This window comes from Papio anubis, chromosome 9 (genome assembly GCF_008728515.1).
Source record: "Papio anubis isolate 15944 chromosome 9, Panubis1.0, whole genome shotgun sequence".
NCBI lineage: Eukaryota > Metazoa > Chordata > Mammalia > Primates > Cercopithecidae > Papio > Papio anubis.
In genome coordinates this window covers 22,312,076-22,384,164 of record NC_044984.1, presented here as the reverse complement: position 1 = coordinate 22,384,164, position 72,089 = coordinate 22,312,076, and positions in this window count along the sequence as shown.

The following is a 72,089-nucleotide window of genomic DNA, read 5'->3' as shown; positions in this document are numbered from 1 at the left end:
GAGTAAGAAATAAGGAATCATACAGCAACCCACACACTAGACAAACATACACATGTGTGTATGTATATATGTGTGTATATACACATACATGCACATGTGTGTTTACACAAATATCTGCACATACAATAAGACACAAAAGTGTGTGTGTGTATACACACTGATGAGAACAACTCCAAGCTCTTATTTTCATAGCAGTTATAGTAAATAAGAAACTTCATGAATTAGAGAATTTGTATTGCTTAACTGAAAGAAGCATGCAAGTTTATAATGAAAAATAAGCCTTTCATTGCCATAAATTCTCAGAGGGATTTCACATTTAAGGAATAAGAAACAATTCAAATACCCATCTTTTTTTGGTAAATAGATATACAAAAGCTGTAGGTTTGTTTTATGTATGTTTATCAGTCCTTGAGCAGAGTTTTATAAAGACAATTTGCAAGGGGTCAGAGAGATAGTATACACATAGATAGATAACTGGATATATGATTAAACAAGAATTTACAAGGATAAAGCTGGAAGAATTGTGATTATGATGAATATCATGTCACCAGACTAGATTTTTTAACTATCAGATGTTTCGAATTGAGTTTTATTTATGCTATGTGTAGCACAATGATAGGTCTATACAAGATAGAAAACAATAATCCTTCCCTCAAGTTCATAATGTGCAAGGAAATAAGACCAACACACATTAAGTAACAAAACAATATAAGATAATGATTAATGAACCAGAAACTAAGTGATACAGGATTTCAAATGAAAACAAGAATCATTTTAATATTTACTGAGACTTCTGCTTCCAAATAGTATGTAGTAGGTGGTAAATGGCCAACCTCTTACTGGAACTAGAAAAAGCTGGAAAATTACAAAAATTGTGTTTTAAAAACATTAAAAAGCTTTGGAAGAAATGAGAGCTAGATGAACCGCAGTTCCAGAGAAGCAAGAATCCATTCAAAGTGAAACTGATGATTGCTAGCCATTTGTATTTAGTGAAGGCATAAGCAAATTCTGGGTGTTGCTATAAAAGCTTTGGCAACTGCTGGAAGAAAGTAAACCAGCAAAGCAGTTGTGTAGCTCTAAAGTGACAAATTGGAGTCTTGAGGACCTGAAATGCAAGACTAGTTTTACTGATAACATACTTGATGAGTTGTGGGGCTTTGTGGAATGCTGCTGACAGTGTATGACAAAGCTTCTAAAAGAAAGACTGAAAGCATTTACTGCTTAAAAAACAAAGACAAGGCTGGGCGCGGTGGCTCAAGCCTGTAATCCCAGCACTTTGGGAGGCCGAGACGGGCGGATCACGAGGTCAGGAGATCGAGACCATCCTGGCTAACACGGTGAAACCCCATCTCTACTAAAAATACAAGAAAATTAGCCGGGCGAGGTCGCGGGCGCCTGTAGTCCCAGCTACTCGGGAGGCTGAGGCAGGAGAATGGCGTGAACCCGGGAGGCGGAGCTTGCAGTGAGCCGAGATCGCGCCACTGCACTCCAGCCTGGGGCACAGAGCAAGACTCCGTCTCAAAAAAAAAAAAAACAAAGACAAACCAGAAAGAGAGGACCCACCTCAAGCATACAGCTAGTTTGCCTCTTGATGTTTGCCAGATTTCATCTTGAAGGAGTAAGGATACTAGAAAGTTGGGCTGGGAACATTGGAAGAGCAGATATGAATTCCCTGTAGTCTTTCACGGTTAAGGAGACAAATGCATGTTCACAAGCAAATCTTGGGAAAATCATGCCCTGAGACAAAATAAAGGATACCTGAGTACTACTAAACTGCCAATCAGCCTCAATACAGCTAAATCCCTGATAAGATTAAAGTGATCAGCTCTTTGACCTAGTCCTATTAGATGAGAAAGTATAATCAGAAACTCCACTCTGATGAAAGATTAAATCTATGGGTTCTTTGTAGTTAATTTTATATAAAATGCTTAGGAATTAATTTTAAAAAAATTAATACACAAAAATGAAAAGGTATTTTATTTTATATAAAATGTATTATTTATTTTTAAATAAATTATGTATTTATATTTTCAAAAATTAATCAAGGGAAAAGCAAACATTAGAAGCAGATATGCAAATGATACTGATAGTGATGTTAGCAAATAAAGATGTTAACATAACTATACCTAATATATACAAGAAAATTGATGAAAATCATCAAAATAGATAAAAAGTTGAAAGCTATAAATAATCAGATTGAGATGGAAAAGCACAAGATTAGTGAAAAGTAAAACAGTTTAATTTTAAAATATACATATTTATCACAAGACATACTTAAACTGGTGATTGTTGAGAATTTTTCAAAACCAATCAAAGATATTCTACAGATCAAGAAACTCAAGTAATCCAAGCAGTATAAACAAACAAACAAAGACCCCACATATAACATTAGGGTGAAACCATTGGAAACCAAAGATAAAGATAAATTTTTTTAAGTAACAAGAGAAAAGAACACGTTATCTTCAGAAAAGTGACCATAAGATCGACAGCTGATTTCTCAATAGAAACAGTGGAATCAAGAAACAATGAAGTCACAATTTTATAGTGCCACAAGAAAATGTGTCTGACTAGTATTCTAGACACAACAAAAACTACTCTATCACAATGAAGGTGAAATAAGATATTTTCAGATAAATAAGCTTGCAGGATTCATCACTAGCATATCTGACTAAAAGAAATATCAAAGAAATTTCTTCAAGCTGAAGGGAATGATTCTACATGAAAAATGGAACTGAAGCTATAAGTAAAGAGAATTGAAAATGATAACATATGTGTGTTAATATAAATGAGGTGAATCTGTATACAATCCCTTCTCAATTTTTAAATAAATATAGAATTAAATACATGACAATAATAATGGAAAGAGAAAAAGTTTAAATGGATTTAAAAGATTCTGAATTTCTAACAATATCAGGAAGTCAATGATGCATGCTCTGATCTCTAATTAAAAATAGAATGGTGAAAAAGAATGTACAACTAACTAATTCACAGAAGTGAAAAAAGAAATAAAAAATTTTGATCTAAAGGAAATTTAACTTGTCAGAGTGAATACAATTAAAAAAAAAAAACCAACTATATGCTACCACAAGAAATGTAACCCAGGGGCTGGGTGTGGTTGCTTATGCTTGTAATCTCAACACTTTGGGAGGCCAAAGTGAGGAGATCACTTGAGCCCAGCAGTTCAAGACAAGTCGGGGCAACATAGTGAGATCCTGTCTCTACAAAAACTTACAACAACAACAACAAAAAAATATATATACACACACACACACCCCCCAAAATAATTGGAAGTAAAAGCATGGAAGAAGCTATATTATGTAAACATTAATGAAAAGAAAGCTACTGTAGCTATAATAATATCAGACTAAAGGAGATAGAATTGTTACCAACAATAATGATAAAATATTCAATCCAACAGGAAGATATGAGAATTTTAAAAGTGTACATATACTAAATATTATAACTGCAAATGATATAAAACAAATAAAATTGACAGAAGTGAATAAAAAATACACAAGTCCACTAGCATAACAGAAGGCTTCAATACAGTTCATTCAATTGCTGCTAGAACAAGCTGAAAGATAATTAGTGATGATATAGAAGATCTGAACAATGGAATTAACAAACGTGACCTAATTGACATATATGGAAGGCAGATCACAATAATGATAAAATTAAAATTCTTTTCAAGTGCCGGCCGGGCGTGGTGGCTCATGCCTGTAATCCCAGCACTTTGGGAGGCCAAGGCAGGTGGATCACCTGAGGTCAGGAGTTCGAGACTAGCCTGGCTAACATGGTGAAACCCCATCTTTATTAAAAAATACAAAAACGTCAGCTGAGCGTGGTGTTGGGCGCCTGTAATCCCAGGTACTCAAAAGGCTGAGGCAGGAGAATCCCTTGAACCCAAGAGGCAGAGGTTGCAGTGAGCTGAGATCACACCATTGCGCTCCAGCCTGGGCAAAAAGAGCAAGACTCAGTTTCAAAACAAAACAAAACGAAATTCTTTTCAAGTGCCTGTGGAACATATGCAAAAATTGACAAGAGTCTGCACCATAAATTATTCATAGTATATTCTCTGACCACAATGGAACTGAATGAAAAATAAACAACTAATATGTATAACTTTAAAAATTGCAACTACATGGATATGAAATATCATAAATCAATAAAAAATCAAAATGATGATTAGAAAATTTTCACTAAACTAGAATGAAGATAAGACCTATCAAAACATGCAATGCATCTAAATCAGTGCTTCAGGGAAGTGCATGGTCTTAAATAAGTAAATTATAAAAGAGGAAATGAGAAAAATGACTTAAGTTTCCATTTCAAGAAGCTAGAGGAAATGATAAATAAAACCTAAGGAAATTACAAAAAAAGCAATAGTAAATATAAGTACATAAATCACTGAAAGACAAAATGAATGATGGAGAAAAGGAACAAGTCTATAAAAATGACTCTTTGAAAAGATCAATAGAATTGATTATATTTATTGAGCAATTATTTATTTATTTATTTATTTGTTATTGAGCAATTATTTAGCATGGAAACCATAGTCACTTAGAGTACTTTAGGAAGATTTCACTCATAAGATGATAGTAGTTAAGTTTCTAGGAATAGATAAGACTATGTAAAAATTATCACCAATTTTGTCTAATTGCAGCCTTTTAATTGAGTTTTAAAACGATGCTACCTGAGGCATTGTTTAGGTAATCGTTTTTTTTAAGTTTGTAAAATTGTAGTAGTCAACCAGGTTACTTTCTTTTACAACTGACTCCTCTTGAATGAGGTTAAGAATACAACAAAATTACTCTGATATGCAAACAATCTAATTTATACTCCACAACCATAGATTTGAAAGTATAGTATTAAAGCCTAAGAACATCAGGGAATCTTCACAAGGCAAAACAGAAAATATCTACTGTAAGTTATATATGTAAATGATACATGAACTAACATAATTTAAGAGTTGAAAGGAAAAAGATGAAAGCACAAAAAGAAGAAATGCCTGAAGGAAATGATTAAAAATAAATATGCCAAATTTCTTTTTGTATCTTCTCTAAAATATATAAAGCTAGGCTACCCTACTCTATAATTACTATCAGATTCTATTAATGAATTGCATACAGTGATGATCATATTTCTATAAAATTTATGTAATAATTTTTAGTGTACTAAAAGCCATTTTTAAATTGTTTATATAAGGACATTATAACAATATTCTGGGGGAAACTTCCATTTGCAGTTTCATACTTGAAAGGGAAAACAAAACAAGGAACATATATAGGAAGAACGGTGAGGGTTCTAGAAACATGTCAACTGAAGAGCAGCAGAATGAATCAGGGAAAAGTAGCCTGCGGAAAGATCTGGGGCATAACCACAAAAGATGTCATTAGGTACTCTAAGGACTGTCACAAAATAGGTGGAATGGCCTCCTTCTCTGTTGTTGCAGAGTATACAACGGAGATTGATCAATGGAATTTGCAAGAGATCAGGTATCCAATCAGTTTAGAGAGGTAAATACTTAGAGTTCTCCAATGTAGAACTGCAGGAAGAATGCCATCATCCATTCAAGCAGAGATGGAGTCACCCTTTGCAGACAAACTGTATGTAGCCGGGCTTCTTGGCTTTGTTTGGAGATTGGACCACATTGTAAACTGACTCTGAAACAGTCAACTAATTCTTTTTTCCCTTAATTTTTTAAATTATTGAAAAAGAATTTAAAAGAGAAATAAGGAGAACCCTCAGTGGTAGGATCAGTGTCAAATTTACCTTATGTCTCTCTAGTTAATAAGAGAATAAATATGATAAAATGAAGTGGGCCAATGCTGTCCATTTCATAAGCACTGAAATTCAAATCCAGGTTTCAAAGTTATCCCTTTACTTTTTAGTGACTATTTGAAAAATGGATGAGCTTTTTCATCGTTGTTCACTTACTGTAATAGTTGCTCTATCAGTCAGTTTAGGCTGCTATATATTTTTTACAGTTCTGGAGGCTGGATGTCCAACATGAAGGTGCTAGCAGGTTGATTTCTTCCAAGGTCTCTCCTTGGCTTGAAGATTTCACTTTCCTTTTTCTTCTTTTTCCTTTTCCTTTTCTTCTCCTTTCCTTTCATCATAAACAAGTAAAATGGACAAACTCAGAACTTCTCAGACTATAGAAGGAAGGACAGAGAACCCTTCCTATCTGGTTCAGGTACCTTACCAGGTACTTTGGAGAATGCTAGTAAGTCTTTTTAGAAGATCACCGTATTTTTCCAAATTAAATTGGTATTTGTGATAATAGTTTTCATATAGACTATTTCACATCTGTCTCTTTCACTAAAGCGTGACTGACATATTTGTGGGCTGGATGAAAGCACATAGTGTCAGTGGTGGGCCATGCAACTCTCTGAAAGCATCTGCCCAAAATGAGTTTGTCTCTTGAGCTACCACACCACCTTGTTTTGCTTCAATCATAGGATTCTTGGCTGGTTCAATTGTTTTGATTTTGATTAAAAAGAAGGGCACTTTGCTTTAATTATTCATTCATTCATTCATTCATTCATTCATTCAATAATGGCTGCTTTTCAGACATTGGGTAAAGCACTGAAGATAAAAGACAGTGTCTACTCACAAAAGTTCTTAGTCTAACAAAAAGAGAGACGCTATGGAACTGAGGATGTGAACTGGTAGGCTACCATCTGAATCCATCCTGTGGTTTTTTTGTTTTCTTTTTCCACCGGCACATCATTTTTTTATTGTTGTTTTTGGGTTTTTGGGTTTTTTTTTTTTGAGACAGAGTCTCTCTCTGTCACCCAGGCTGCAGTGCAGTGGCATGATCTCAGCTTACTGCAACCTCTGCCTCCAGGGTTCAAGCGATTCTCCTGCCTCAGCCTCCTGAGTAGCTGGGACTACAAGTCCACGGCACCACGCCCGGCTAATTTTTGTAATTTTAGTAGAGATGAGGTTTCACCATATTGGCCAGGCTGGTCTTGAACTCCTGATTTAAGGTAATCCATCCACCTCGGCCTCCCAAAGTGCTGGGATTACAGGCATGAGCCACTGTGTCCGGCCACATTGTTTTGTTTTTAATCCAAATTAGAATGCCTTTAGGCTGGGCCTGACTCCTCCAGTGGGCAACAATACTAGCACTCCCAGCTGTTACACTTGGTTTTTTGTACATTTACATAAGCATCTCTCCACAGAAAGAAAGCATTTGAGCTGTGATTACTGGATATCTGTTAAGTATCATTTTAGTCATGTTGTAGGAAATGGGAGCAAAAGGCAGAAGTTTATTAATTATCACTAGAAATGTCAAAGAAATATTTCCCAGAAATGAAACTTGAGTTGGGGCCTACTGGGTAGATTTGAGTTTGTCATATAGAGAATGCAGGCATGGTGTTTCCCTACGTGGAAACAATGTGAACAGACTCATGGGCTTCTGAAAATGTATGGCAGTTTCAGAGATGTGGACCCCTTGTACATATAATGCGGAGGAAGCTGTCAGGAGACCAGGCTGGGAAGACAAGTTAGAACCTGACTGAAAAGATCCTTGGGAAATAATTTTTGAAAACTATACAACTGTAGAATCTTATTGTGTGTTTATATATGTATGCATGTTTTGTTATTGTCAGAGGCATGTGAACCGGAGCAACTCCATCTTGAATAGGGGCTGGGTAAAACACGGCTGAAACGTTCTGGGCTGCATTCCCACACGGTTAAGGCATTCTAAGTCACAGGATGAGATAGGAGGTCGGCACAAAATACAGGTCATAAAGACCTTGCAGATAAAACAGTTTGCAGTAAAGGAGCTGGCCAAACCCCACTAAAACCAAGATGGCGACGAGAGTGACCTCTGGTTGTCTTCACTGCTACACTCCCACCAGCGCCATGACAGTTTATAAATGCCATGGCAACGTCAGGAAGTTACCCTGTATGATCTAAAAAGGAGAGGCATGAATAATCCACCCCTTGTTTAGAGTATCATCAAGAAATAACCGTAAAATTGGGCAACCAACAGTCCTCAGGGCTGCTCTTTCTATGGAGTAGCTATTTTTTCACTTCTTTACTTTCTTAATAAACTTGCTTTCGTTTTGCACTGTGGACTCACTCTGAATTATTTCTTGCATGAGATTTAAGAACCCTGTCTTGGGATCTGGATTGGGACCCCTTTCCTGTAACATCTTTCTGGTCACCACAGAAGGCATGATACTAAGGAAACCCTAACCCAAAGACTAACTTTGGGTAAGTGGTGGAGTCCTGTAACATTATTAATATTACTAACATTTTTTGAGCGGCTTCTAGATTGTGGAAACTATGCTAAACCTGTTTATGTTACTCAGCTCCGGCTACTATAAAAAAAAAAAAAAAGGAAAAGAAAAAAAAAAACACACAAATTGGGTGCCTTAATCAACAAAAACTTATTTTCTCGCAGTACTGGAAGTCAGATGTTCATGACGAAGGTGTTAACAAATCGGGTTTCTGGTGAGGGCTCTTTTCTGGCTTGCAGATAGCCACCTTCTCACTGTGTCCTCACATGGTCTTTCCCTGGTACCCGCAAATAAGAGAGCGAGCTCTCTGATGTCTTCCCTCCTTTTATAAAGCCACCAATTCCATTGCATTAGAACCCTATGCTTTTGACCTCATTTATCCCTAAATACCTACCTCCCCAAGGCCATATCTTCAAATATAGTCAGAGTGGAGTTTAGGGTTTCAACATATGAATTTTGGTGGGACACAGTTCAGTTCAGAACATTGTTGCATGCATTATGTAACTTGATCTTTATAAATTAATGAGTAAAGTGCTATTAATTTCTACATTTTGTAATGGAGGAAACTGAAGCACAAGATAAGTAATTTGCTCAGGGTATTATAAATTGTAAATGGTATTCAAATTCAGTTTGTTTTTATGTTAGTCACTAAGTTATTTTTTATTTTAACTTTTGTGGGTGCATAGTAGATACATATATTGATGGGGTACATAAGAGAGTTTAATATAGGCATGTAATGTGTAATAATCACATCACACTAAATGGGGTGTCCATCACCTCAAGCATTTATCCTCTGTGTTACAGACAATCCAATTATACTCTTTTAGTTATTTTTAATGTACAAGTAAATTATTATTGATTATAGTAATGCTGTTGTGCTATCGAATACTAGGTCTTATTTATTCTTTCTATTTTTGTATCCATTAACCACCCCCACCCCTTTCCCTCTCTTCACTACCCTTCACAACCTCTGACAACCATCCTCTACTCTCTGTCTCCATGAATTCAATTGCTTTAATTTTTATCTGTCACAGATAAGTGAAAATGAAGTTTTTCTTTCTGTGCCTGGCTTATTTCACTAAACATAATGATCTCCACTTCCATCCATGTTGTTGCAGATGGTAGGATCTCATTCTTTTTTGTGGCTGAATAGTCCTCCATTGTGTATAGGAACCACATTCTTTATCCATTCATTTGTTGAGAAACACGTTGCTTCCAAATCTTGACTATGGTAAACAGTGCAGCAATAAACATAGGAGTGTAGATATCTCTTCAATATACTGATTTCCTTTCTATTAGGTATATATACCTAGCAGTAGGATTGCTGGATTACATGGTAGGTCTACTTTTAGCTTTGGGGAACCTACAAACTGTTCTCAAATAGTGGTTGTACTAATTTACATTCTCATCAACATTGTATAAGGATGCCCTTTCTCCACATCCTGGCCATCATTTGTTATTGCCTGTTTTACAGATAGAAGCCATTTTAACCGGGGTGAGATGATATCTGATTGTAATTTTGATTTGCATTTCTCTGATGATCAATAGTGTTGAGCACATTTTAATATACCTATTTGCCATTTGTATGTCTTATTTTAGGTAATGTCTATTCAGATATTTTGCCCATTTGTTAATCAGATTATTAGATTCTTTTTCCTATAGAATTGTTTGAGCTTCTGATGTATTCTGGTTATTAATCCCTTGTCATAAAGTCTCTTTCCTTTACTGATTGTTTCCTTTGTAGTGCAGAAGCTTTTTAACTTGATGCAATCCCATTTGTCCATTTTTGCTTTGGTTTCTTGAGCTTGTGGGATATTATTCAAGAAATCTTTACCCAGTCCAATGCCCTAAAGATTTTCCCCAATGTTTTCTTGTCATAGTTTCATAGTGTGAGGTCTTAGATTTAAGTTGTTAAGCCATTTTGATTTGATTTTTGTATTTGGCAACAGATGGGGGTCAAGTTTCATTTTTCTGTGTATCAATATCCAGTTTCCCAGCACCATTTATTGAAACAACTATCCTTCTTGGCACCTTTGCCAAAAATGAGTTTGCTGTAGGTGTGTGGATTTGTTTCTGGGTTCTCTATTCTGTTCCATGGTCCATGTGTCTGTTTTTATGCCAATACCATGCTGTTTTGGTTACTATAGCTCTGTAGTGTAATTTAAAGTCAGGTAATGTTATTTCTCCAGTTTCGTTCTTTTTGCTTAGGATAGATTGGGTCATTCTGGGTCTTTTGTGGCTCCCTATAAATTTTAGGATTGCTTTTTCTATTTCTGTGAAAAATGACTTTGGGTATTTTGATAGAGATTGCATTGAATCTATAGATTGCTTTGGGTAGGTAGGGATATTTTAACAATATTGATTCCTCCAATCCATGAACACAGACCATCTTTCCATTTTCAGTGTCCTCTTCAATTTATTTCATCAATGTTTTATAGTTTTCATTGTAGAGATCTTTCACTTCTTTCATTAAGTCCATTACTAGGTATTTATCTATAGCTATTATAAATAGGAATTTTTTTAGTTTTCTTTTTCATATTGCTTACTGTTGGCACATAAAAATGCTATTGAGGGCCAGGCACAGTGGCTCACACCTGTAATCCCATCATTTTGGGAGGCCAAGGTGGGTGGATCACTTGAGGTCAGGAGTTCGAGACCAGCCTGCCCAACATGGCAAAGCCCCGTCTCTACTAAAAATACAAAATGTAACCAAGTGTGGCGGTGGGCGTCTGCAATCCCAGCTACTCAGGAGGCTGAGGCATGAGAATCACTTGAACCCGGGAGATAGAGGTTGCAGTGAGCTGAGATCGTGCCACTGCACTACAGAGAAAGACTCCACCTCAAAAAAAAAATGCTACTGAGTTTTGTATGTTGATTTTATATCCCGCCACTTTAATAAATTTGTTTATCAATTTGAATAGTTTTTCTTGGAGTCTTTAGTGTTTCTCCAAATATAAGATCATTGTATCTGCAAACAGAGATAATTTGACTCTTCCTTTCCAATTTGAATGCCCTTTATTAATTTTTCTAGTCTGATTGCTCTAGTAAGGACTTCCAGTACAATGCTGAATAACAGTGGTGAAAGTGGGCATCCTTTCTGTGTTTCAGATCTTAGAGGAAAGGCTTTCAGTTTTTCCCCATTCAGTATGATGCTAGCTATGAGTCTGTCATATATGGCTTTTATTATGTTGATATATGTTCCTTCTATAACCAGTTTTTAGAGTATTTTTATCATGATGGGATATTGAATTTTATCAAATGCTTTTTCAGCATTAACTAAAGTGATCACATAGTTTTTATACTTCATTCTGTTGATAAGATGTATCACATTGATTGGTATGTTTATCTCGACCCATCCTTGCATCCCTGAGGTAAATATCACTTGGTCATGACGAATGATCTTTTTAATGTGTCATTGAATTTAGTTTGCTAGTATTTTGTTGAGGATTTTTGCATCAATGTTCCTTGGGGATATTGGCCTGTAGTTCTATGTTTTTTTAATGTATTTTTTTCTGGTTTTGGTGTCAGGGTAATACTGGCCTTGTAGAATAAGTTTGGAAGTACTCCCTCCTCCTCTATTTTTCAGAATAGTTTGAGTAGGATTGAATTCCAATGCAAAATTCCAAAATCACTGAGCTCTCCCTCAGCTGACTGTACAGAGTCTTCAAGCCACAAAGCTGCTGCCAGAGAATGGTGTAGAGGTGGCGTCAGTGATACAAGACTGTCTTTGCTGCCTTTTTTGTTGCCTCTTTTGGTGATATCAAGTTAAAACCAGGTACTGTTATTGCTCACTTGACTTTTGGTTCTTATGAAATGGCTTTTTGTGTAGATAGTTTTTAAATTTGGTGTTCCTGTGGAGAGGACGATCAGTGGAGGCTTTTATTTGGCCATCTTTCTTCCCCCACCTCCAGTCACTGAGCTCTTAACCAGTACTTTCATTTCCTTCTCTTAGAAGAACATCATAAAAATTTGTATTTTATCCAGAAAATATTAAGAGATAGGAAATAATAATTACTTTTTAAGACTAAATGTATAACAGATTTATCGAGACATAATTCACATACCATGCAATTCACCCATTTAAAGTTTTCATTAAATAGTTTTTATCATATTCACAGAGTTGGACTATCATCTCCACAGTCAATTTTATAGCATTTTTATCATACCCGAAAGACATCTGCACCCACTAGCAGCCAATCTTCATTTCTCTCAACCCCCAGCCCTAGTCTACCATTAGGGCATGATTGTTTTTTAAGTTGCAGAATTATATATGGCCCTATCTTTGGTTTCACTGAAGAAAGAGAGACGAGCAAGGAGGTTGAAGAAGTAATCCAAGTGAGCAAGGAAATGAGCAAAACTGTGGTATGCATGAAGCTCATGGAACATGAGATGTTGGAGGAGAATTATATGGCTTATTAAATGAGGGCTCCCTTTCCTTATTCACAGGCAAAATCTGTAATTCACAGTAAAGATTTGACTGAAAGGCACATTTGGCCTGAAGGCACATATATCTTCATTAACTCGAAGACTCCAGCCATACTCTATAAAGCATAGCATTAATCCATGGACATTTAGAAAGTAAAAAAAGTCACCAATTAAGCTAAAATATTATAATTTCTTGTCACATTGATTGCAAGACGCATCTTGGTTCCAAAGATGTTAAAAATATTTTAAAAAGTGCATCTTAGAATTAATCATATATAGTATTGAATAATACTAGTGATAGTATTTCTAACAGAGAATTATAAGTTGGGCTCTGACACAGTTCTTCTCAAAACACATCATTTATTTTATAAGGTTGATATCATGAAGTATTTTAAATAAGTTCCAAACACAAATCACATATTCCATTTACTTAATCTAAAAGTACATTTGTAAGAAAAGAAAAAAAATTTCTCAAATATTTGCTTTTGAGCAATTTATAACTGACCATTGTGATTGAAAATGCTCAAGTTTTCTATTGTAAAGTAAAAACTATCTGAGACAGGTCTCAATCATTTTAGAAGTTTATTTTGCCAAGGTTAAGGATCATGACCCATGACACAGCCTCAGGGAGTTCTGAGAACAAGAGATCAAGGTGGTTGGGTTACAACTTGATTTTATACGTTTTAGGGAGACAGAAGTTACAGGCAAAGACATAAATCAATACATGTAAGGTGTACATTGGTTCAGCCTGGAAAGATGGGACATCTGGAAGTGGGAGCTTCCAGATCGTAGATGGATGTAAAGATTTCCTGATTGGCAGTTGATTGAAAGGGTTATGCTCTCCCTGAAGAGTTGAAGTCAGTTTTAGTTAAGGTAAGGGGCAGGGTTGTGGAAGTCATGGGTCTTGTCATGTAGATGAAGCCTCCAGGTAGCAGGCTTCAAAGAGAATAGATATGAATGTGTCTTATCAAATGTGTCAGACCCTAGAGAGACCTAATAAGGAAAGGGGATTCTATACAGAATGCAAATTTCCCCAACAAGAGACAGCTTTGGAGAAACATTTCAAAATATGTCAAAGAAATATATTTTGGAGTAAAATACTTTGATTTCCTTTTAGGGTCTATTTTCTGTCATGTGACGTTACATCAGAGTCAGGTTGGAGTTAGTATTTTACTGCTATGAACAGTCTGTTCTGCCAGTCTTAGGATCTCTAAATTATGTTAATACTGGTCAGTTGTGCCTGAACTCCAAACAGAGGACAGTATAATGAGACATTTCCCACCCCACATTCCCATCATGGCCTGAACTAGTTTTTCAGGTTTCTTTGGGTCCTCTTGGCCAAGAAGAGGTTTCATTCAGTCCATTGGTAAGGCCTGACTCTGATATAACATCACAGTACAGAAAACAGACCCTAGCATTTTATTTTTGCTTTACACTATATTTGTGCTGTTACGGCTTCCAACAGAGATCTGAGGCGCCAACAAAAGCATAGGCACAAGACGAAATATCTTTTGAAATTAAGAACAATATCAAGGACTCCTAGTTCCCCAAAGCCATAGTAACACTTTAAAAATTACCAGTTAGCAATATAGCTACCCAATGTGGAATAAATGGTTTGTTCCCTGCTTGGTACACTTGCCTCTGACCATTTTTTGACATATTTCTAATTGTTGGAATCTACTTAATTTCCATTGCTTCATTTCCACTTTGCTCATTTTTCCTGTGTCCCCATCTGCTTCTAGATATAGGTAACAGAATTTAGCATGACCACATGTCTATGAGTTCTACTTGCTCTCCCAGTGCTACCATTGGAACACATGTGGGCTGGTACCTCAGGGCTTTCTCTTCCTTCCAGAGCAGACTGTCTGCAGGGAGATGGATCCACTACCGCCTCCTTCTGGTGCATGGGATCTCCCTGCACTCTTGTGTGGGCTCTCTCTTCTCAAACAGATTTCATAAGCCCCCTCCAGGCTAGTTCCAGTCTCTTTTCTTGTCTCTTTCCAAGGTCTTCATATTATGAACTAAGTAATGGAGAATTCTTTTGTCCCCATAACAAGCTTCAGGAAAAAGAAATTGCCCAAGTGGCTAGTGGCATTTTTGTTCTCCCCTTCTTTCTATTCCTGTACTTCCTCTACCTTCTGTTCTGCTCCTCATTTTTCTGAATGCATGAATTCTTCCCTTGCTTTTATTTATTTTTTTGTACCTTATATATAGCCTTTGATGCTTTATCACATTTTCTTTGTGGGCTTTCCTCTCAAATTAGAATATCCTTTTGCGCCTCTTCTCTCCTCCTCTATAGCTCTCCTCCTGCAAACAGTAGGGAATAAGAAAGACAAGGCAGGGCTTTGGAGGCCTCCAGCTGTGTCTTGACTTAGATAATGACAACAGGAGGTTTGAATTCACCTTAGTGTTATCTTCTAACAGACTAACTAGAGCTTACTGAACACTGCAAAGCATACCCCAGTCATAATACAGTTCCCTTGTGAGAGCATACTCACTCTTATGTCTGGGTAATAATGATGTGAAACTCTTTTTATCATGTCTTTTCAACAAATCTCCATGAAGTGGGTAAATGTGTGTTTAAGACCAGGTGGCCAGGCTAGATCTAATGGTGGACACCCACCCGTGTGAAACCGATTGTGTTGATGCAAGCAACGTGGAGTTTCCTCAAACACCCGGATGTCGACCACCTAGCTTGTTGTTCATTAATGATTGACACCATGTCACTAAAAATTATTTTACTCAGTACTTTGGAAGGAAAGAATTAACTGACTAAAATCTCAACAACAATATGAGTGAGTCATCAGCTGTCCCACTAACACGAGCTTAAAAAACATAAGCCTTGCTTATCCATTGTTAATAAATGCATTGTGTCCTACAGCTGGGTCCCTGACTTTTACGTCTCCATTTATTCATGGCTTATTCACACCAGGTGCTTTTGCAATTCCTCTCGTTTGCTCCACTGCTGACTCCTGTTAGTTCTCAGCTCTTCCTGCTTCCCCCGCAGTAGAGGAGTCAGTGTCCGCCTGTCCGCTACCTACATTACCTGGTGCTGGGCTTGTCGTCTCGGGTGCTCCTTCCCATGGCTGTATTATGCATCCACAGAGTAAGTTCAGCTTTACTTTGGTTAAGAAAAACCTGTGTGCTTTCCCTATAATAATGACGTGAATTAAGGACAGGGCACTAGAAACACAAGTTTGGTTTTTGGCACTTGTTTGGTGTCAGGCGCTATGGATACAGAGAGAGAAGACAATCTGTCCTGTAGGAGCTTACCGTCTAGTGTTGGCATGGAGGCAGACACATGTTAATTATTATAATGGAAGAGGACCAACCCTGATCGTTTAATCCACAAAGCTTGCACAAGATTTCTATGCATTTCTGGAGGCTTCAGGTATCATCTTGGTGACTTTCAATTCTTACTTCCACAGGTCTCTTATCTGACTCCCATGTCACTTCTCACAGCTATTTCCTTCTTGTTCCAAGTTGACAGTGTTGAATCTTGCCTGATTCCTATGTTCCTGGAGAAGAGTAGTTTCTGAAACCCTTTGTGTTCCAGGAAATGGCTTACTGCAAAGAACTACCCTTCTCCAAATGATTTAGATAAGACTCAAGGATGCCTGCCCTGTTTTGCTGTGATAAGGCCAGATGCAGCCTTTCAAATTTCCAGTCTTCACCTCATAGTTAGCAGAACTGCTTGTCTCAATCAGAATAAAATGCTGGTTTATCAAATTTTGGTTAAGCTTCTCTCCTTCCCTCGGGCCCTGAACATTGACTCACTCTCAGTTTGAGCCAGCATGTAGCCCCTTCTAAGAGTAGCCCAGCCTCATGGTCAAACATGCCTGTATCTACTAGCTCATCAGGCTACCCTTCCATCCCACTTTGCCACACCTGGTTCTTTCTAGCGTGTTTGTTTGTTTATTCCTCACTATAAAAGAAACATCTTTGGTGGGGTGTGGTGGCTCACACCTGTAATCCCAGCATTTTGGGAGGCCGAGGCAGGAGGATCATCCAAGGTCAGGAGTTCGAGACCAGCCTGGCCAACATGGCAAAACCCCATTTCTACTAAAAATACAAAAATTAGCCGGGTGTGGCAGCACACACCTGTAGTCCCAGCTACTCGGGAGGCTGAGGCAGGAGAATCGCTGGAACTCAGGAGGTGGAGGTTGCAGTGAGCCGAGATCGTGCCATTGCACTCCAGCCTGAGTGACAGAGCAAAATTCTGTCTCAAAAAAATAAAATAAGAAACATCTTTTTGCCTAATTCCAGAGATTCTTACAGATTCAGTGGTCAGAGTTCTCTCTATTGTCATTGTCCCCCTTGAAACCCCAACCTCCCACCTTGTCATGTCCTTTAGAATATAGTCTCTCCTTGCTAAATCTGGATTTGTTTTTTATTTGACAAAATAAATTCAGAAATGAAATGTAATTTTTTTTCCCTTTCATTTCCATTCTACAAGACATTGATGGATACGTGGTAGGTTTTTCTGAAAGTTTAAGAAGACAGAGTATACAACTTGCAGCCACACAACTAAATTAAAATGCCAATTATGCTTCTGAAAATGCCTTCTGGCCTTGACAATTTGGGGCTCCAGCTTGAATGCTCCGATTTCTTGATTCTCCTTTCAGTTTTTTCATACTCAAAACCCTTTGCATTTCTGAAGTCTAAATAGAGTTATTTATTTTGTTTTTGCCTTTCATCTCCTGCCCTCTAAGCTACCTACCTCCATGTACTTAGCACTTTTTTTTTTTTAAGCAAAAAAAGAAGAAAGCCAGTTCTTTCCCTAAAACAAAATATCCATTGGAGATAGGCACCAGACATTATGATACTCAGAGAAGTGACAGCTCAGCTGTAAGTGGTCATGGCTGGAGAAGGTGGTTCTGGAGCTACTCTGCAACTGACTAACTTTAGGCTCTTTCTCAAGTCATGTCTCTGTTCTCTTCTTTGTTTGTTTTCTGTTGGGTGTTAATTACTAGATGGCTTCAAATATCTCTTCCAATTCTAAGGTTCTATAGCTCATTGAACAAGTTAATACAATGAGTGTCCAAAACAGGAAGAAATGTCTTGAATAACAATGGTGTAAAAACAAGTTAGTAGAGGAGAGGAGAAAAATCTTCATGGCAGACTCGCTGACAAGGAGGCATGCTACAAATGGTATTATATAGAAGAGCATGGGGTGAAAAGGGAACAATTTTACACTGTTGGTGGGAATGTAAACTAGCACAACTACTATGGAAAACAGTATGGAGGTTCCTTAAGGAACTAAAAGCAGAACTACCATTCAATCCAGCAATCCCACTACTGGGTATGTTCCTACCCAAAGGAAAAGAAGTCATTATTTGGAAAAGATATGCACATGTATGTTTATAGCAGCACAATTAAAAATTGCAGAAGTATGGAACCAACCTAAATGTCCATCAACCAATGAGTGGATAAAGAAAATGTGCTATATATATATATGCACCATGGAATACTACTCAACCACAAAAATGAATGAAATAATGCCCTTTGCAGCAACTTGGATGGAGCTAGAGGCCATTATTCTAAGGGAAGTAACTCAGGAATGGAAAACCAATATTGTATGTTCTCATCACTTATAAATGGGAGCTAAGCTATGAGGATGCAAAGGCATAAGAATGATATAATGGAGGCCGGGTGCAGTGGCTTATGCCTGTAATCCCAGCACTTTGAGGGGCTGAGGCAGGCAGATCACGAGGTCAGGAGTTTGAGACTAGCCCGGCCAATATAGTAGAACTCTATCTCTACAAAAAAAAAAAAAAATTAGCCTGTGTGGTGGCATGCACCTGTAGTCCCAGCTACTCGGGAGGCTAAGGCAGAAGATTTGCTTGAACCTGGGAAACTGAGGTTGTGGTGAGCCGAGGTCATGCCACTGCACTCTAGCCTGGGCAACAGAGTGAGACTGTGTCTCAAAAAAAATTTAAAAAAAAGATATAATGGAGTTTGGGGATGGCAGGGGAAGGTTGGGAGGGAAGTGACAGTGAGATGACACATTATGTACAGTGTACACTGCTGGGGTGATGGGAGCACCTGAAACTCAGAAATAACCACTAGAGAGCTTATCCGTGTAACCAAAAGCTACCTATACCCCCAAAACTATTAAAATAAATTAAAAAAAAATAAAGAGCATGGGATTTGGGGACAGAACATTTTGGATTCAAAATCTGATACTACTTCTAGTCACTAAGCAACTTCAGGCAAGTTAATGAATCTCTTTGAGCTGAAGTTCTAATAGGTAATGGTAATACTCAGTTTTTTTTTTGGTAAAGATTCAAGGTAAGAGGAATGACATCATTTTTTATAACTTTGCTATAGTTCTCTGCTTAAATGTTTTTCACATAATCTCTTCTGCTTTTCCTTTGTAGTAGAAGTTATTCTTTTGTGTCACTTTGTAAGCTGTGTATACTTTAAAAATATTATTTAAAACACAATATTGTATTTATTATTTTGCAAATGTTTTGCTAATTGGACTGTGAACTTTTTTTGAGATGGAGTCTCACTCCACCACCCAGGCTGGAGTGCAGTGGTGTGATCTCGACTCACTGCAACCTCCACCTCCCAGGCTGAAGTGGTCCTCCAACCTCAGCCTCCCAAGTAGCTGGGACTACAGAGGCATAGCACCACACCCAGCTAATTTATTATATTTTGTGTAGAGATGGGATTTCACCATGTTGCCCAGGCTGATCTCAAACCCCTGAGCTCAAGAGATCCACCCACCTCAACCTCCCCATGTATTGAGATTACAGGCATGATTTACCATGCCCGGCCTGAACTGTGAATATCTTTGAGGGAAGGGAGTGCATCTTTTTTGGTGACATATTCTCGGTGCCTAGGATAGTACATGACACTCGCCAATAACTTTGGAGAATAAATAAAATAATAAAGGATAGATGGATGATGGACATGGAGATTTCACTAATGATTCTTGTTCATAGTTTCATATAAATGAATCTTCTATTCTCATCTGCAAAAGCAACTGCTTGAAAAGCTAACTTAAGGTCAGGCTTGGTGGCTCATGGGAGTTCGAGATCAGCCTGGGTAACACAAAGAGACCCTGTCTCTACAAAAAATAAATTAGCAGCATGGTGGTGCATGCCTTGTAGTCTCAGCTACTCAGGAGGCTGGGGTGGGGGGATTACTTGAGCCTGGGAAGTGGAGGCTGCAGTGAGCCATGATCTGCGCTCCAGGCTGGATGACAAAGTGAGACTCTCCCTCAAAAAAAAAAAAAAAAAAAGTTAAAATACTAAGGATTTCAATAATGTAACCACATGACAGTTTCATCTTGCTCGTTGCCCAGGTAGAGCTGATTTGTCAGGACAGTGGAATTGCAATAGAGAAAGAGTTTATTACATGTAAAGGAGGCTAAATGATAGATTGAAGTTCTAAAACCAGCCTCCTAAAAAATTCAGAGGCTAGGGTATTTTAAAGACAGTTTGGCAGGCAGGGAGGGGTTAGGGAATGGGAAATGCTGATTGATTAGGTTGAGGATGAAATTGTATGGGGTCAAAGCTGGTTTTTCTTGCTGTCTTCTGTTCCCAGGTGAGACTGAAGAACTAGTTATGCCAGATTACCAGTCTGGGTGGTTCTAGCTAGTCCATCAGACTACAAGGTCTGAAAAACACCGAAACATCAATCTTAGGTTTTATAACAGTGATGTTATGTATAGAAGCAATTGGGGAGGTTAGGAATCTTGTGGCCTCTGGCTGTTATGACTCCTCAACAATAATTTCTAATCTAGTGGCCAATTGTTAGCTTTATAGAGGTGATCTGGCCCTTAGACCAGGAGGGTTTTGCTTTGAGGAGGGGCTATTATTATCTCTGTCTCAAAGGTAAACTTTAAGCTGACTTCTTCCCAGAGTTAGCTTGGCCTACACCCAGGAATGAACAAGGACAGCTTGGAGATTAGAAGCCAGATGGAATCTGTTAGGTTAGATTTCTTTCACTGTCACAAATTTCCTATGTCAGATTTTTCTTACTATCATAATTTTTGCACAGGTGGTCTCAATGACATCAGTGAGATTGTTACTAAATTTTAAAGAGTGATACTCTTATTGTATTGACACTTGGTAAACCTGTCCCCAGAGCTGGGCTAACTACATCTCAGCCTTGAGGCCTTGATTCTATTGATGTTTTAGAGGTCATTCTTATTAAATTCATTAATCTATCTGAGTAAATAGTTTGTTATACGTTCTTTGATCTTCACTCCTAGTTTTGAGAGCGAACTCTAACTCTTAATTTTCTGAAAAATCAATATGAACAATTAAGACACAAGTTTATCCATTTAACAAAAACACAAAAAAACCAAAAACCTGCTCCCAGAAACTGTGCCTTTATAGCATTCATAATATATGTATTTTCTTACTTAAAGAAGAATCAAAGAGGAGGCGTATTGGAACTGCCACTTTTCCTGGGCATGTCTTAAGAATGTGTTCTGTTTCTGAAATTTCATATAATACTTTGTGGCTTTCTCTCTTTTATGAGTGAAGAGGACAACTTATGAATGGGTTGGTTTTCAGAGGAAGTTTGCAAATTTTTAGACCTTGGTTATTGTTCAACCTCAGTTTCCAAATTCCACCTGAAAGGAACACTGGGGAAATGAAGTAGAAGTGATTTTAATTCTCAAAGGTTCTTTTGTCTCTTTCCTGATAGAAAGTGAAGTTCTATGTAGGAGGTGGGTAGTACCATCATAACCTACTTTATTCTGCCTGAATAAGGAAGGTCAATATATTATCCTATCAGGGAGGGGGAAATTGCATAGACAACTCCTCGAATGACAATAAAGATGTCCTTGACAGCATGTTGAAAACAGTGGTAAAACTTTCTTTATTTCCCCGAAAAAAAAAAAATCAGTGTTTAAATGACAGATGAAGGTAAATGATGGACAAAATGCATTATTCTTAAAGCATCTCCCAGTATTTCTGAAAGAACTGTTACATTTGAATACTGAATGCAAATGGTTTTAATAATAATATATCAGTTTATCAATAAGATAACAGAGCTGTTCTTTGAAGCAATGTTTTCAAAATTTCTTGTAGTGCTAGCTTTGTTGCCCAGTATCTAGTGCCTTAAAAACAACTGAATAAACGAAAACTCTTGTTTTATTTTAATATAGTATTTTAAATTTATTTTATTGCATTACAGTTTGTAGTTTATAGACTTTAACTTCAGGAATAACAAATGATGGAGGTTCTCAAAATGTTAATGACTATCCTCTTAAAGAGTTTAATTAAATGGAAACTGCATTCATTTGAGCCAATAATCTATTGGCAGCTTAGGAATTCTTATCATTTGCGGTAGCTCTGCAAATTACCAAAATGATAGCACAACTGGGCCTGACTTGATTTCGACTAGCATGGTTCCACCTGCTAAGTCATCGTTCTACTTCTCGTGTATCAGAATGGACTTAACCCAACAAAGAGATTTAGAAAATAAAGAAATATCAATGTAAGATGTCATAATCTTCTAATTTAATAATCCAAAAATGTATGGATTAACACCAGTTAAAAAACTGGACACGGTGGCTCACACCTGTAATCCTACCACTTTGGGAGGCCGAGGTGGATGGATCCCGAGGTCAGGAGTTCATGGCCAAGATGGTGAAACCCTGTCTCCACTAAAAATACAAAAATTAGCCAGGTATGGTGGCACGCACCTATAATCTCAGCTACTTGGGAGACTGAGGCAGAGAATTGTTTAAACTACGGAGGCGGAGGTTGCAGTGAACTCAGATCATGCCATTGCACTCCAGCCTGGGTCACAGACTGAGACTCTGTCTCAAAAATAAAATAAAATAAAATAAAATAAAATAAAATAAAATAAAATAAAATACACCTATCTATTTATTTCTGCTTTTTTAAAAAAAATTTTTTTTATTATTATTATACTTTAAGTTGTAGGGTACATGTGCATAACGTGCAGGTTTGTTACATATGTATACTTGTGCCATGTTGGTGTGCTGCTTTTAAAAGTAACATGCTAAGAATGTTGTCAGTATAAAATAGGAATAATATTAAATGGTCATGGTGGAGTTTTTAACCCCTGGAGACTTAGTTCTACACATGACATTTTATGAAATTGAGAATATAATAAATGTAATACTTCCCTTTTTGTTTAAAATCTTAACATTCTATTTAGACACATAGATAATTTTCAATTTTTGCTTTATAAATAATATTGTGAACATTTACATATATAAGCCTCTGATGTTTTTTCTTACAGGTATTAGTAAAACAACTTGTTTAAAAAATTTCAGGCCACATTTTCTTCCATAAAATGCACAAATTTACATCTCTGTTAGCTTGTAATCGATTTTGTACTATCCCCACATTAAGGCAATTGAACTCCTACCCTAAGCCTCCACTCAGTTTGCCTCAGAAAAGATTTTTCTTGTTTTGAAAGTAAGGAGTTTAGAATCTCCATTGAAAGAATGGGTGACCTCCATTTATGATAAAGGACTCTTCTCTGCAACCCAATTCATAAGTCTGACTCAAGCAAAACCCCCATTTCTGCTTAGAAAATCCTTGAAGACAGAAATAGCAAAATGAAGTGGAAAGAGTAGACAGACTAGAATTGAATGCCGAGTTTTATTACCAGCTGTACATATGACTCAGGATATGTTTGTCAGTTTTTACATCTATAAAATGATGTCATTGAACTGGACAATCTTATAACTGTAAGTTATAAACTTATAACCACTTTCCAAAAATTTTTATGAATCACCTTTTTGAAGCCCTCTGGTGACCACCTTAGCCAGCATTAAATTCTCCCTCTTCCCATCTCCCATGGTAACTTATCGCCCAAGAGCCTTGAGCAACATAGGCACTGGAGAGAATAATTCTTATATTACTATAACTAATATAATTCTTATATTACTAATGGGGTTTTAAAATTATTTAATAAATATCACCTTACCTATGAAATAACTGATAATTTGGCTTGGAAACAATAAATTTGTCCCTTTTGAAAATAACAAATATAACCCAAATCTTTTCTGTAAAAAGGAAAAAAAATAAGAAGTAATATGTAGTAACTCATAAATTTTATAAAAACTAGTTAACTGTTTTAAATACAGAACACAGCTTTCTGTTACGTGTTTAAGGACTTTAGAACTATTAAATTTTTACTCCATATTCTACTGAGAAATTCAGAATTATTATCATTATTTTAATTAAAAATACATTAAAACATTGAGTGACATTTAGAACTTTAACCCAAGACACCCAGCAAGTTTAAACTCTACCAATTCTTTATGAACGATGAGTTTTGAATAGGTAACACACCTATTTGGATAAGGTTTGCACTTTCTGGAGGAAAGTGTGATTGGAACTGCTGTTTATTGATTTGTTCAATTTAAAAGATCTTTTTGCAAGATCCTTATGGCAGCTAAATAATTCTCAACAGAAAAGAAAGTGTAACCTCCTTCACTCTGAAGACCCTGCTGGGAATAATTCCAGCCCTTGTCCCCCAACCTTCACTTCATTCCCATCATAAGTTAAAGGAATTTTCAACCTTGTATTATGAAGAGTCTTCTTAAGTTATAGCTGGAAGGATGCGCATCATCTTGGTAATAAACACGTCAGAGGTAGCTGGTAGAGAAGGGTTACACAGCCTCAGCTGGCCCTGTTACTGCACCCCAGTTGACTTTTATGGAATGCTCAAGACCATAGACATCTTTATGAAAATGAAATCTGTGAAGTTCAATTGAGAACACTTTCCACAAGGAACCTCCCAACTATTTCCTTTTTTCATTTCTTTTGCTGTGAGCTGTTTATATAGTTTGATATGTTTACATGTCTAACAAAGATGCAGATCAAAATTTAAACATATAACTTTTTTAGGAGCAGTTAATGGGCCACCTTGTGAGAAAATAGCAGTATTTTAAAAGTCCAAATGTTTCATAGTAACAATGCTGACAATTTATTGGCATTACTGTCTTCCATGTCCTAAGATAACAGAAAGTATAGCAGAAGAAAAATCTTAAAAAGGAATGAAACTTTGGATGTAATTACTTCAACAACAACAAAACAACAAAAACAAACAAAACCCTATAGTCAAAACTATATGAGAAAATAGCTTACGTTTGTTACTGAGCAATAAATGGGCTTGCTGTCCAATGTGCCTAAAAGCCAATACCAAGGCAGTGACTTTTGAGAAAAGAAAAACTTTATTGTAAATCCACTGGCAAGGAGTCAGGAGGAAACATTTAAATCTGTCTCCCCAAGCTGGGAGCTGGGGCAGGTTTTACAGGCAGAGGAGGGTAATAAGGCGTGATGTGATTGGATCTTACAATGACATGATGCCAGGAGGCATAATCTGACTGGATCCTGCCATAGGGTAATGCCACAGTTCAATCTGATTGGATTATGGATCCTGCCATGTGAGGTCCACTTTTTAATTCAGTCCCCACTCCTTGGTCTGATACTTAGGTTCCACCTGCAGTTGTACACTTGGTTCATCTGGGCATGCTCCGTTTACATGATCTTCAGCCTGGTGGTCTAGGGCAATTGAAAAACAACTTACAACTTTGTTATGAAAAAGTTGAGCCAGATTGGTCTGCTGTGTCTACACTCTGAAACAAAGAAATAAAATAAAACAGATTGAGGGATCTATAGATGCATAGATATGTGAAAAATCCAGTACAGTAAAATATTAAAGGTAGAACCTAGATGGTGGGGATAGAGATTTTCATGTAATGTTCTTTCAGCATTATTATATGTTGCAAATATTAATGATAAAACATTGGTGAAAATAAACTATAAAAGACAAAGGAAATAAGGTTATAAATATACAAAAATGAGATATTTTATTGAAAATGTAAAGATAAGTCTGGGTGCGGTGGTTCACACCTGTAATCCCAGCACTTTGTGAGGCTGAGGTCGGTGGATCACCTGAGGTTAGGAGATCGAGACTAGTCTGGCTAACATGTTGAAACCCTGTCTCTACTAAAAATACAAAAATTATCCTGTTATGGTGGTGGGCACCTGTAATCCCAGCTACTCGGGAGGCTGAGGTAGGAGAATTGCTTGAACCTGAAAGATGGAGGTTGCAGTGAGCCAAGATTGCGCCACTGCACTCCAGCTTGGGTGACAGAGCAAGACCTTATCTCAGAAAAAACAAAAAAAAGACAAAAAGAAAACATAAGGATAAAAGAGAAAAAATGCAAAGAAAAGAATCAAATATAATAATGAAGGATTGGCACTGGAAGTAACATATTATAAAGGTTAAGAATATGCTCTGGAATCAGACGCTCTGGGTTTGAGTATTATTCCTGCCACAGACATGCAGTGCCATTTAGTCAAATGACTTAATCTCTGTGTCTCAGCTTCCTCATCTGAAAATGAGGCTCATGACCAATACCTACTCCACAGCTCGCTGTAAGTATTAAATGAGTCTACATGTAAAGGGCTTAGAACAGTTACGGCATCTAGCACACAAACTTTAAAGGGTTATTATTATGAGACACGTGTTTTTTTTAAAAAGAGCTATAAAATAGAAGAGGTTAACATGAAATACATTAAGAATGAGTGATTAAAAGCGGAACTGATTTATGCATTCATGTATTCATGCTATAAACATTTATCAAGCCTTCTAAGTTTCAGACACTGTAAATATAAAAAGAAATGGTCATTTCTGACCTTAACGAATATGCTATCTGACAAGGAGAGGACAAACATGGCAATGGAAATATAGAATATGATTATTATGACCACAATAGAAGTATGTTCAGATTATGAAGGGGGCCCCGAGGAGGCAATGGTCATTTTTACTATCTGGGATGAAGAAAGGATTCATGAAAGAGGATATATTTTAAAATATTTAAAAGCAGAGATCTAAAAGAATAAAACAACAAAATACCATAAGTAATATAAAATATTATTAGCAATTAAAGAGACAATGAGATTGAGAAATAAAACCAAATATATTTTAAAATAAATTTGAAGAAGCCACAATTCAAATTCAAACCGTTAAGAGGTTTTAAGACTAGGTTTAGCATTAGGCAAAAGTAATCAAAAGTCTTCAGATGAAATTGCCTTTTTTCCAGCAGACTTTATTCACAGGTGTGCTTCCAGATTTCATGGCTCCATTCTTACATATCAGAAGAGCAGTATCAGGCCAGGTGCAGTGGCTCACACCTGTAATTCCAGCACTTTGGGAGGCTGAGGTGGGCAGATCAGTTGAGCTCAGGAGTTCAAGACAAGCCTGGGCAACATGGAGCAACCCCATCTCTACTAAAAATACAAAAGAAAAAAAAAAGAAAAAAGAAGTAGCGAGTCATGGTGGTATGCACTGGTGGTCCCAGCTACTCAGGAGGGTGAGGTGGGAGGATAATCTGAGCCCATGAGGTCAAGGCTATAGTGAGCCAAGATAATGCTACTGCACTCCAGACTGGGTGACAGGAGTGAGACCCTGTCTCAAAAAAAAAAAAAAAAAAGAAAAAAAACACAAAAAACAAAAAAGAAAGCACTATCTCTAATCTCTTTTGTGATGCCTCCCACAATTTGCTTTCCTCATAGACAGGGGCTTCTCCCGTTTGTACCTGTGGCAGCAAAATTTTCAATCAGTATAAACTCCTCCAGCCCCTTCTCAGCTGACACAACCTGCAGACAGGCAAAGTATGGGGTATGTATTAGTCTGTTCTCATGCTACTAATAAAGACATACCCGAGATTGGGTAATTTATAAAGAAAAGTGGTTTAATGGACTCACAGTTCCACATGGCTGGAAAAGCCTCACAATCGTGATGGAAAGCAAAGAAGGAGCAAAGGCACATTTTACATGGCAGCAGGCAAGAGAGCATGTGCAGGGGAACTGCCCTTTATAAAACCATCAGACCTCGTGGGGCTTATTCACCATCAGGAAAACAACATGAGAAAGACCTACCCCCATGATTCAATTACCTCCCACCAGGTCCCTCCCATGACATGTGGGAATTATGGGAGCTATAATTTAAGATTAAATTTGGGTGGGGACACAGCCAAACCATATCAGGGTCCTTCCCATTAAAACAAATGGCCCCTTCAGAATCTCTTATTATACATAATCTCTTTTCTACCTTTTTTACAACTTCGTAAGGAAGATACTGCAGGCATTTTTATGCCCAATTTTTTTAAAGATGAGTGTGACAGACATAGTCTAAGGCAGCTGTCCTGATCCCACCTCCTGGTGTTCATACCCATGTGTGATTCTCCTCCTCTTGAGTGTAGGAGGAATCTGTGACTTGCTTCTAATCAGCAAAATACTGCAAAGGTGACAGCAAGTATGTTTAATGAGTGCATTATTATGTTACTTAAGATTGTAAATGGTCTTACTAGAAGACTTTCTCTCCCTTGCTGGCTGTACTGAAGCCAGCTGTAATGTCTTGAGTTGACCATGTAGAGCTGTGGTCCCCAGTCTTTTTGGCACCAGGGATCGGTTTCATGGAAGACAACTTATCCATGGACCAGGGATGCAGGGATGGTTTCAGGATGATTCAAGTATATTACATTTATTGTGCACTTTATTATTATTACATTGTAATGTATAATGAAATAATTATACAACTCACCATATGTAGATTCAGTGGGAGCCCTGAGCTTGTTTTCCTGCAATTAGAGAATCCCATCTTGGGGTGATGGGAGACAGTGACAGATCATCAGGCATTAGATTCTCATAAGGAATACATGACCTAGATCTCTTGCGTGTGCCATTCACAATAGGGTTTGCACTTCTATGTGAATCTAATGCCACAATTGATGTGACAGGAGGCCGAGCTCAGGTGGTAATGTGAGTGATGGGGAATGGCTATAAAGACAGATGAAGCTTTGCTTGCTAGCCTGCCACTCTCCTCCTGCTGTGTGGCCTGGTTCCTAATAGGCCATAGACCAGTACCAGTCTGTGGCCCGAGGATTGGGGACCCCAATGTAGAGGGCCAAGTGGCAAGGCATGATGGGCAGCCTCTGACCAACAGCTGGCCAGACACTGAGGACTTCAAGGCCCTGGAAGGAACTGAACTCTGCCAACACCACACAATTTGGAAGAGGATTCTTCCCTAGTCAAGCTTCAGATGAGACCACATGCCCAGCCAACACCTTTCTTGGCTGCAACTTTGTGAGAGTCTGAAATAGAGAACCTTACTAAGCTTAGCCTGAATACCTACATGTAGAAACTGTGAGAAGATAAATACGTGCAGGTGTTTTTCTTTGTGGTGTTTCAGCTCACCACAACCTCCACCTCCCAGGTTCAAGCAATTTTCCTACCTCAGCCTCCGAGTAGCTGGGATTACAGGCACCCGCCACCATGTCCAACTAATTTTGGTATTTTTAATAGAGATGGGGTTTTGCCACGTTGGCCAGTCTGGTCTCGAACTCCTGACCTCAGGTGATCCACCTGCCTCTATCTCCCAAAGTGCTGGAATTACAGGTGTGAGCCACCATGCCTGGCCAATATGTGTAGTTTTAAGTACAAAGCTTGGGGCAATATTGTTATATAGGAATAGATTACCTCAAAGAGGAAATTAATATTTAGAGTGTCTAAATTAATAGACTTCATGAAGTTGAAGAAACACCTCACCAACCTGCCAATGTTTGTTCTTATATTCATTCTTCATGAGAGAAATAACTTGCTTTTTCTCAGCTTCTCAGAATTTTCTAGAACCCAAGTAGATAAGTGCCGCTATTGGAGATAATCAAGTGATTACATTTCTCATGACATCTAGATGCAATAATGTTTGATAGCCATCAGAGAAGCTACTGAATCAAGCCACTCTCTAAACATAAAGCATTACAAAAAGAGGAACAAGAAACCAGGTAACTCATAAAGGTTCTCTTCATGAGGCAGTCACTTACCATTAGACTAAAAAATGCTTTTGAGAAGATGGACAGAATAGTTTCAGAAAAGATTCCTGACAAATTGTTTGTTTGAGTGGTCTCAAATTTTACAACGAAGAAATCACCACTCAACTACACACACTATTTTATCTTCTCCAGACATATTTTAGCCTGATACATGAATATGAGTTAAATTATTCAGAAAATCTTTGAGTGTGCAGCTCTAGGTATTTGAAAATATTCAAAAGAAGGTTTCACAACTTTTAAAGGGCATTATGGTCATTTTTGCTAAATAAAAATGAGCCCTCAAGAAAATACTATTTTCGGGTGACAAAGTGATAATGAAAGAAATGTGCTTAAAATGGACAACAAATATGCCTTTCAAACTGGAATGATTAAATAAAGATATGCCTGTGGAAGTGATTGAAACTAGAGAAGTGCTGAAATTCAGGGCTGTGCTCAGAACATCTAAATAGCTTTAGCAATGTCTGCCAGGAAAATCAAACTTCATTTAAAAATTTTTCTTAGAATTTCTTCATGTCAGTGACATTCTGTGTGTGAGGGCTCCGTTAGCATACAATCTAACAGAAGCTGTGTACAGCTGATTGGGGAAAGAATACCATGGTTTACTCTGGTATTTTAAAATGTGCTATCCTCTCCTTGTGTTCTGAATATTTCTGTTCATGGAAATGTGATTTTTTTTTTAACAAGAGCATTTCTTTATGACATTTTAGATCTTAGACATTCAATTTGCCCTACTAAGCCCAAGCAAAGGGCTTTTAAAAGAGGAAAGAGAAAACAGAGTAAAGCTCCAGAGTCATGTGACTGGAAGTGGTTTCTCCCCTTGACATTTTTCTTTGACAATGAAAGAAAAGAATGAGTGGGTCACAATTACTTCCTGAACATAAAGGCAAAAAGAATGATGGGGAAAAAATATGTTCATGTGTGAGACATTCACATTTGTAGTCTCCTTAATGGTGTAGATGTGTAGTATTACTTTTATCATGCAGAGTTTTGGTTTGGTCAAAGGCAGACTGCATATGTGACAGTGGTCCCAGAAAATTTTCATACCAGATTTTTACTGTGCCTTTTCTATGTTCAGCTATGTTTAGATACACATCATTGTGTCCCAAATGCCTACAGTATTCAGTGCAGTAACACACTGTACAGGTTTGTAGCCCAGGAACAATGGTTCTAGGTTTGTGCCCATCTTACACCACCTAGGTTTGTGTAAGCCCACTCTAGGATGTTCCCACAATGACAAAACACGTGACTATGCACTTCTCAGTTCATGTCGCCATCGATAAGTGACACATGACTGTAATTAACTTTTTATAGTTCTATTTTTCCCTATGACATCAAATGATGAATTAAACAGAATTTGATCAGTTCCTGGATTTGCCTGGATAAGGCATGTCTTCTTTACAATGTGATAGGAGATGTTCACTTCCTCAGAAATTCTCAAAGGACTTTTTATAGTGATCTCCTTGACTTGTTTTGTCACACTCCAAGAGAAGGACAATAGGAAAAAATGACAAGAAAAATTTTAATATCGGTTTAAATATTTTTGAAAAAATAAAAACCTAGAGGTTGGACCCTTATACATTTGGAAGAAAATAAAATTGGATCATCTTACACTCTACAGGCCAATGTTCTGCCAACCTGTTTGTTTGGATTAACTCAATTTTACTACTGATATCCACAGTTTTATCGCTTCCTCTAACATGAATAATAGCCTGGTAGATTAAAGATTTAAACTTTATCAGTACAATAAAGTTACATATAAAAATGTGAGAGATTATGTGCACAATCTCTAGGGTGAGGGGTGTAGAAATTTTTAACCAAGATGGCATACCAAAAACAGTAAGAGAAAAGGTAGATATTTTAATATTTAAAACTACTATTTTTACAGGAAAGAGTACTGCAAACACAGTAAAGAGAAAATTATAGATTTGAAAAAGATACTTGCAATTTAGAAATTAATAACTGTGACAAAACTTTTGCAAATTGATAAGAAGGCAAAAACTATTCACTTAAAAAGTGGGCAAACAATATGAAGTAGCAATTGATAGAGAAGCAAACCCAAGTGGCCAGCAAACATCTGAAAAGATGTTCAAATTTACTTGTTGGAAAGATGAATGTGAATTATAGTTAAAAAATAAGATATCACTGTAAAACTATCACAGTATCTGAAGTTAAAAACCTATGTTCATCCAACAAAGAAATGAGGAATTGCACACACGTATTGATAAAGAATGTCTGCTGCTCTCCAAGAATCTATGTTTCCTCTTCTTATTGGGCATGTAGTTAGATTGCAATTTCTGGTCTCACTTTAGAGATACATCCAATGACTGTGAGCAGGATTGTTGTGGCAGGATTGGTGTGTGCTTCTTCCACGCCCGGCCCATCTAAACCTCCCATACTTGGTATATGCTCCTCCGTGCTCTTTTCTCCTTCCAGCTGTCTAAGCTGGTGAGTGAGGGTGCCCCTGAAGATGGCAGAGCCCGAGTTCTCCTGCCCAGCCTACTCTGTCACACGATTTGACCTGGTAATTCATCTCTTGGGCATCTATCCTAAGGAATGAAAAGCACCAGTGTGCATGGAAATATGTACAAGGATAATTATTCCAGCATTATTCATAGTTGTTAGAATTTTAGAAAACTGGAAACAAATGGAATGACTGTGAATAGGGATAGACTGAATAAATTATGGTAAATCCACACTTTAGAATATTTTGTAGTGATTAAAAAGAGTAAGTTAGGATCACACCATTTGACTTGAATGGATTTTCAAGAACTTTTGTCGAAAGGGAAGAATGAGATGTAAGAAGGATATTTGTTGTGTGTATTAGGCTACTCAGGCTGCCATAACAAAACACCACAGACTAGATGGCTTAAACCATAGAAATTTATTTTCTCACAGTTCTGGAGGTTGAAAGTCTGTGATTAGGCTCCCATTATGGTTGGTTTCTGTGGAAGACTCTCTTCCTGTCTTGTAGATGATAATATGGTTTGGATTTGTGTCCCTTCCCAAATCTCATGTCAAATTGTAATACCCAGTGTTGAAGCAGGGTCCTAGTGGGAGGTGATTGGATCATGAAGGAGGATTTTCCTCTTGCAGTTTTTGTGATAGTGAGTGACTTCTCATGAGATCCAGTTATTTAAAAGTGGGTAGCACCTCCCCATTCTCTCTCTGCCTCCTGCGCCAGCCGTGTAAGACATGACTCCTTTCTCTTCACTTTCTGCCATGACTGTAAGTTTCCTGAGGCCTCCCCAGTCCTGCTTCTGCACAGCCTGTGGAATCGTGAGCCAATTAAACCTCTTTTCTTTATAAATTACCCAGTCTCAGGTAGTTCTTTATAGCAAGGGGAGAATGAACTAATACGGATGGCTACCTTCTGATTGTGCCCTCACATGGCAGATAGTGAGAAAAAGATCTTCCTTTCCGTTGTTTTATTTTTTATTTTTTTTATTTTTTATTTTTTTTGAGATGGAGTCTCGCTCTGTCATCCAGGCCAGAGTGCAGTGGCACAATCTTGCCTCACTGCAACCTCCACCTCCCTGGTTAGTTCAAGCAATTCTTCCACCTCAGCCTCCCTAGTAGCTGGGATTACAGATGCACACCACCACACCTGGCTAATTTTTTTTTTTTTTGTATGTTTAGTAGAGACAGGTTTCACTGCCTTGGAGGGTGGATTGCCTGAAGTCAGGAGTTCTTTCCCTTCTTATAAGGAGATAGTCCTATCAAATTAGAGCGCCACCCTTACGACCTCATTTAACATTAATTATCTCCTAAAGACTCCATCTCCAGCAATCATCACTTTGGTGGTTAGGGCTTCAACATATGAGTTGGGGGTTGGTAGGAGGGGACACCATTCAGTCGGTAGCAATATCAAAGACCAAAACACCTTAGATATGTGCATATGTTCATATATACATATATTCATTTAATATAATTACAAATGCATGGAAAAATATATCTATATACTCAGTAGTAAATTGGTTTCCTTGTGTTAATGTTGGGGGGATGGAGGTAAAGTGGCAATATTAGAATAAGAGAGAAGGAGGTTTTACTTAATACCCATTAAGTAAAAGTGTAAATTAAAATTAAAGAGAACATACAAAAAAAAAGATACATGTAAATTTATAATTGAGGGATTTTTATATGTAAAATAAATTGGTAACAAAGTTAGATCATGCATGTGTACACTTATAAAATAGTTAGTTCTCTCTGTGCTGCCTGAGAACCCCTTCCTCTCTTCCTCACTATCCCTCTATTTAATTGTCTTAAAATAAGATCTGTACAAGGAGCTATTTCTTGGCATTACAATTTTATTTGCTTAATCACTGACTTGCAGAAATTGCCCTTATACATAAATAAATGAAAAGAACCAGTAGAAGAAGCACAAGTATATAATATTGAAAATTCTATAAACTTCCCATGTTCTCACCTGAAGGAATGAAGTAAGAATATTAAGCTTCAGTTTTGTGGAGGATATTCTTCATCTCAAAAGACACCTGAGTACAGAAGTAAGCAAGCATTTGCCAAGAAGAGATATGATTCTGCCACATACAAATTATTCACCAAGACAAAGAGCTTAGGGCAAGAGGTAGTAATGGGGTTGAGGTTTTTTATTTTATTTGTTTCATTTGGGCATATGCCCAGACAGTATAGGTCAAAGGTTTAATGACTCTGGATGCAACTTTCAGCAGCTTACTTGAGACACTGGAGTGTCCTTCGTAAGAAATTTTGTCCACTGCTGCTCCACAATTAAACAAATTTCATAATTTCACAGCACAAAATTTCTCCAGCACAGAGAGGGAAGACAACCTTACTGACCTTAGACTTTACTGGCAACACAAAAGCTTCAAAGCAGTTTTATTTGAAGGCAAGATCCAAGTATCCACAGAAGCTAAGGATGGTAGCCAATTTATCACCAAGGGCATAGCTAATATTTTCTTTTCTATTACATTTTTAGGGACAGTGCAAACTAGAAACAAAATCATGTGCTTGTCTTCACAGTTTTTATCTTACACCTTGGTCCACCTTTCCAGAAATTATAGGGCCATGTTTATCTGGTTCTAGAAACATTGTTTGTTGCAGGGTTAATTGGAAACTGTGTTTGCAGGAAAATTCCTGCTCCTTCTTCCTTTTCACAAGTAACTCCAGTGGTCAAATTAATTTGATTATTGATCCTGTTAAGGTAACAATGTGGTTATTAAGCGTTCTTCTATGCCAGTTGGACATTTGAGATGTACTCATTAATAAAAAGTGTAGATTATATAATACTTGGCTCTCAGATGTGCTGTTAGTTTGTAATTTTTACAGTAATGCGCCTGGAACATTATATGGAGTCAATAAGTTAGTCAAATGGCATCTAGTAGCTGTGTAATCCTGTTCAAATTATATATTTTCCTAAGTCTCAGTGTCCTCATACATAAAAGAAATATTGATAAATTCTCTCTTGTTAGGTCATTGGGAAGAGCATATTAATATATGTGAAAATACAAGTAATTATGTACTACAATAATAAAGAATAATAAAAACAACATTGTGGAAGGGCATTAGTTTATATTTTTAACTCTAGGTATCAGAATTCTGAGTGAAATTTATTGTCCACTAGTAAAAAAAAAAAAGTGCTATTCTTTTTTTTTATTTTTGATACAGGGGGTACATGTGCTGGTTTTGTTACCTGGGTATATTGAGTGATGCTGAGATATGGGTTAAGAATCATCCCATCACTCAGGTACTGAGCATATTACCCAACAGTTAGTTTTTCTACCCTTTTCCCCCAATTTCTTCCCCCTCTAGTAGTCCCCAGTTTCTATTGTTGCCATCTTTGTATACAGACGTACCCAGTGCTTAGCTCCCACTTATAAGTGAGAACATGTGCTATTTGGTTTTCTGTTCCTGGGTTCATTCACTTAGAATTATGGCCTCCGGCTGCATCTATGTTACTGCAAAGGACATAATTTCATTCTTTTTTTGTGGTTGCATAATATTCTACGGTGCATATTTTTTTTGTCTAATCCTTTGTTGATAGGCAAGTAGGTTGATTCCATGTCTTTGCTGTTGCGAACCATGCAGCAATGAACTTATGAGTGCATGTGTGGTTTTGGTAGAACAATTTGTTTTCTTTTAGATATATACCCAGTAATGGAATTGCTAGGTCAAATGGTTATTTCCCTTTTAAGTTCTTTGAGAAATCTCCAAACTGCTTTCTTCAGTGGCTGAACTAATTTACATTCTTACCAACAATGTTTAAGCATTCCCTTTCCTTCATAGCCATGCCAGCATCTGTTGATTTTGACCTTTTCATAGTAGCCATGCTGACTGGTATGGATGGTATCTCATTATGACTTGGATTTGCATTTCTCTGATGATTAGTAATGTCAAGCATTTTTTCATGTTTGTTTGACTGCTTGTATGATTTCTTTTGAGAAGTGTCTGTTCATGTATTTGCCCATTTTTTGATGGGGATATTTATTTATTTTTCTCGTTGATATAAGTTCCTTTTAGATGACTCTGGATATTAGATCTTCGTCAGACAGATAGTTTATAAATACTTCATCCAATTGCGTGGGTTATCTGTTTACTCTGTTGATAATTTCTTTTGCTGTACGGAAGTTCTTTAGATTAATTAGGTCCCACTTGTCAACTTTGGTTTTAGCTGCAATTGCCTTTGAGGACTTAATTGTAAATTATTTTTCCAAGGCTGATGTCCAGAATGGTGTTTCCTAGGCTTTCTTCTAGGATTCTTATAGTTTGAGGTCTTACATTTAAATCTTTAATCTATCTTGAGTGAATTTTTTTAAATGGTGAAAGGTAGGGGTCCAGTTTCATTCTTCTGCATATGGCTAGCCAGTTATCCAGCACCATTTACTGAACAGGGATTTCTTTCCCCATTGCTTATTGTTGTTGACTTTCTTAAAGATCAGATGGCTGTAGAAACGTAGCTTTATTTCTGGGTTCCCTAACCTATTCCATTGGTCTATGTGCCTGTTTTGGTACCAGTAGTACCATGCAGTTTTGGTTACTCTAGTCTGATAGTATAATTTGAAGTCAGGTGATGTGATGCCTCTGACTTTTTTCTTTTTGCTTAAGCTATTGGGATATTTTCGGGTTCCATGTAAATTTTAGAATAGTTTTTCCAACTGTGTGAAAAAATGACATTGGTTGTTTTCACATGCTAAAGGAATAGCATTTAATCTATATATTGCTTTAGGTAGCATAGTCATTTTAATGATATTGATTCTTCCAATTCATAAGCATGAATGTTTTTCCATTTGTTTGTGTCATCCATGATTTATTTTAGCAGTGTTTTGTAGTTTCCTTTGTAGAGATCATTCACCTTCTTGATTAGCTATATTCCTAGGTATTTTATGATTTTTTTGGCTATTGTAAATGAGATTGCATTCTTGATTTCATCCTCAACTTGAAGATTATTGGTATGTAGAAATGCTTGTGATTTTTGTACATTGATTTTGTATCCTGAAACTTTACTAACATTGTTCATCAGTTCCAGGGGCTTTTTGGCAGGCTTTAAGGTTTTCTAGGTGTAGGATCATATATCTGTGAAGAAAGAGAGTTTAACTTCTTTTCCTATTTGGATGCCTTTTATTTTTTTTCTCTTGCCTGATTGCTCTGATTAGCACTTCCAGTACTAGGTTGAATAGGAGTGGTGAGAGTGGTCATCCTTGTCTTGTTCCAGTTCTCAAGGGGAGCGCTTCCAATTTTTCCTTGTTTGGTATGATTTTGACTGTGGGATTGCCACAGATGGCTCTTATTCTGAGCTATGCTTCTTTGATGCCTAGTTTATTGAGGATTTTTATCATGAAAGGACATTGAATTTTACGAAAAGCTTTTTCTGAATCTTTTGAGATGATCATATGGTTTTTGTTTTCAATTCTATTTATGTGGTGAATCACATTTATTGATTTGTGTATGTTGAACCAACCTTGCGTCCTAGGAATGAAGCCTACTTAACTGTGGTGAATTAACATATTTATGTGCTGTTGAATTCAGTTTGCTAGAATTCTGTTGAGGATTTTTGAATCTATGTTCATCAGGGATACTGGCCTGAAGTTTTCTTTTCTCAATGTGTTTTTGCCAGGTTTGGGCATAGCAGTGATGCTGGTTCATAGAATGAGTTAAGAAGGAATCTGTCTTCCTTGGTTTTATCAGATAGTTTCAGTTATATTGGTACCAGCTCTTCTTTGCATGTCTGGCAAAACTTGGTTGTAAATCCATCCACTCCAGGGCTTTTTTGGTTGATAGGATTTTTATTACCGATTCAATTTCAGAACTTGTTATTGGTCTGTTCAGGGTTTCAATTCCTTCCTGATTCAATCTTGGGAGATTGTGTTTTTTGAGGAATTTATCCATTTCCTCTTGAATTTCCAGTTTATGTGAGTAGAAGTGTGTGTTTATAATAGTCTCTAAGGATCTTTTGTATTTCTGCGGATTGGTGGTAATGCTAGCTTTGTAATTTCTGATTGGGCTTATTTGGATCTTCATTTATTTTTTCTTTGTAATATAGCTAGTGGCTTATTGATCTTGTTTATCCTTTCAAAACATCAACTTTTGGTTTTCATTGATACTTAGTATGGATTTTTGAGTCTGCATTTCATTCAGTTCTGCCCTGAATTTAGTCATTTCTTTTCTTCTGCTACCTTTATAGTTGGTTTGTTCTTGTTTTGCTAGTTGGTTTAGGTGTGATGTTAGATCATTAATTTGAGATCTTTCTAACTTTTTGAAGTAGCATCTAATACTCTAAACTTTTCTGTTAATACTGATTTGCTACATCCCAGAGATTTCAGGAGGTTGTGTCTCTGTTTTCATTTATTTTAAACAATATTTTTATTTCTGCCGTAATTTCATGGTTTACCCAAAAGTTATTCAGGAGCAAGTTGTTTAACTTTCACGTAACTGTGTGGTTTTGAGAGATCTTCTTGATACTGATTTCCATTTCTATTCAACTATGTTCTCAAAGTGTGGTTTGTGTATTTCAAGTTTAAAAAAATATATTGAGACTTGCTTAATGGCCAAGCATATGCTCAATCTTGAAGTATGTTCTGTATGAATGTATATTCTGTAGTTGATGGGTGGAATATTCTGTAGATGTCTATTAGGGCGAAGTGGTCAAGCATCTAGTTTGAATGCAGAAACTCTTTGTTAGTTTCTGCCTTGATGACCTGTCTAATGCTGACAGTGGGATATTGAAATCCCCCACTACTTATTACATTTTTTATTTTTTTAGGTACATAGGAGATGTATATATAACGGGGTACATTAAATATTTTGATATAGGAGTGCAATGTGTAATAATCACATCATGTAAAATGAGATATCAATTCCCTCAAGCATTCATTTATCTTTTGTGTTACAAACAACCCAATTGTAATTTTTTAGGTGTTTAAAATGTACAGTTAAATTATTATTGACTAGAGTCACCCTGTTGTGCTATCAAATACCAGGTCTTATTCATTCTTTCAAATTTTTTTGTACCAATTAACCATTCCTATTTTTGCCGCCATTGCCCCACTACTCTGCCCAGCCTCCAGTAATCATCCTTCTACTCTCTGTCTCCATTTGTTCAACTGTTTTGATTTTTAGATCTCACAAATGAGAATATCCAATGTTCATCTTTCTATGCCTGGGTTATTTCAATTAACATAATGGATCCAGTTCCATCAGTGTTGTAAATGACACGATCTCATTTTTTATGGCTGCATAGTACTCCGTTGTATATAGGTACCACATTTTATTTATTCATTCATTGATTAGCAGTTAGGTAACTTCCAAATTTTGGCTATTATGAATAGTATTGCATGAAACATGAAAGTGTAGGTATGTCTTTGATATACCAACTTCCTTTCTTTTGGGTATTCACTCAGCAGTGAGATTGCTGGATTTTATGGTAGGTCAATTTTTAGTTTTTTGAGAAACCACCAAATTGTTCTCCATAGTAGTTGTACTAATTTACATTCCCAAAAACAATGTGTGAGAATTTCCTTTTCTCCACATCCTCGCCAGCATTTGTTATTGCCTGTCTTTTGGATAAAAGCCATTTTAAATGGGGTGAGATGATATTTCATTGTAGTTTTGATTTTCATTCCTCTGATGATCAATGATTTTAAGTACTTTTCATGTGCATGTTTATCATTTCTATGTCTTCAAATCTCTTGCCCATTTCTAAATCAGGTTGGTAGATTTTTTTTTTTTTTTTTTTTCCTGTAGAGTTGTTTGAGCTCCTGATGTATTCTGGTTATTAATCTCTTCTCAGTTTGGTAGTTTGTAAATATTTCCTCTCATTCTGTGGGTTGTCTTTTCACTTTATTGTTTCTTTTGCAGGGCAGAAGTTTTTTTAAGTTGATGTGATCTCTTTTGTCCATCTTTGCTTCGGTTGCCTGTGCTTGTGGGATAGTACTCAGGAAATTTTTCTCATCCCATATCCTGAAGATCTTTCCAAAGGTTTCTGTAGTAGTTTCATAGTTTGAGGTCTATGAATTAACTCATTAATGCATTTTGATTTAATTTTTGTATATGGTGAGAGATATGGCATCTATTTTTATGCTTCTGTTTATGAATATTCAGTTTTCCTAGCATCACTTATTGAAGAGACTCTCTTTTCCCCAGTACTTGGAAACTTTGTCAAAAATGAGTTTGCCGTAAGTGTGTGAATTTGTTTCTGGGTTCTGTACTCTGTTGCTTTGGTTTATGTGTCTGTTTTTATCCCAGTACCATGCTGTTTTGGTTACTACAGCTCTGTGGTATAATTTGAAGTCAGGTAATGTGATTCCTTTAGTTTTATTCTTTTTGCTTAGGATAGATGTGGCTGTTCTAAGTCTTCTGTGGCTCCAGATAAATTTTAGGGTTATTTTTTTCTATTTCTGTGAGGAATGCCATTGGTATTTTGATAGAGATTGCATTGAATTGGTAGATTGCTTAGGGCAGTATAGACATTTTTAACAATATTGATTCCTCCAATCCATGGACATGGAATATCTTTCCAGTTTTGATGCCCTCTTTAATATATTTCATCAATGTTATATAGTTTTCATTGTAGAGATCTTTCACTTCCTTAATTCCTAGGCATTTAATTTTATCTGCAGCTATTGTAAATGGAATTGCTTTTTTGACTTCTTTTTCATTTTGCTCACTGTTGGCATATAGAAATGCTACTGATATTTGTATGTTGATTTTATATCCTGTCACTTTAGTCAATTTGTTTATCAGTTCTAATAGTTTTCTGATGGAGTCTTTAGGATTTCCAAATATAAGATCATATCATCTGCAAATAAGGAAAATTTGTATGAAAATTTCTTCCTTTCCAATTTGTACGCTCTTTCCTTTGTTCTCTTGTCTGATTGCTCTAGCTAGGACTTCAGGTACTATTTTGAGTAACACTGGTGAAAGTGGACATGCTTGTCACGTTTCAGATCTTAGAGGAAAGGCCTTCAGTTTCTCCTCATTCAGTATGATCCTAGTTGTGGGTTTGTTGTATATGGCTTCTATTATGTTGAGGCATGTTCCTTCAATATCCAGTTTTTTGAAGTTTTTTAATTTTTTAATCATGAAATGATGTTAAATTTTGTCAACTGCTTTTCTAGCATCAATTAAAATAGTCATATAATTTTTGTCCTTCATTCTGTTCCTATGATGTATCCCATTGATTGATAGGTGTATGTTGAACCATCCTGGCATCCCAGGGATAAATTCCACTTGGTCATGATGAATAATACTTTTAATGTGTTTTTGAATTCAGTTTGCTAGTATTTTGTTGAGGATATTTGCATCAATTTCATCAGGGATATTGGCGTGTAGTTTTATTTTTTTGAAGTGTCTTTGTCTGGTTTTGGTATCAGGGTAATACTGGCCTTGTAGAATAAGTTTGAAATTATTACTGTTCCTCTGTTTTTTGGAAGAGTTTGAGTAGGATTGGTGTTAGTTCTTGTTTAAGTGTTTGGTAGAATTCAGCAGAGAAGCCATCAGGCCCCAGGCTTTTCCTTACTGGGAGACTTTTTATTACTGTTTCAATCTCATACTTGGTCTGTTCAGGTTTTGGATTTCTTCTTGATTCAATTTTGGTAAATTGCATGTATCTAGAAATTTGTTCATTTATTCTACATTTTCCATTCTATTAACATATAGTTGCTTATAGTAGCCATTAATGATCCTTTGAGTATCAGTTGTAATGTCTACTACTTTATCTCTGATTTTATTTATTTGGTCCTCTCTTTTTTTCTCAGTCTTGTTAAAGGTTTGTCAATTTTGTTTGACTTCCAAAAACCAAAGTTTCATTTCATTTATCTTTTGGATCATTCTATTCATTCCAATTTAATTTATTTCTGCTCTGATCTTTATTATTTATTTTTGTCTTCTGAAGTCCTCCACTACTATTGTGGGCCTGCCTAAGTCTTTTTGTAGGTCTTGAAGCACTTATTTTATGTGTGGTCCAATGTTGGGTGTGTATATATTTAGGATAGTTAAGTCTTCTTGTTAAATTAAACCCTTTGTCATTATGTAATGCCTTTCTTTGTCTTTTTTGATCATTGTTGATTTAAAGTCTGTTTTGTGTGAAATTAGTATAGGAATTCCTTATCTTTTTTGTTTTCCATTTTCTTGGTAGATTTTTCTCCATCTCTTTATTTTGAGCTTATGAGTATCATTGCATGTGAGATAGGTCTCTCAAAGATAGCATAAAGTTGAGTCTTACTTCTTTATCAAACTTGCCACTCTGTGTCTTTTAAATGGGGGCATTTAGTTCATTTATGTTCAAGGCTAATATTGATATGTACTAATATTGATATGTACTACAAATATTGATATTTATGTCCAAGGCTAATATTGATATGTACTGCCATCGTGTTGTTTGCTGGGTATTACACAGACTTGATTGTGTAATTGCTTTACAGTGTTAACTGTCTATGTTTTTAAGTGTGGTTTTGTATTGACCCCTAACAGTCTTTCATTTCTAGGCTTAGTACTTCTTTAAGGACCTGTTGTAAAGCAGGTCTGGTGCTTACAAATTCACTTAGCATTTACTTGTCTAAAAAGGATCTTATTTCTCCTTTACTTATGAAGCTTAAAGCTTACTTTAGATATAAAGTTTTTGTTGAAATTTATTTTCTTTAAGAATGCTGAATATAGGCTTGTAATCTCTTCTGGCTTGCACGATTTCTGCTGAAAGGTCTGCTGTTAGCCTGATGGGGTTCCCTTTGTGGGTGACCCACTCATCTCTGTAGATGCTTTTAATATTTTTTCTTTATCAGTGACCTTGGAGAATCTGATGGCTATGTGTCTTGGGGATGGTCTTCTCAAGCATTATCTCATAGGGTTCTTTGCATTTCCTGAATGTGAATGTCAACCTCTCTAGCAAGGTTGGGGACATTTTCATGGACAATACCCTCAGACATGTTTTCCATGTTACTCTCCCCTTTTTCTCTCTCTCTTTCAGGGCCACCAATGAGTCACAAACTTTAGTCTCGTTAGCTAATACCGTATTTCTTGGAGGTTTTGCTCTTTCTTTTTTATTCTGTTTCTTTATTTTTGTGTGACTGTGTTAATTTGAAGAACTGGTCTTTAAGCTCTGAAATTTTTTTCCTCAGCTTGGTCTATTCTGCTGTTAATATTTGCAATTGTATTATGAAGTTCTTGTGGTCAGTTTTTCAGTTCTATGGAATGAGTTAGATTCTTTCTTAAAATGGCTATTTCATCTTTAAACTCCTGTATTGGTTTGTTGGATTTCTTAGATTTTTTTGGATTGGGTTTAGACTTTCTCCTGAATCTCAGTGATCTTTATTCTAATCTGGATTCTGAATCCTATGTTTGTCATTTTGGCCATTTCAGCCTGTGTAAGAATAATTGCTGGGGAACTAGTGCAGTTGTTTGGAGGTAAAAAGATACACTGGAATTTTGAGTTGCCAGAGTGTTTTGCTTTTGTATCCTTTTATGCCCTTGGGAGTTTAACTGTGGTAAAAGTTGGGTTTACCGGCTTCATTTCTGGAAGATCTCAGAGGCCCAAGGCTCAGCTCAGCACTTCTGGGCTGCATGCTCTAACCCTGGGGGGCTGATACCAGGTCCAGGGTTTTGTTCTCTGGCTCTTTGTGGTTAAGCACCTGCTGTGCTGGAGGGGCTGAGGTGCTCCTGGTCTCCTGGCAACAACACTCCTCTGGACGGTGTGGGCCAAAGGGCTTTGTCAGGGTGCTGGCAGTGCTTGCACTCATTTGCCAACTGTGGGGGTATGCAGTGGGGTGCATACACATTGATGAGGGTGGGGCATAAGCAGGGCTGAGGCGGGGGTGTCTACACACATGTGCATACATCAGCAGAGTGACAGTGATGTAGGTTGCATAAGTGTGCCAGTGGGGACATGGCTGTGGCATCTGTATGTGTGGTTATGCCATCAGCAGTTGCTGCACGGTGGAGTGTGCACACATCACCAGGGTCAGGATGCTGGTGGGGCTGAGATGGTGGCCTCCACATGAGGATGGGTGGCAGTGTCTGTGTGCATAGGTGTGCCAGCAATGACAGTGTGGCAAGGTGCGCATGTGCTGGTAGGCCCACAACAGCATGTCCACACAAGTAAGTGCTGGCAGTGGCAGCAGTGTGGCAGCATGTGTGCGTGTCAGTGGGGGGTTGGGTGCAGGATGCAGGTGCACTCTGGTGGGGGCAGGATAGCCATGTCCACAAGCTTGCACTGGCAGAAACTTTCTTGAATTTTCCCTCAAATATATTTTCTAATTTGTTTACTTTTTCTCCTTCTCTCTCATAAATGCCAATAATTCATAGGTTTCATCACTTTACATAATCCCATATTTCTCAAAGGCTTTGTTCATTGAAAAAAATTATTTATTTTTATTTTTATTTTTGTCAGGCTCAGTTACTTCAAAAGACTTTTTCAAGCTCTGATTTTTTTTTTTTTTTTTGAGACAGAGCCTCACTTTTTTGCCCAGGCTGGAGTACAGTGGCACAATCTTGTCTCTGCCTCATTGCAAGCTCTGCCTTCTGGGTTCACACAATTCTTGTATCTCAGCCTCCTGAATGGCTGGGATCACATGACCACACCTGGTTAATTTTTGTATTTTTAGTAGAGATGGTGTTTCACCATGTTGGCCAGGCTGGTCTTGAACTCCTGACCTCAGGTAATCCACCCACCTTGGCTTCCCAAAGTGCTGGGATTACAGGCGTGAGTCATTGTGCCTGGCCTGAAATTTTTTATACTGCTTGATCCAGTATACTGATAAAGGTTTCAATTGTATTTTTGAAATTCCTTAAACGAGTTTTTTTTTCTTTTTTCTTTTTTTTAAATTTCAGAAGCTCTGATTGATTTAAGTTGCTTATCTCTTCATTCATTTCCTGGATTGCTTTAGATGTTTTTGTGTATGGATTTTCAATCTCGTCTTGGATTTCATTGCACCTTCTAGCAATCCGTGAGTTGAAATCTTTATCTGTCATTTCTGAATTTCCATTTTAGTTAGGAACCAATGCCAGAGAGCTAGTGCAATCATTTGGTGGTTTCATTATGTTTATATTTTTCATGGTGTCTGAATTTTTGCACTGGTTTCTTATCATCTGAAGATGCTGGCACTTCTAATTTTTGGAATTATTTTTGTGCAGGTAGGACTTTTTTGTTTTCATCCTCTTGCTATAATATTGTGGAGTTGTTTTGCCCACCTTTTCTTTCCTGCCTTCATAGGGGGTCCAACAGAAGGAATGCTGGGTAGGGCCTTTTGGTTTTGCTCTTAATAGCCCTATGCACTTTTTATTAGTAGATTTCATATTGGGCTGTGAAGTTTGACATACAAATCTGTAGTTGATAGCCAGCACTAGGTTAAGAGTGGGCTGTAGCCAATGTGGTTGGGTATATACTTAATCCTTGTTTACCTGGCAGTTGCTCACTGTTGCCTCAGGCAATGGACCGATTTCTCAAATGTGCAGTGGTCTGAGCTCCCTTCTGACCCCTGGGGAGCCAGGAGCCATGAAGGGCAGGGCTAGATTAGGCGGGTGACCTACAGGTCCACTGATGGCAGGCATATGTACCAGCAATGAGAGAGTGTCCTGTGGGTGACCACCAAGTGCCTAGAGGTTTGCCTAGGCATGCAGCTGGGAAACGTCCTCATCCCCAAGTTCTCTGTACAGGGGCTGCTCTCTGTTCTGTATCCTAAATTCCTAATCCAGGAGAGTGGGTGTTCCAGATAGCTGGAGATCTGCCTGGGCATGGAGCAGAGAGGGCTGCCCTACACCAGGGGCTCTGCATAAGAGGGTGGGGTGACTCAGGCTGTTGATCCAGGTGAGCTGGTGCTCTGAATGCCTAGAGATCTGCCTGGGTGTGGAGGAAAAAGGGCTCCCCTACACCACAATCTATGTCCAGGAGTGGTGGAGTGACTCACGCTGCTGAAGCAGATGAGAAGGTGCTCTGAATTTCTGGAGATTTGCCTGGGTGTGAAGCAGAAAAGGCCTCCCTGCACCAGGATCTCTGCACAGGAAGGGTGGGGTGAATCAGGTGGCTGATCCAGCAAGTGCTCTAATTACCTGGAGATCTTCCTGGGTGTGGAGTGGAGGCACCGCCAACCCCCCTCCATCATGATCTCTGTCCAGGAAGGGTGGGGCCGCTGAGGCTGCTGTCCAGGCAAATGGGTGATTCAACTACCTGGATTTCTGCCTGGTGCTGGAGTGAAGTGGGCCTAGCTGCACCACAATATCGGGGTGGGACAGAGGAGGGCGCCTAGCTGTGGCGCATGCAGATTAGGTCCATGTTGTTCAGCTGGCCCTGGCTGCAAATCTCCCCACCCAGCAGAAACTTCAGCTGTAGCAGCTCTACTACCACCCCAGGCTTGTGACAGGAAAGAGCACAATTCCAGCAGTGACTGCTGAGGTGCCTTTTACTGTTCTGGCTGTGAAGCTTCCTACCCTACTCCAGAACAGGTGCTCCAGTGTCTGGCCCAAGGCTAAAATACCTGCACAGCCATGCTGCCAAGTTGTCAAAGAATAGCTGACTTTGCATGCATCTGGATTAAAAATGGTATCTTGCTCTTGGTCCCGGATCTGGGAAAATGTCTGCAGCTTTTCTTGATATCTTTGTCTCACAGCATCCCCAAGCCTCTCCCCATGTTAGCTCCAGTGATTGGGAATAACAGAGGTCTGGGTTGTTTGGATCCCCAGTAGAAAGGAGAGTGACAGAGGGAGGCTCTGCCTCTTTCACGTACTGGGACGTCACTCACTTTTATCAGCCGTATGCCAACACAAGGGCTGTTTGTCGGCATTATCCTCTGTGGGATCTGGGGTGTCCTTCACAATTCCAGTGGACTCTCGTTTTTCTTTTTGAAGTAAAGCACACAGAGTTGATCTTTACGTACTATCTTGCTGTTTCCAAGTGGCTGAGGTACACTAAAAGCCTCTACTCTGCCATCTTGGGGGAAAAAACTCTTACTGATTTTAGCATATACTTTTAGCATGTCTCATTTCTGGTTTAAAACATTCTTACCTCCCTTTTTCCCCTTCAGTCACTTCACTTTTAGTTTGCACTACAATATTAAATTATATATATCTTTGTAAATAATTTTAAATTAAGTAAAAGTTGGATACCAAACATATATACAAACATCCTCAATTACCATGTTAGGTCATAGGTAGATTTATATGGTCCAGATATTATCAATCTTCTAATAACATTTCCCCGAATATGTTGGGCAGAGTATTAAATGGGTCTTCTAAATATAGAGTTCTGAGATTTTAAAACTTGGGAAAGTATCTGATTAAACAAAGTCAAACAATCTCTTCACTATAGTTCTTTTCAGAGCTTTTACATGCTATGATGAGTTATCATATACAGTCAGGGATACAGAGCACAGCATTACTCAAACTTAGTTTTTGCTTTCTCAGAATTTTATTGAAAAACATGGATTATTTGAGAATAACTGAATGCACACTTCTCATCTCCTTTCCAAGAGTGATATGAGAGTGAGAACCTGGGTCACTGTTGGTCAGGGATTTCACAGAATGTAAAACCCAGGCTCACTGTGCTTAGGAAAGTCCTGCCATGGGGAAAGGGCCTACATCAAACCATGTCCATTGTCTTCTCAAAATATTTACCAGATTTTGAGGTTGCAGAGTGCAATGCTAGAGAGTTGGTCTAGGAAATTGAATGACAACTAAATTTCCTCAAGGACTTTATAATGAATGAGATAAAGTTCCATCATCCTCTAAATCAAAAGCCCAAGAAAGCCATGCCCTAAAAACAGGGGGACACCTGAGATAGATTCAGTTTTGCCAAATGGTAATGCTGCCAGGTCCAGCTGAATCCCTGTTGGAGGTAATCAGCCTCTCATTCTATTTGTTTAAAAGAAAAAAAGGGAGAGGATGTGGAGAAATAGGAACACTTTTACACTGTTGGTGGGATTGTAAACTAGTTCAACCATTATGGAAAACAGTATGGCGATTCCTCAAGGATCTAGAACTAGATGTACCATATGACCCAGCCATCCCATTACTGGGTATATACCCAAAGGATTATAAATCATGCTGCTATAAAGACACATGCACACGTATGTTTATTGCGGCACTATTCACAATAGCAAAGACTTGGAATCAACCCAAATGTCCATCAGTGACAGACTGGATTAAGAAAATGTGGCACATATACACCATGGAATACTATGCAGCCATAAAAAAGGATGAGTTTGTGTCCTTTAAGGGACATGGATGCAGCTGGAAACCATCATTCTTAGCAAACTATCACAAGAACAGAAAACCAAACACCGCATGTTCTCACTCATAGGTGGGAACTGAACGATGAGATCACTTGGACTCGGGAAGGGGAACATCACACACCAGGGCCTATCATGGGGAGGGGGTAGGGGGGAGGGATTGCATTGGGAGTTATACCTGATGTAAATGACGAGTTATTGGGTGCTGACGAGTTGATGATTGCAGCACACCAACATGGCACAAGTATACATATGTAACAAACCTGCACGTTATGCACATGTACCCTAGAACTCAAAGTATAATAATAAAAAAAAGAAAAAGAAAAAAGGGTAATATCTCTGGACAAAATAACATTTCTATGTTTATTTTATAGATAATGACAAAATTGAATAAAAAATCACTGAACAGGCCAGGCACAGTGGCTCACACCTGTAATCTCAGCACTTTGGGAGGCTGAGGCAGGTGGATCACCTGAGGTCAGGAGTTGAAGACCAGCCTGGCTAACATGGTGAAACCCCATCTCTACTAAAAATAGAAACATTAGCCAGGCATGGTGGCAGGTGCCTGTAGTCCTAGCTACTTGGGTGGCTGAGACAGGAGAATTGCCTGCACCTGGGAGGTGAAGGTTGCAGTGAGCCAAGATCGTACCAGTACACTCCAGCCTGGGTGACAGAGTGAGACTGTCTCAAAAAAAAAAAAAAAAAAAGTAATGAACATTGACAGAGAAAACAATAATAAAAACAACAAAATGATGAGCAACATAAAACACAGACAACAAATGATTAAAGTATTAAAATCTGCATTTTACTTAAAGTGGCGGAATACATGTGCAGAACGTGCAGGTTTGTTACATAGGTATACATGTGCCATGGTGGTTTGCTGCACCTATTGACCCATCCTCTAAGTTCCCTCCCCTCACCCCCCATCCTCCTAACAGGCCTTGGTGTGTATTGTTCCCCTCCCTGTGTCCATGTGTTCTCATTGTTCAACTCCCACTTATAAGTAAAAACATGTGGGGTTTGGTTTTCTGTTCCTGTGTTAGTTTGCTGAGGATGATGGTTTCCAGCTTCATCCATGTCCCTGCAAAGGACATGATCTCGTTCCTTTTTATGGCTGCATAGTATTCCATGGTGTATAGGTACCACATTTTCTTCATCCAGTCTATCATTGATGGGCATTTGGATCGGTTCCATGTCTTTGCTATTGTCAATAGTGCTGCAGTAAACATATGTGTGCATGTGTTTTTATAGTGGAATGATTTAACCCAGTAATGGAATTGCTGGTTCAGATGGTATTTCTAGATCTACATCTATCTAGATCCTTGAATAACCGCCATACTGTCTTCCACAATGGTTGAACTAATTTACATTCCCACCAACAGTGTAAAAGTGTTCCTAGTTCTCCACAGCCTTGCCAGCATCTATTGTTCCCTGATTTTTTTAATAATTGCCATTCTGACTAGCATAAGATGGTATCTCATTGTGATTTTGATTTGCATTTCTCTGATCAGTGATGTTGAGCTTTTTTTCATATATTTGTTGGCTGTGTAAATGTCTTCTTTTGAGAAGTGTCTGTTCATATCCTTTGTCTACTTATTGAAAGGGTTGTTTGCTTTTTTCTTGTAAATTTGTTTAAGTTCCTTGTAAATTCTGGATATTAGACCTTTGTCAGACAGGTAGATTGCAAAAATTTTCTCCCCCTCTGTAGGTTGCTTGTTCACTCTGATGATAGTTTCTTTTGCTGTGCAGAAGCTCTTTAGTTTAATTAGATCTCATTTGTCAATTTTGGCTTTTGTTGCTATTGCTTTTGGCATTTTTGTCTTGAAGTCTTTGACCATGCCTATGTCCTGAATGGTATTGCCTAGGTTTTCTTCTAGGGTTTTTTTATGGTTTTAGGTTATATGTTTAAGTTTTTTATCCATCTCGAGTTAATTTTTGTATAAGGTGTAAGGAAGGGGTCAGTTTCAGTTTTCTTCATATGGCTAGCCAGTTTTTCCAGCATCATTTACTGAATAGGCACTCCTTTCCCCATTGCTTGTTTTTGTCTGGTTTGTCAAAAATCAGATGGTTGTAGATGTGTGGTGTTATTTCTGAGACCTCTGTTCTGCTCCATTGGTCCATATGTCTTTTTTTTGGTAGCAGTACCATGCTGTTTTGGTGACTATAGCCTTGTAGTATAGTTTGAAGTCAGGTAGCATGATGCCTCCAGTTTGGTTCTTTTTGCTTAGAGTTGTCTTGGCCATGCAGGGTCTTCTTTGATTCCATATGAAATTTAAAATAGTTTTTTTTCTAATTCTGTGAAGAATGTTAATGGTAGTGTGATGGGAATAGCATTGAATCTTTGAATTACTTTGGGCAGTATGGCCATTTTCACAACATTGATTCTTCCTATCCATGAGGATGGAATGTTTTTTCATTTGTTTGTGTCATGTCTTATTTCCTTGAGCAGTGATTTGTAATTCTCCTTGAAGAGGTCCTTCATATCCCTTGTTAGCTGTATTAATAGGAATTTTATTCTCTTTGTAGCAATGATGAATCGGAATTCATGATTTGCCTTTATGTTTGCCTGTTATTGGTGTAAAAGAATGCTTGTGATTTTTGCACATTGATTTTGTATCTTGAGACACTTCTGAAGTCGTTTATCAGTTCAAGAAGTTTCTCAGCTGAGATAATGGGGTTTTCTAAGTATAAAATCATGTTGTCTGCAAACAGAGACAACTTGACTTCCTTTCTTCCTATTTGAATAATCTTTATTTCTTTCTCTTGCCTGATTGCCCTGGCCAGAACTTCCAGTTCTATGTTGAATAGGAGTGGTGAGAAAGGGCATCCTTGTCTTGTACTGGTTTTCAAAGGGAATGCTTCCAGCTTTAGCCCATTCAGTATGATTGGCTGTGGGTTTGTTATAAATAGCTCTTATTATTTTGAGATGTGTTCCATTAATACCTACTTTGTTGAGAGTTTTTAACATGAAGGGATGCTGAATTTTATCTAAGGTCTTTTCTGTATCTATTGAGATAATCATGTGTTTTTTGTCTTTGTTCTGTTTATGTGATGGATTACATTTATTGGTTTACATATGTTGAATGAGCCTAGCATCCTAGGGATGAAGCTGACTTGATTGTGCTGGATAAGTTTTTTGATGTGCTGCTTAATTTGGTTTGCCACTGATTTATTGAGGATTTCCACGTTGATGTTCAGAGATATTGGCCCGAAGGTTTTTTGTTGTTGTTGTGTCTCATTCTGGTTTTGGTATCAAGATGATGCTGGCCTCATAAAATGAGTTAGAGATGAATCCCTCCTTTTCAATGTTTGCAATATTTTTGGAAGGAATGGTACCAGCTCCTCTTTATATTTCCGATAAAATTCAGCAGTGAATCCCTCTGATTTTTGTCGGTAGGCTGTTAATTGCTGCCTTAATTTCAGAGCTTGTTATTGGTCTATTCAGGGATTCAACTTTTTTTCCGGTTTAGTCTGGGTAGGGTGTAGGCATCCAGGAATTTATCCATTTCTTCTAGATTTTCTGGTTTATTTGCGTAGAGGTGTTTATAGTATTTTCTAATGGCAGTTTGTGTTTCTGTGAGGTCAGTGGTGATATCTCCCTTACCATTTTTTTATTGTGTCTATTTGATTCTTCTCTCTTTTATTCTTTATTAGTCTGGCTAGCAGTCTATCTGTTTTTTTTTTGTTTTGTTTTGTTTTTCCCCCCCAAGAAAACAGCTCCTGGATTCATTGATTTTTTTTGGAGGTTTTTTTGTGTCTCTACTTCAATTTTTCTCTGATCTTAGTTATTTCTTGTCTTCTGCTAGCTTTTGGATTAGTTTGCTGTTGCCTCTCTAGCTCTTATAATTGTGGTGTTAGGGTGTTGATTTGAGAGCTTTCTATCTTTCTGATGTAGGCATTTACTGCTATAAATTTCCCTCTTAACACTGCTTTAGCTGTGTCCCAGAGATTCTGGTATATTGTCTCTTTGTTCTCATTGGTTTCAAAGAGCTTCTTGATTTCTGTCTTAATTTCATTATTTACCCAGGAGTCCCTCAGAAGCAGGTTGTTCAATTTCCATGACATTGTGTGATTTTGGTGAGTTGAGTGAGTTTGTTAATCCTTAGTTCTAATTTGATTCCGCTGTGGTCTGAGAGATTATTTGTCATGATATCAGCTATTTTACATTTGCTGAGGAGTGTTTTACTTCCAATTATGTGGTTGATTTTAAAATAAGTGCCATGTGGCACTGAGAAGAATGTATATTCTGTTGATTTGGGGTAGAGAGTTCTGTAGACCTCTACTAGGTCCACTTGATCTAGAGCTGAGTTCAAGTCCTGAATATTTTTGTTAATTTTCTGTCTCATTGATCTGTCTAATACTGAGTGGGGTGTTACAGTCTCCCACTATTATTGTGGGGTAGTCTAAGTCTCTTTGTAGGTCTCTAAGAACTTGTTTTATGAATCTGGGTGCTCCTGTACTGGATACACACGCATGCACACACACACACACACACACACACACACACACGAGTTATCTCTTCTTGTTAAATTGTTTCCTTTATCATTACGTTGTGCCTTTCCTTGTCTTTTTTGATCTTTGCTTGTTTAAAGTCTGTTTTGTCAGAGACTAGGATCGCAACCCCTGCTGTTTTTTGCTTTCCATTTGCTTGGTAAAATTTCCTCCATCCCTTTATTTTGAGCCTGTGTGTGTCTTTGCGCATGAGATGGGTCTCCTGAATACAGCATACAGATGGGTCTTGACTCCTTGTTCAATTTGTCAGTTTGTGTCTTTTAATTGGGGCATTTAGCCCACTCACATTTAAGGTTAGTATTGTTATGTGTAAATGTGATCCTGTCATCATGATGCTATTTTGCACAATAGTTGATGGAGTTTCTTCACAGTGTCATTGCTCTTCATATTTTTCTGTGTTTTTGCAGTGGCTGATACCAGTTTTTCCTTTCCATATTTAGTGCTTCTTTCAGGAGCTCTTGCAGGGCAGGCCTGGTGGTAACAAAATCCCTCAGCATTTGCATGTCTGGAAAGGATTTTACTTCTCCTTTGCTTATGAAGCTTTGTTTGGCTGGATATGAAATTCTGGGTTGGAAATTCTTTTTTTAAGAATGTTGAATACTGGCCCCCAATCTCTTCTGGCTTGTAGAGTTTCTGCTGAGAGGTCTTCTGTTAGTCTGATGGGCTTCCCTTTTGTATGTGACCTGGCCTTTCTCTCTGGTCACCCTTAACAGTGTTTCCTTGATTTCAACCTTAGCGAATCTGATGATTATATGTCTTGGGGTTGACCTTCTCATTGAGTATCTTAATGGCGTTCTCTGTATTTCCTGAATTTGCATGTTGGCCTATCTTGCTAAGTTGGGGAAGTTCTCCTGGATAATATCCTGAAGTGTGTTTTCCAGCTCATTTCCATTCCCCCGTCTCCTTCTGGTACTCCAATCAATCATAGGTTGAGTCTTTTTATAAAGTCCCATATTTTGTGTAGGCTTTGTTCATTCCTTTTTATTCTTTGTTCTCTATTCTTGTCTGCATGTCATTTCAGTAAGGTGGTCTTCAAACTCTGATATCCTGCCTTCTGCTTAGTCGATTTGGCTGTTGATTCTTGTGTATGCTTCATGAAGTTTTTGGGCTGTTTTTTGATCTCCATCAGGTTGTTTATATTCCTCTCTAAACTGGTTATTCTAATTAGCACTTTCTTCTAACCTTTTATCAAGGTTCTTAGCTTATTTGCATTGGGTTAGAACAGGCTCCTTTAGCTCGTCATAGGTAGTTTTTTGTTACCCTCTTCTGAAGCCTACTTCTGTCAACTTATCCATCTGATCCTCTGCCTGGTTCTGCGCCCTTGATGGAGAGATGTTGTGATCATTTGGAGAAGAAGCACTCTGGCCTTTTGGGTTTTCACCATTTTTCCACTGATTGCTTCTCATTTTTATGAATTTGTCTGGTTTCTGTATTTGAGGTTACTGACCCTTGGATGGGGTTTTTGTGGAGGCTTTTTGTTGTTGTTGTTGTTGATTCTGTCGTTGTCACTTTCTGTTTGTTTGTTCTTTCGATAGTCAAGTCCATCTTCTGTAGGGCTGCTGAAGTTTGCTGGGGGTTCACTTCCAGCCCTATTTCTCTGATTTGCTCCTGTGCCTGGAGATGTCAGTCAAGGAGGCTGGAGAACAGCAAAGATGGATGCCTGCTTCTTCTTCTGGGACCTCTGACCTCGAGGGGCATCAACCTGATGCCAGTAGGATTGCTCCTGTATAGTGTGTCTGACAACCCCTGTTACAGGGCCTCACCCACTTGGGTGACACAGGGAATAGGACCCATTTAATGAAGTACCTTGTCCCTTGGTGGAGAAGGTGTGCTTTGCTGGGGTGAAACCCACTCATCTGGGCTGCCCAGATTCCTCAGAACTACCAGGAGGAGGGGCTAGGTCTGCTGTTCCACAGAGACTGTGGCCACGCCTCCCCCAAGGGACTCAGGCCCAGGGAGATCCGAATTCTGTCCCTGAGCCTCTGGCTGGAGTTACTGGAGATCCTTTAGGGACGCCCTGTCCAATGAGGAAGAATGGGTCAGGGTTAGACCTGAAGAGCCACTCTGGCCACAGACTGCCAAAGCCGGTATATTGGACTGTGGGTACAAGTCTTGGGACCAAGCGTCCAGCCTCCTTGGCTCCAGCAGGGGAAAAGCGCAGCCTGGAGCTATAGAAATGAGTGCCGCCCTTCCCCTCTCAGGGAGCTTAGCATATTAGGCAGTTGTGAGTCCCAGTGCTGGCTACTGCCCCTCCCCCAAGGAGCTGAAAGGGCTTAGACAGCAGGCAGCCCAGGTGGTGCTAGTCACCCCTTCGCCCAGGAGTTCATTAGGCTTAAGCAGATTCCAGCTGAGAGGCTACAGGAGTCTCCACGTTCCCAGGTTGGGATGCTAGGCCCCAGTGGCTTGGGTTCATGCGTGGGATCTTTGGATCCATGGGTTGCACAGTACCATGGAAAAAGCACAGTTTCCCTGGCTGGGTAGTGTACTCACTCACTGCCTCCCTTGGCTGGGGAGAGGGGGTTTCCCTTTCCCATGTGGCTCTCAGGTGGGACACCACACCACACTGCTCTTCCTTCTGTCCATGGGTCACACTAGCCTTCTAGTCAATTTTGATGAGAGAACCTGGATAGCTTGTTTGCCAGTGAAAGATTCACATGCTTATTATGTGTGCTTTTTTTTTTTTTTTTTTTTTGATGGGAGCCTCTGAAGGTCGGTACTTCTAGTTGGCCATTTTGGCCCCACTCTCATTTTAGCCATTTTAATTGTGCAGTTCGGTGGTGTTAAGTGCATTCACAATGTTATGCAACCATCATCAACATTCATCTCCAAAACATTTTTCATCTGGCAAAACGGAAACTCGGCACCTATTAAGCAATAACTCCCCATTTCCACCTCTTTTCAAATTCGGTCAACTACCATTCTACTTTCTGTCTCTATGAATTCAACCCATCTAAGTCCTCATATAAGTGAAATCACACAATATTTGTCCTTTCATGACAGGCTTATTTCACTTATAATGTTTTAAAGGGTGAATGTTATGGTACATTGATTATATCTCAATAAAGAAAAACAAATGAGCATGAGATATGTTGGACATCCTTAAAAGTTCTAATGTACATATAACTGAAGATTCAGAAGGAGAAGGAGAATGGTGCAGAAACATAATTCATGGGGATAAAGAACACATCAACTGACAGATTTCAGAATCTCAGAGAATCCCAATTCAGAATAAACACAAAGAAAACCCTACCTGTACACAGTGAGGTAAAACTTCTATAAAGCAAAGATTAGGAGAAACTCTAAACAGCCACTGGCAAAAAAAATCACATTACCTTCAAAGTAGCAACAAGACTGACAGCTGATTTTTCAGCAGAAATAATAAAAATCAGAGGGCAATAGGGTGATATTTTTAAGAGCTGTGAAGGCTGTTTAATAACTATTTTTAAAGTGAAAATGAAATAAAGACATTTTCAAACAAACACAGAAAATGGTCAACAGCAGACTTAAAATGTAAAAACTAAAAACAAAACGAAGCAAACAAACAAAAACTAGAACCCTTCTGGAGGAATAAAATTGATCCCAGAAAGATACATTGAAATACAGGAGGGACTGGATGAAAACTAGATGAGAAAAATATGTGGATAATTAGAAATGGACATTGGCTGTTTCAAACAACAATAATAACATCTTATAGTATTTAAAATGTATGCACTGCTAAAATGCAAGAGAATAAAAATACAAAAAATAGAAGGGGATCAATAGACAAAAAAGTCAGAAGGTTCTACATGTTTAGTAAAGTGGTTAAAACAGTAATTTTAATTATTTCCACTTAAACCATGAATGTGTGTTGTAATCTCTATGATAATCAGGAAAAGTATAGCTAACAATGAGTAGTCTAAATTATACACTAGAATGTATAACTTACAAGTTAATAGGTGGAAATAATTAATATGCATTTTTTTGTTGAGTAATCAAAAAAGAAAAATGAATGAAGAAGAAATACATGTGGAGTATCCCTTACCTAAAATGCTTGGAATCAGATTTTTTTCAGGTTCTAAAATATTTACATTATACTTACTGGTGCAGTATCCCAAATCCGAAATGTTAAATGCTCCAATGAACATTTCTTTTGCATATTTTAATGTTAGGACTCAAAAAGTTTCAGATTTTTGGGGCATTTTGATTTTCGGATTTTTGGATTAGGGATACTCAATCTATAATATAAAAGAGATGTAGGAAATTACATTAAATACAGGTATATACACCAAGTAAAACAGGAAACATCTAAACTGATATTAGAGAGGATTATACTCAGAATTTCAGAATACTGAGGAAAATGAAGGAATTAGAGAGACTCAAGGGAAACTGGAGATATTGGGAAAGTCTGAGAGGTACTTTAACAAATGACATGTGTCAGTACTCATACATAATTACTCTCTCAATGTGTGCTAGTACATATAGATGAATAAGCTTATACTCATCGAAAAATATCAAGCCCTAATTAAACATCAAAAAATAGTAAGGTTGGCAGGGGATTTTAAATACTTGCAGTCTTATCTATCAATTATTTAAATTATGTTTATTTGGCATTAATTTTAGGGATAATGTTTTTTTAATGTTTTATCAAATATCAACATTAGGTAAATATAATTTTCGTGTGTTATTCTTACATGGGTATGTACATATATGTATATATAATTACATATAATATATACAATTTACAACAAATATTTTTATAAGTATAGTTATATATAACAAAAGTTTAGTTTATTAATATTAACCAGTATATTATCATAAGATTATATTTTTATATAGTGTACATATTAGAATACATATTATATAGTGGAATATAATAAACATACATATGCTGTATATTTACTATGTAATATATATTCTAATATATATTATATAAAAATGTATAGTGTCACCTATTGGTTAATAGTAATATATACTATATAACATATATTTATATGATATAGTAAATTTTTATTAGACTATATTTTATATATAACCTCATTATATATTGGTTCATAATAATTATAAACTATGCTTTTATTATTTTTTTAGAACACCTTTAATGAGGTATAATTCACTACATACAATTCACTGTTTCAAAGCACACAATTCAGTGTTTTAAATATAGTGACAGGGTTGTATAAACAACATTACTACCTAATTTTTTAACATGATTAGCACAGTCAAAAGAAGCCTTGTACCCATCAAAAGAATCTTTTTTTTTCTCTTTAAGGAAAACTTCTGAAACTTTTAGTAGAACCCTATGACAGAAAAGGGATTTACTTTTTATTGCTCTGACCAGTCTTTTATTTTAAATAATATGTATGTAGAGTGCAGTGAAGCATCCTGATTAACCTATGATTTGGGAAATTCCCAAGAATTATCAGGAATTCAGACTTCTCTTTCTCCAATGCTGAAGATTGCTGCCTTTGGGAATATGGAAATCCTATCTAGAGTAAAGCGACATGGAGCAGAGCCTCCGGTACACCTGAGATGCACATAGAGCAGGAGTCAGGGAAAACCTTTGTTGAGCGATTAAGATCTAAGTTTGCTTGTAACCCAGATTAAGCATTACGATTAGATTGCATGAAAATATAAAACAATAGCTCAGGCCGGGCGCGGTGGCTCAAGCCTGTAATCCCAGCACTTTGGGAGGCCGAGACGGGCGGATCACGAGGTCAGGAAATCGAGACCATCCTGGCTGACACGGTGAAACCCCGTCTCTACTAAAAAATACAAAAACTTAGCCAGGCGAGTTGGCGGGCGCCTGTAGTCCCAGCTACTCGGGAGGCTGAGGCAGGAGAATGGCGTAAACCCAGGAGGTGGAGCTTGCAGTGAGCTGAGATCCGGCCACTGCACTCCAGCCTGGGCGACAGAGCGAGACTCCGTCTCAAAAATAAAATAAAATAAAATAAAACAATAGCTCAACTAACAAAACTGCCGTGGAGAAAGTGGGAGACAGCTTTTATTAGCTGAGAAAGGGAGAAATATAATCTAATGTTGAAACATAAACTTTTTCATTATTATTTTTAAATAACTGTATTAGCTAATGATTTTTTCCACTATAAGCATCAGAAGCCAACTAGATTAAGAAAAAAATGAATGGGTAAATGGGAAGATAATAGAGTCAGTCACAAAATCAAAGGAAAAAATAAAGAAGAACCAGAAGGACAGGAGGAATTGAAAGAGCTTTGAGAAACTAGATAGTCAGAATTAATGAATAGTTTCTTAGGAGTGCCACACTCATATTGAACCAGCTTTGACTACTTTCTTAGTGGAAGATTCAAATGTCTGGGAGAATGCATTGATTTGCCTTGACACTCTTACCCAGAGTGCATTCGATAGGGCTAGATTGTTCTCTAACTTCAACCATCAGCAGAACGGAAAACTGAAAGAGTAAAGTTCTACTACCATAAAAGAAAACTCTCAAATATGTCTTATATATTAAAACATTATTCTCTTTTCAGTAACTCTTGCAGATTCATTTCAATTAATTTTCTTGAAAATTTTAAGTAATTTTCAGGAAAATTATATGTGTAGTTCAAACTCGTTATTAAAAACATAAAACCTTATTTACAGTAGAGAAACCTGACAAACACTATCTCAAACAGGTGATCAAGCTCAATATCCACAGCGATAAGTCATGTTGATAGCACACACCCTTGATATGATGTGATGAAAGTGGCACTTTACCTCAGTGTTCTTCTTCCTGAAAACCCATAACCCCAGTCCAATCGTAAGAAAAACCTCAGACAAATCCCAATGCAGGACATTCTATAAAATACCTGATAAGTATTTCTCAAAACTGTCAAGGGCATCAAAAAGAAAAAAGTCTGAGAAACTGTCAAAACCAAGAGGAGCCCAAGAGACACAACACCTAAATGTAATGTGGTATCCTGGATGAGATCCTAAAACAGACAAGGATGTTAAGAAAACACGAAGTAAATATGAATGAAGTATGGGCTTTGGTTAATAATGATATATCAACATTGGTATTGTGATGAGTGTACCACACTAATGCAAGATGTTAATAACAGAGGAAACTGGGTGCAGGATACATGGAAACTCTTTGCTCTGTCTTTACATTTTTTCTGTAAATCGAAAAATATTCAAACAATGAAAGCTTATTTTTAAAAATATTATTTCAGTCACTTTACCATCCTATCTATATCTCTCCATTTAGGGTGTCTAAAAATGTGTTCACCAACTTCCTCTGTGTGGATAATCCCCAAGTCATTATCTTTAGTTCAGATTCTTCCCTGATACACACACACACACACACACACACACACATTATATAAGCATGCATTTGTGTATGTATATATTGCTAAACAAACATATTGATCTGGTCATCTTATAGGCATATAAAACTCAATATATCTCTTGGTAAGAAATACTTATTGATGATGATGTGATAATGTGCTGTAGGAGCATGCTTTGAATGTCCTATAATACTTTGTTTGATGAATGCCTACAGGGCAACTATTATATTGCAGGCACTGCTGTAGATACCACAGACTTACAGATGAAGAAGACACACACAAGTCCTGTTGTCAAGGAGTTTAGCATATGCCGAGAGAGTCACATGTTAACAGAAAATAACACTATGAGCTCGGCAATAAAGCTAAATTTGTTTATGTGCTGTACCTTGCACTTACCTTCATTGTAGCAGCTGTCACACTTTATCTCATTTATGAAGTTACGTATTTATCATTCCAACTACATTTACTTATTGAGGATAACAGATCCTCAATAAAAGTTTGTGGAAACATCTGGTCATCTGGTTCACTTCTCGTTCATTGAATGATTAAATGAATGAGAAGACTGGACTCATTTGCTGATTCATGTTTATGACACCAAGGGATATGTGGACAAGTAAAAAGCACACAGTCAGTTTTGATTCTATTCCAGGCTCCCACTAAGTTTTGGCATGATTCTGACTCTACTAGGTCTTAGTTTCTCCTTAGCAAAGGCTATGGCGACCAACTATTCCAGTTTGCCAAGGACTCTCCTGGTTTTAGCATTGAATGTTCACATTCTCAAAGTAATAATAATAATAATAATAATAGCCAAGCCCTGAACAAACCTGGATAGTTGATTGCTCTAGAAAAGCCCTGCAAAAATTCTGGAGCATATTTCCCTTCTTTCTTATTCAAGAAGGTATAGAAAGAAATTTTGATTTCATAGATGTTGATAAAAACCACTCACTCAGCATTTACCATGTTGATCCCTTTGTGGGCTTCACTTTATTTAACCCTCACAACAACCCTATGAGGTCAGAATCATTATCATTGCCACTTCATAGATGATGAAAAAAGCACAGAATATTAAATCACGGAACTTAATTTCAAACCCAGTGTTGCCCAAAGCTTGTATTAAGCTCTTAGCCTTCGTGTTTACATACAGCGAAATGGCAAGTCACGTTCCTACTGAGTTTTTTTCCAGCATTCTGAAACTTCCAAGTCTACCCCAAGTCAACTACATTTTTAAAAAGTACCACCTCCCCCACAAAATGTTGGTCCATGTAAACCCTGCATATCTGCTGCGAGAAGTTAGTTTTCTCAAAATAAATACGTATAAGGCCTTTTCAGTCTGGTTGTACTGAATTAATCAGTTTGGAGAAAAACTGAGTGTTGCACTTCTATGGAGAATTTTTTGGTTTCCTTGTATGGCTTACAATTAGCTTACTTCTGTGAGATGCTTCTGGTTAGAATTTCTCTCTCCAAGAATCTGATTTAAACATTTATAGTCCATCAGGTTCCATGGGTTTTGGTGAGCATTTTCAAACAGGTTAGTAATGTCAAGTTTGGCAAGTACTTTGACTTTTCAGTCTGTTTTGTTTGAAAATCAATTTACAGTCTTTGCAAACATGTGACAGCATAAATCAGGCAACCGAGTTCACTCTTAAAATAAAATGGGAGCTTGTTTCATTTTGCTGAGGATATGGGCTGAACACTTTCTACTAGTTTCGAACATATTCGTGTCATACCATAGCAATTCTTAATTCACTAGATGAGCAAAAACAGAAACAAGGCAAGAGAGGTTAGGTTATCTGTCCAGGGCAGCACACAGGAAGGCAGGAATGGAAGCAAATTAAAAATTAACAGGTCTTAAATACACTACCCATTCTGGACTGCTTAACATCTCTCCTTCAGCACTCCTGATATCTGATGTTCAGAATTAGTGGCATCCATTATCCTAACTAACCTCTTCAGAAAGTCTATTAATTCAGGTATCTTCCATTGAAGATGGTGTGGAGAAAGTGGAGCCTTTAATCAAACCTCCAAAACAGTTCTGTGCCATAAAACTAATTTAAAATGGAATAGGCTGGGTGCGGTGGCTCATGCCTGTAATCCCAGTGCTTTGGGAGGCTGAGGCAGGCAGACCATGAGGTCAGAGGTTCGAGACTAGGCTGACCAACATGGTGAAACCCCATCTCTACTAAAAATACAAAAAAATTAGCCAAGCATGGTGGTGCATGCCAGACACTTGGGAGGCTGAGGCAAGGAGAATCACTTGAACCTGGGAGGCAGAGGTTGCAGTGAGCTGAGATCGTGCCACTGAATTCCAGCCTGGGTGACAGACTCTCTCAAAACAAACAAACAAACAAACAAACAATACGAAGGAATAAAGTGGAAAATAAAACAGCTGGTTACAAGTACACCATTTAGGCCTTAGATAGCAAGTAATTCTAGTGATTGAGAAACTATTGGTGCAGTGTGGCTTAAAAAGAAAACAGGGCAAAATAGAGTTGAAGTGCAGCATTTTCCACATCTGTACTGGACACGCTGATAGTAGACTTAAGAAAATTACTCGCTATGGGAAACTAAAAATCACTAAAAATATTAGTTGTACTCTCCAGTTGTACTTGCAAATTTTAACTTTGCTTGTGTCATCTCTGCTATATGTATACATTCTGAAACATTCAGTCATTTGCTTCTCAATACTCTAATAAAAATGATTATTCTGACTTTCATTCCTCAGCTGCTTAGCTGGAATTTTCCAAAGTAGGCCTTGTGTTTTTCAACACAGTAGACTAAATTTCTGATAGTTTTTAATAATTTACCCCATTCCCAAATATCTGGAAAATCTCATAAATTTTATACGTACTAGTTTTTCTTTCTATTTTGTTTGTGTTTCAACCTATCTGCATCCTCATCCTGCAGGATTGTGAGGTGAACTTCTCTATTGGGAACACTACTTAACTTTGAGCTAAAGTAGAGGGCAACTTGGTCCAAAAACAGCGTCAGCTGAGTGTGGACACACACTTGTGGCATGATCCTAAATCACTGTAACTCTCTTCTCCAAAATGAAAACTGTTGGCTTAAAAGAAGGTTGATTCAACATTCAGGGCTACCCCAGTGACTGGCTGGTACTGAACTCTCCTGCCTGTCCAAATCACTGTGAGAAACCGTAACTGAACTCACGGTATCTACAGGTCAATTTGGTGGCAGATATATGGTAGTGACCCCAGTAAATTAGTTTAAATCAAAAGCATTCTAAATTAAAACAGATGAAATGTAATACATTACAATGACGTTTAGTTTTCAGAACAATGTTTTCCCATTCTTGTAACCATTTAGGAAAGGGTTCATCTGTGTTCTCCTCTTCACACCACAACCTCATTCTAAGAGGCAGAGTAACTAAGACAGTGGGAGAAACTCAAAAGCATGTAAATGTCTTTGTAATTTAACAAAAAAGTAAACCTGGAGTAGCATAGTTTGGAAACAGTTGAAGATATTACCACATGTTTTCTAAACTTGAAGTCCCATAGACTATCCCCTAGATATAGGGAATATGAACAGATGGCCCCCAACTTACCGATGGTATAACTTGATTTTTCAACTTTATGGAAGTTTATGTTTCTGCATTTATTTATTTATTTATTTATTTATTTATTTATTTATTTATTTATTTTTGAGACAGAGTGTCACTGTCATCCAAGCTGGAGTGCGGTGGCACGATCTTGGCTCACTGCAACCTCCGCCTCCTGGTTCAAGTGATTCTCCTGCCTCAGCCTCCCCAGGAGGTGGGATTACAGGCACACACCAGCTTGCCCAGCTAAATTTTTTTTTTTTATTTTTAGTAAGAGATGGGGTTTCACCATTTTGGCCAGGCCGGTCTTGAACTCCTCACCTCGGGTGATCCCCCGGCCTTGGCCTCCCAAAGCACTGGGATTACAGACATGAGCCACTGCACTCAGTCTGTTTATGTTTAACTTTAAACAAAAGTTTAACTTTATGAAAGGTTATGTTTTGGGGATAATTCTATCACTAGTCAAAGAGCATCTTGACTTACAATGGTTTGACTGAATGATTTTTTAACTTTAGGTTTTATTGGGATATTACATGCATTTCAACTAGTGATATGTTTTACTTACAGTGGGCTTATCGGGACATAACAAAATGGTAAATTAAGAAGCATCTGCATAAAGTTTCTGTCAGCCCCCACATTTTTGAAAATCATATTCTAAGATAATTTTCCACATTGTCATTTCTTCTTCAATATTGAGGCCAAGACCTCACCTTTCTACCTCCTGTGTAGGTGAGGGATAGTCACATGACCCAGATTTCAACAAGCAAATGAAACAAAGGCAATGACTTCCTTGCAGCAAAGAGCAATGTGAGGAATGAGGCATGTTCAGCAACCATCCTGTTGATGACATGTGTAGAGGAACACAGGACAGGGACATTGAGCTTCAGATATAGCAGGGACAGAGGTCCTAGCAGTAACTTTTCAAGGCTCTGTGATCATCTTCCCAGGGAAGGACTAAGCTTTCCCTGTGAAAGTGATGTGCCTGCCAGCAGTCTGGTGGCATCGTTAGGAATTTTTTTCCTGATAGTGTAGTTTCTGAGCCTAATTTTCTAGCCCTCATGGTGATTATGTAAACTCCAGAGTAATTTGTTTACTGCTTTAACTAGCTGGAGTCGATTCTGTTGTTTGCAATTAAGAACACTTACAAATTCAGAAGTTGCAATCAGAAGTGCCTGCATTCAACAAACCTTCCAAGAAATAGGAATCCATGGTTGACTCTTGGGTCTTATTGGTTTTGCAAACAAAACACAAGCATAATCCACTTGCTATATAGTGATTGGAGCCTGGGCAGTTCATGGCAAAAAGTTGCAAAACACTTAGCAGCATCATCGCTTGTACTCATCTGGAATTCAGTATCCATGGAGGGAAAATTACCATGCCCTAAAACATTATCAAGGACAGGAGGATATGAAGGCTGTGGAATGGGAAGCATCTTTCAAGATGCATGGGAGAGTAAGAAAGAATCACTAATTCAAACTATGATGTTCTAGGCTCAAGGTATAATCAGATTGAGTGAATGCTAAAAAAAAAAAAAAAAAAAAAAAAAAAAAAAAATCCTGTAATATGTTAGCAAAAGGCTATCATTTTCTGTCATTGGATTTCCCTTGTATACAAAGAGAGACTGATCAGTAATAGTACCATAAATAAATTGATTGATGCCCATAATACTTCTCAGCCTGAGCTACAACTTTACAGTAGAAATTTTTTTTACAGCACTTGTCTGCCTCAGTCTAACCAGAACTAAATTGTTCACAAAATTAATCTTTGTTTCAGGCTTGAGATCTTCTACCTTATTTTTTTCTTAAAACCTATTTCACATTATTCAAATAGGCAGAATGAAGACATGCAAAGTTATTTCTTCATGAACTTAAAACTTAACAATCTGATGGGAGAAGAAGTATTTCAATTAAATAGATGTCTGCTTTGGTAAGTAGCAAATGGCCAAGCTGATTCCTTTTTAAGAAAATGCTAAAGTGACCTGTTAGTCTGAACCGACAATATGGACCAAACATTGGCTTATTTCCCAAACATATAATTATTTTCAACTCTTCAAATGAACATTTTTTTCAGGGACTAAATATGTGTTCTCATTTTGTGTTTCTGCTTTGTGTCTATGTCTAAGCTTTTAAAAGGCAAATGTTTTTACCCCAATAAAATAGCATAGTCATTTATTAGGGTCCAAAGAGAAAAGTGCTAAAAAGTGGCAATGATCTATTTATCTGAACCTGAGGCCTTGTGGAGTTCTCAAGTTTCTATACTATTTATAAAAGAAATTAATCTACATGATGTAATTTTACATTCTATTTATATCATTATTCTTTATACAACATAAACATAGAACTCAGTGATGTTATTACATGTCATAAATGTCATCATAATTTGTCTTTACACATCATAAATATCTTAGTTTGTGACATTATTACACCTTCGGGTGTCTCTTTCCATATTTATGGTAATTACATCAAAGTATTTACTATAATTATGTCATTTGATGAAATTACAGTAATTACTTCAAAAAATGATAGCCCATGACTAATGAATTAAAATAGCATGGAAATTCACATTAAAAATGACATTAAAATAATGCTAAGGATCTGAGATAACTCAGAAGAGCAAGAACGTTCATTACTGAGTTTTTAACCTTCAAACTTGGTTCTCCAGGTTTTCCCTTATTGAAAAATGTATCTTTGTTGAAGATTGGGAAATGCTTTGTAATGGCACAGAAAACCATAGAGACTTTCGAAAAAAATGGAAAACCCAGTTGCCAGCCTTATTTTTGGCAACGTGGCAAAACAAAAATATAACTTAAAAAAACAACTCATAGAAGATAATTCAAATCCTCCTCAATGCATATTCCCATTCATTTTCTTTCTCTTATTTGGAGTCTGTCAAAAACAGGCTTATCTAAACTATATTATATTATTAGGTAAGAGACTGGGCCCATATTGGACTAGTGAGGGACGTGTTTTTCAAGTTGAAATTCATATTCATATATCACAAGACATGGAACTGCAAAGGACCAAGGAATCATTTTATTCAGCCTCTGCCTCCAGATAGATTACTCTAGACAATGGCTTACAAATGGCTCTCTCTATTTTTAGCAGTCTCCGTGGAACAAGACTTCATAGCATCCCTGAAAAGCCTATTTCAAGGTTTACCTTTCATTATTGTGAATTATATACGTCAGTGAATAAACTAAAAATCTATATCCTTATGGAGCTTATGTAGAAAGAAAACGAATAAAATTAGAACTCAAGAGAAAAACAAATTCGTAATAAATAGTTATGCCATCTTTTAGCATGTACTACATACTATAGTATGCTAAGATAGATACTAAGTAGGATAGAGAATGCCAGGAAAGGGTGAGGAGCATAGAGTTGAACATTTTAATAGGCATGCAGCTTCTAAATAGGTCTGACTGCAAAAGTGACATCACAGCAAAGATTCAATAGGGAAGGGGCCAGGGGCATATTTGCAGGAAGATCAGTGTAGGAGAGGAGAGCTATGGAAAAGTCTTGAGCAAGAGGCTGTGAGGTGTGTTGGAAGGTCAAGGAATCCTGTATATTGAAACAGGAAGGGAGCTAGGAATAAGAGATGGAGTCAGTAAGGTGAAGGTAGAGGTTGCTTTTAGACATGTTAATATTGCTATTGGACATCCAGGTAGGTATGTAAAATAGGCAGCTAGTTATTCAGGTTTAGGGATGCAAATTTGGGGTTCATCAGCACGGAGATGCTATTTCAAGCCATGAGATCCATGAGATGGGGCAAAATTGCTTACAGAGAGAGGGCAGATGGATTGGAGAAGGGCAAGACCAGTGGTCTGGGGATCCCCAACAGTAACTGCTCCAAGAGAAGAGCAAGAGCCAGCAGAGACAGCTGAAATAGAGTCCCCAGGTAGGAAAATAGGAGAGCAGTGTTCTGACTGATAGCCCAATAAAGGCAGCATTTAAAGGGGGAAAGACTGATCAACAGGGTCAAATATTTTGGTAGGGCAAGTACAATGAGGACTAAAGTGGATCATTGGACATACACGGAAATAGAACATTCTGTTCTCCCTGATCTAGACACCCATATGCTGATTATTCATCCTTTGAATCCTAATTCACCAGCCTACTAAACAAAAGTAATAGCAGGTATAAAAAGCTTTATATTTCACAAAGCCTTTTTATATATATTAGCTCATTACATTCTCACAGCAACCTTGGTAAGTGCAGACAATGAAATTGAAATGCAGAAATGTTTAAATGACTCATGAAGTCTCAATTCTACATCTTTAGACTTGAATGCTTTCCAGCATAGACACTTCAGAAAACATCCCATGAAAGTTTCTCCTACTCTTCCAGACTCATCACTCTCTCTCCTCTCTCTGACTTGCTATGTCTGTCCTGACTTTCTATATCGGGGATTCCCAAGGTGTGAAACTGTCACCCTAGAGCCACCACATCCTCTCAGGAGATCAGCAACATCAAAACAATTTTTATAATCATAATAAAACGTTGTTTGCCGTTTTCTCCCTCGTTCTTTCATGAAAATAGTGTGGAGATTTCCAGAGGCTACATGGCGTATGGTATTGCAACAGAATCAATGCCGAAGCAAATGTGAGAACTCAGCTTACCTCTGTTAAGTTGGACATTAAAGAGATTTGAAATAATGTCTATGTGGCTCTTACTTTTTTTGGTTTTGACAAATATAGCTGTTTTGTCCTCAAAATAAAATATTACTATTAACCCCTAATGATTTTTTATTATTTTAAGTGAATTAATGAATTCTTTAAATTTTTTTATTTGAACTGAATATGGCAAATATCAATAGATATACCTACCAAAAAGACAGTCCTAATGGATCATCAATAATTTTGATAACAACTGTCTATATTACTTGGGTCCATGCCACTCCTCTTTACATTCTCTTGCATAATAGTTGGTGTGTTTATTTTAGTTTCCTTTTATATATTTATTTCTTATTTGTCCTAGATTATTAGCTTTAAATTGTAGGGACTATCATTTTTATTTTTAGTTTTTGGCTTCCCCTAGGAATATTCCTACTTGTAGGTAGTTAAGCAATTTCCAATTAACATGTAATGATATTTTATAGGCTGGTTGATTTCATAAATTTCTTTACTGGTTAGTTAAAAGACAATCGCAACAACTTTCTGGTTGTAACTTTATTGCTGCTGGAGATACTTCTCTTAGGGAATTCATTTATTTACCACACATTTATTGAGCACATGTTGTATAGAAGGCTCTGTGGAAAATACCAGCCAGACGGATGAGACCACAGTTCCCACCTTCCAGGCATTTGTGACTCAGTAGGAAAGATAAGATGGGGCATCTTATTATAAGAGCTGGTATGTCCTTGATTCTAAGAATGCACTTCTCCTTGCCCCACATATTCTAACATCTCTATAATCAAAACGAGTCTTATAACTGATGCTGTCATAGTTTAAGTGGCAAAATCTCTTTTCTTCCTTAGAAGTACATAACATAGGGTACATTGTACAATCACTTGAGTCTTTGATTTGATGAAATATGATAAAAGCCAATCAAATATAGAAAGCTTAATATGACAAATACCCAAAGAAAACAAAACAAATGCAAGGAAGAATTTTGGGAAAGGAGATCTACACATCCAGGTAATTGTGCAACTATTTTCCTCTTGGCTATTTCTTCACAGACTGCATTTATTTTAAACTTTATTTTACTTCTCTACATTACTCTTAAAATATGGAGCCTCTAAACCAACATTTCATACTGAACTTTCATCAAAACTTCTAATAGCTGAACAATAAGAATCACTTGCCATAGGCCTTTGAGAATCTGTCTGGAAAAAGTTTCCTTTGTAGCCCAACTTGGCGTATGGCAGAAAGGACCTGAAGTCCTCATATTTGGACAGTGTGTTAAAATAAAAATGACTGAAAATTGGATCTTTCTTACTTTTTCTACCACATTCTTTCTGCACAGTTCCTACTAAGATCCCACGCAATTTACCATGTGAATTTATGTCTAGAAAGTGAACTTAGGGATATAAGGTTACTATTTTTAGCTCTCAATTCACTAATTACTTGAAGCTAATTAGTTTGAACACCAACTATTTTTGACCATAAATGAGGTTGGATTATTTGTCTCCTCATTTCTGGGAGAGAGAGAAAAAATAGAGGAATTCAATCTCATATTAGTAAGACCTCATATTTGTGAACATAACAAGGCCATGGTAAGTATAAATCCAGTCTACTGTCTCCTGCCATCCAAACTAAGATTCATTAGTAGACCCTGCAGACAATTAAATAGTCATTCCATTTACTATATTGTTGAATTAAGTACCTAAACATTTGGATAAGTTGGTAAGACTTGAAATCAAAACAAAAATGAAAAGAGAAACGAAACAAAACACTTCATTTATTAGAAAATTACATTTATCAGAACAAAATAACCTGTCCTTTGGCTATCAGCCTGGTTTTAAAATGTTTCATCTTTCAGATACATTATTCTGTGAATGTTGTGAGTGAGGTAATGATTGCAATAACCTTTTCTATTTTGGGGTTAACAGAACAGAAAACAAACGTGGCAAATTTTCATTATTTCTGTTTCTGGCTTTTTGAAATGAGGTAAGGGAATACAAAGGTTTACAAAAACATAATTTTTTTTGGTTCAATCTCTGCCTAAACATGTTTTATATTTGCTGTGTTGTCCAAATTATGCACCTTAATGCTCCTCCATGGCTTCATGTTTGTTTCTACATGATTGTTGCATTTGTAATGATATCTTGGAAGGAGTGGTTAGCTTGAAAGGATTAGAAGTGAGATATGGAATCTGTTCCCCTTAGGTCATTTGTTTGTATCCAGCTGAAGTCAGCAGTGGCTAAAATTCATTACCATCTGGCAGTTTTTCCATGGCCTCTGTGACAGAACTTGTGGTCCTAGTCTAGTACATACTAGACAGATGTCCAGGTCATAAAAATCACAACGATACTTGGCATTGTGTCACCCCCTTGTTGACAGTACCATCAGACAGGCCAGAGATCGAAGTGGAATAAAGAATGAGCTGTCTTCATCCCATCCAGTGGTCCGCTGGCAAACAGATACTCAGTCCTTATGTATTCTGTGTGAGGAAAAAAGCTCTTGGCTATACTCAAAGGAAATGAAAAGAATTCTAATCAATACAGCATCTCCCAGCACATGGTTAGGTGTTCTGACATATCTCCCTCCACAAACACAAAATTAGATGAAATGGCTAAACTTTTCAAATCTTTCCTTTTGGTGGAAAATGAGAGTTCATGTATTTATGTTGTCTTAAGGTTTTCAAACTACTGTATGATCGTAAACACAGTTTGTAAACTTGAGCTAGCCATGCACACTGTACTTGTTACATAGCTCTGTATATGCCATTCTGACCACATCTACCTTCCCCAAGATCCCAAACATTTCCCTATTATAGACATATGTTCTGGCATAGATATTTATAAAAATCTCTTATATTTTCAGTCTCTTTGCTGAATAATCCCTTTACTCTCTTGCCCTAATCACAATCTGCTGGTTCTAACAAAAATGCTCCCTTTTAGTTTTCTCTAATAGTGGCTGGCTTTCCTTCCACTAGCCATTTTGCAATCATTATTCTTCTTGTCTTTGTGATTTCAATATCTCCATGGACAATCCATTTTAAACAAGTTCTACCCCCTCAGCTATTGGCTTCCTCACCTTCACTGATCTTGTTCTCCATTAACCTCAGCCACCCACTCCCAAGGTCTCACCCTCATCCAAGTCATCACCAGTAATTGCAGGATTTCCAGCTGCTCGGTTTAAATTATTATACTCTCTGACTGTTATCTACTATAATTCCCTTTCACGTTGTCTTATTTCCTTAATTCTTTACCAAACCAGAACTTCCAATCCATTGACCCTACTGCCTTTGCACTGTCTATCACTTCATTTTTATCGACATATTTCTCCCAACTATGCTCAGATTGCATGGTCCATCCATATCCATTATTATCATATTCCCTTGCATGAATCTCTACTTTCTTTTCTTTCTCCCTCTGTATCACACACCTGGTAAAAAACCAACTTGTTCAACTCCAACTCTCCTCCTGCTATGTGCTTACATTCAAGGCATGGAATGTGGCAATCATAGTCAAACATCTATAATGTCTGGCCTCAAATTGAATTTGTGACCACAAACTGCTTATGGGCCCTTGATAGTGCCTGCCAATGTCATCATGTTTTCTTAGTTATTTTTCTATTTACTTCACTCCCTCACTGTCCAGGTGACTATTGCATACCTAAAAATTTTAATATTCTATCCTCCTCCGCATTCTCAACTCAGAAGCGTGTTTCATTTTCCATTGATAAAAACAGAAGCAACCAGGAGAGAACTTCCACATTTTCCCATCACCTGATAGATAAAATTATCTGTCTCCCTCTTGCAGATTTGTATCTATATGAGTGTTGCCTTTGTAATAATATCTTGGAAGGAGTAATTGGCTGGAAAGGATTAGAAGTGAGATATGGAATCTGGTTGCCTTAGGTTATTTACACCATCAACTTCT